The following is a 72089-nucleotide window of genomic DNA, read 5'->3' as shown; positions in this document are numbered from 1 at the left end:
AAAATAAATGCCAGTCAGTGCAATAACATGAAATTCAGGAATGCAAAGGAATATTGTGTAGTGTGAAGGTGAAAATGAAGAGAAATCTTAGTTACCTGCACATACATGCTAGACCTCTCAGAACTAATGTGAATGAAAAAAAGCTGGTCATAGAACAATGTCATGGCCTTCCACTTATGTCTAAATCAAACCACATGGAACTAAGAGTTGCTGTAGCCAAAGATTTCTGTGGCAAAATGTTAAAAAAAAAAAAAAAAAAAAAGCTTGGGAATACCAAACATCCCAGGAGACTTGTTCCCAGGAGCAGGGACTGGTGGGTTGGAAGAGGGTTCAAAGCAGACATGGAGGGTCTGGGTGAGGGCCTAGTGTTGAAGCTAAGTGGTGGGGTGAGGTGGTGTTTTCAGTTTATTGTTATCACTTTCAGCCAACAATTACATGTACTCAATATTTATTATGTGCACAATATTTAATACAGATAACTCTCTTAAAAATGGAAAGATATAGGGGTGCCTGTGTTGGTTAAGCATCCAACTATTGGTTTTGGCTCAGGTCATCATCTCATGGGTTGTGGGATCGAGCCCCACATTGGGCTCCGAACTCAGTGGGGAGTCTGCTTGAGTTTTTCCTCCTCTCCCTCTACTCCTCTCTGCACTTTCTTTCTCTCTCTCTCAAATAGATAACTCTCTTTAAAAATGGAAAGTCTTGATTCTTGCCAAATTACATTATAATGTAGCTGGGACTTGCATCACTGGGGCCATGTCCTACACTCATGCAGGAACTCACATATACACACACAAGGCTACAAAATAAGCTAGTTTTAGAAAGAAATATATTCCAGTAAGAGTGTGTGTTGAGGGACAGAGGTGCATGATGGAGCAGAAGCACTGATTCACAACAGAGCTCTGTAGAGGTGCTCTGGCTTTCTTGCAAGACACCTTGTGCTATATTTGACGTGGGACTCCTCCAAGCAGAGTTTGAATGTTGATTGGATCAAGGGGCAGAGGAGAGAAGGGACTCTGCGTGAGCTAGAGGAGGAGTTCAGTGCTTTCCTGGTACAAGAGGAGTGAGAGAAGAGCGGGTGGGAGAGAGAAGAAACCCACAGACAGCAGGAAGCTGTCACCCTGGACTGTCCACAACGGCTTCCGAGCTCACACGATGCTTCCCAGAATTGACTTTTAAATATAGAAATGAATCAAGGGACTGAGTTTGTACCTGTTTGACCAGAAGAGAAACACATTCCATCTGAGCAGGGACAGGAGTCTATGAGTATAAGATCAGAGAGTCCGCAATAGAAGTTATGGGGAAAACTGTGGACGTCCAAAGCATGACAGTGGGATCTGAAATAAGGAACCAAAGTTCTGAGGGTCAGGACAGCCCCAGCTGGACCCACTGGGCAATGTCCCTGTGCAGGGAAACAGGCTCCCAGTGGAACACTTCTGAGATGATGGGTCCCTCACCAACAGGCAGCTTCCCGAGCCCTGCAGCACTCTGGCTTCCATGCTGACTTCCCAGCGTGCCTCCCTAAACCTTCCACGGGTTTAGTTTGTGATCACTGTGGCATCCCAGCCAGTTCTTACTCGTGCAGAAGGCAAATTATGAGTCTTAACAAAATTCACTCTTTTTCCGTAACTAGGATGGGAATATCTGAGGGACAACCCAAACCTGACACCAATGATACATCGTCCAACCATGAAGGCCATGGTGAGGGTCCCAACCCCACAGCAGGAGACAGAACCGGGAGTGCGGAGCAACAGGTCGGTGTCTGGAGACAGAGCAGGACCAACCACAGGGCACGCGAGCAGTCCCCTGATTCCTGGGAGGGGAATGCATCAGAGGAGGCAGGACAGAACTCAGACACTGGAGAAAAGACAGGAACCTCACTCAGGAGAGATGTCAAAGGCTCTGTCACTAAAACTAGGCGAGAGGACAGAGCCCAGCCAGGGTGTACTGAGCTAGCAAGGAGCCTGCACCCTCCTGCACACAGCATGCTCTGTGCCCAAGGCCAGGATGGAACCAGAGGAAGCCACAGGTGCAGGTTAAGAACCTGCCTTTGAAAGTTAGAGATTCCTGAAGATAAGCTGCCCGGAGAATGACCACAGGTCAGCAATTCAATAAAGACCAAGATAGCTGGCTCTTAGCCAGGCCATTCAAAAATAATTAATGCTGCCCACAAGTATTTTTTTTTAAATGCCAACATTGTGTAATCAATATAATTTCTAACTAAAAAAAAAAATTAATGTTTTATTTGTTTATTTGGGGTGTACAGAGAGGGAGAGAGAGAGGGAGGAAAAGATTCTCTCCCAACCAGAGATCCCTATGTGGGACTTGATCCCAGGGCCCCAGGACCATGACCTGAGCTGAAGGCATACCTTTAACTGACCAAGCCAACCAGGTGCCCTGAAGGAAAAAAATATATAATTCAACTCAAACTGCAGCAGCTCATTGTGAAGATTGCCTTTAAAGACCCAGCTTACCAAAGACAAGTGAAGGCTGCTGTGATTGACACTATTTCTCACACTGAGCCAGTGTTCTTTATCGATAGTCGAGGTCGTGTTTTAAAAATTAATTGTTTATATCAAGGAGTCTTAAAATGAAGTTTTAAATCCCAGTAATTAAGCTTAGAGAACACTTAGAATACTTAGGGTCAGAGTTTTTCTCCAAAATTCCAAAAGATATTTAGACATTCACATAATTAACTAGTAAAAGTTTACACATTGACAAAATTACATGAAAAATGTTGTCCATAAAAGCCTTTAAACTAATTTGTGACAATTTAAGCCAACTTCTACTAGACTCAAGCCAGTATTACTTTAAGTATGTCTTATTAATTGTAAGCAATGCTCAATATTTTATCCTCACAATGTAGTAATACACATATTTACTAGCTCAAGAAAGAAACCGTCTTTCTTACCCAAATTTTCTTTACCTCTCTCTTCACTCAATTTTAATTCTTAAATGGTTGCATATTTCATTGGTTTTATTATATTCTTCTATGGCTCAGAATTTGGACTAAAATCAGGCAGTTAAAACTATAATCAATATCATTTTAATCTCAAAATTGTTCCCAATGTTAAACATATTTTAGGTTTCAAGTTAAGTGTACACTGAATGCACTTAAATACTTTTTTAATAGTTTGGACATGTTAAAATAATGCCAGTGAGGATGAGAATAATGGATGGTAGACTGATTATTAACAGCTAGCTGCTTTCTCTCCATCTCGACCATCAGCCAATTATTCAGCACTAATAAGTGTTGGCCAACATAGGGAATTGAAAAATACTCCTTTCTTCATATTGACTTTTATTTGGTCTCCAAGGATCAGTTCCTTCATAATTATAATTTCAGGTATTCTTGTCTTTAGGTTGGTTAAGTAAAGCCTGCATTGATTGCTCATAAATGTCTCATTAGCAAAGTTCATGCTCTCGGCTTCTCTGAGGAGGTAGTTACTAAATCTCAGATAAATCTGAGAGAATCACATAAAAACAATGTGTCTCATTGCTCAGTCTCTCTCAGGAACATAATTTCTATCCACCCTAAGCATGATAATCTATTATTAATGTGTATGACCCTTGTGCAGTTATCTAAAATGATCCTCAGCAATGTCCACTAGTAAGGAAAACTCCATTTAAAAATGACAATATATAAATTTATAAAATATATTTTGGTCAATAGTCATGTTTCCAAAAAAATGAATGAAAATATTATAAACCAACACAAAAATGGTTACTGTGGGATAATTCTTCAGCTACATTTTGAACTAATCAAGAAGAAAGAAAGTGAAAGAGAGCAAAGAAAGAAAATTTTATTTAGTTAATTGATGAATTGGAATTGTTCTCTAACACTGACAATTACATCTTTTATTAGGAAGGAGGGAGGGAGGAAAGAAGGACGAGGTAAAGAAGGAAAGAAGGGGGGGTGGAAACGGAGAGAGAGGGAGGGAAGAAGAAGGGAAAGAAGGAGAAAAAGAGAAGAAAAGTGATGAGTCTTCAGGTGAAAAATACTGTTTTCCACATCCCAGGAAAAGTTTATTTTTACAGTTGGCCACTGTTAATCACTGCACCGCTGTAAAGCTGTTTTTCCAAGTCACAACTCACTGCAGGCACTCTGGGGGAAAGGATGCTGCAAATGTGCTAAGTAACCCATGATGATCTGGAGAAAGCCCATTTACTCTAATGGGTTCCAAGTGGGGAAAATAATATTAAGAATTACATGTCACTCTTTTATTCCAAAGTCTGTTGAATCTCTCTCTTTCATTATCAAGGGACTCTCCAACTCAAAATCTCCTTGGTAAAGGTTTATTTAAAAAGAAGAGATGGCTTTGAGCCACCTGGGTGGCTCAGTTGTTAAGCATCCAGCTCTTGATTTTGACTCAGGTCATGATTTCAGGATTGTAAGACGGAGCCCTGAATGGGGCTACGTGTTTAGACGCGAGTCTGCTTGAGATTTTCTTTCTCCCTCTCTCTCTGTCCCTCCCCCATCTCATCTCTTGCTCTCTCTCTCAAAATAGATAAATAAATCTTAAAAAAAAAAAAAGAAAAACAGAAGAGTTGGCTCATACCCAAACCAGACAAAGACATCTGAAGAAAACTACAGAAAAATAACTCTTATGAATATAGACACAAAAATCCTCAAAAAAATGCTAGCAAACCAGATACAACATCATATAAAATGGATTACATGCCATCAACAAATGTAATTTACTTGAGGAATGCAAGGTAGGTATAACATGTAAAGATAAATTAATGTAGTATCTACATCCAACAGAATTAAGGATGAAAGAAACATGATCATATCAATTCATGCCAAAAATTACTTTAAATAATTCATAGCCTTTCACGATAAAAACACTCAACAAACTAAAAAAAAAGGGAACCTTCTCAATCTGATAAAAAGGATCTATGAAAAAACAGATTGTTATCAGACTTACTTCTGAAAGACTGATGTGATCCCCCTGTGATCAGGAATTAGACAAGGACGTCCACACTCATTACTTCTATTTAGCACTCTGTTGAGAGATCTAGCAGGGCAATTGGGCAAGAAAATTAGAGAAGGGAGTTGGGGGAATTTGGAAGGGGAGGTGAACCATGAAAGACTATGGACTCTGAAAAACAATCTGAGGGATTTGAAGTGGCGGGGAGGGGGAGGTTGGGGTACCAGGTGGTGGGTATTATAGAGGGCACAGATTGCATGGAGCACTGGGTATGGTGAAAAAATAATGAATACTGTTATGCTGAAAATAAATAAAAAATAAAGAAAGAAAGAAAAAGAAAAAAAAGAATAGGAAAGGGGAAAAAAAGTTATCCAAATTAAAAAGGAAAAAAAAAAGCCACCTGTATTTCCATATATAGGATCTTGTATATGGAAAACTCTAAGGAATTTACGCAAAATTTTTAAAAAACTAACGAGAGTTCAACTTGGTTGGGGGACAGAAGCTGCAAATTGCATTTCTATGTACTTGCAAGGAATAATCTGAAAATAAAATTGGGGAAAAAATTCCATTTGTAATAGCATCAAGCAGGATAAAATACTCAGAAACAAAATTAACAGATGCAAAGCTTATACTTTCCAAACTAAAAAATATTGCTGAAAAAAAAAACAAAGAAGACTTCAATAAATGAAATGATATTTCATGCTCATGAATCAGAAAACTTAGTGTTAAGATGGTAGTACTACCCAAATTGATCTACTGATTCAATGCAATCCTTACCAAAATTCATACTGGCATTTTTGCAGAAAATCACAAACTGATCTTTAAATTCATACACAAATGCAAATGCCCTTGACTAAATAACCAAACAACTTTGAAAAGGAAAATAAAGTGGGAAGACTCATGCTTTCCATTTTAAAAACTTATTATAAAGCTACAGCTATCAAGACAATGTTGTATAAGAACAGACACATGGATCAATAGATAGAATTGAGAGAGTAGAAATAAACTCACACTTATAATCCATTGATTTTCTTTTATTTTTTAAAGATTCATTCATTTTAGAGAAAGAGAGCACAGTGGGGGGATTGGGGAGGAGGGGCACAGGGAGAGAGAGAATCTCAGGAAGACTCCCAGCTGAGCATGGAGCCTGCCACTGGCTTGATCTCATGACCCTGAGGTTACCACCTGAGCCAAAACCAAGAGACAGAGAATCAACGAACTGCACCACCCAGGTGCCTCAGTCAATTGATTTTCAATAAAGGTGCCAAGACAAGTCAAGAAGGAAAGCATAACCCTTCCAACAAATGGTACTGGGACTACTGAACATCCACATGCAAAAGAATGTCCTCAGATCACTACTGTACATCATTTTCAATAATTAGCTCAAAATGGATCACCCACCTAAATGTAAGAGGGGAAACTACAACACCCTTAGAAGAAAACAGGTATCAGTTTTCATGACTTTGGATTAGGCAATGGTTTTTTAGCTATCCCCCATGCACAGGCAACCAAAACAAAAATACATACGAGATCCCCCATCCAAAAGTTCAATTTGTGCTGTTCATCTTTTATAAAAGGTCTACACTAGTACCTGTTTTGGCTAACAAAACAAACAAAACAAAAATCCAAAATTGCTTTTACAAAATGGTGATTGCTTCTTAGCTTTGGGTCATTTCAGCTTACAAAAGTTTTCCTAGGAGCAGGGGAAGATACATTCAGATAGTAGGGGAAGCCTGTATATTGGCTGTCATCAATATTAAAATATTTGCTTTTCAAAGGGCACCATCGAGAAAGTGAAAAGACAACCCGCAAGTGGAAGAAAATATTTGCAAATAATATATCTGATAAAGGATTTGTTTGATTTCCTTTATGAGAAATGTCTACAATGGGCAAATCCATAAAGACATAATGTAGGTTAACAATAGCCTAGGGCTAGGGAGGAGGGGCAGGGAAAAAATTCAGGGATTTGCTAAAAGCTATGGGGTTTCTTTCTGAGGTCATTAAATGTTCTGAAATTGATCACGTTGATGGTTGCATAACTGTAAATATTTTAAAAATCAAATGGTACACTTTCAATGGAAGAGTGCTATTTTATATGAATATATTTCGACAAAGTGACTTTTAAAAATGATAGGATTTTTCTTTCTTCACTGATTTCTGATGTGTACCATCTTCTAGAAGAAAGCCCATACTTAATGTAGTTGTTTTTCTCTGTTTAAAGTATTTTAGCACATGAGAGTCACCAAAGTGGACAATAATTATTACTCTATAAGAAATGAAGATATATTACCATGCTGGCCTTTAAATCAACCATTGCTAGTGATGATAACTGTCAAATACCTCAAGTATGTTTTTTGGCAACAGGACAATGGTTTGGTTCAACAATTATGCTTAAATTCAAGCTTTTAAAATCAGCCACTATTAATAATAATTTAGTAGCAGTGTGTGTGTGTGTGTGTATCAGACACAGTTATAAACATTTTTTTTTCTCTTTTCTCCACATCCTCACCAGCCCTTGTCATTCCCTATCTTTTTGATAATAACCATTTTAACACAGGTGAGGTGATATATTCTTGTGGTCTTGAATTGTGTTTCTCTGATGATTAATGATATTGGGCATCTTTTCATGCACCTGTTGGCCTTCTGTATGTCTTCTTTGGAAAAAACATCTATTCAGAACTTCTGCCCATTTTTATGGTTTTTGTTTTGTTCTTTGCTATTGAGTTGTTTGAATTCTTTATATATTTTGGATATTAATTCCTTATCAGATACATGATTGGCAAATATTTTTCTCCCAATCAGTAGTGTTGACTTGTCAATTTATGGATGGTATCCTTTGCCAATCAGAAGTTTTTTAGTTTGATGTAATCCCACTTGTTTGCTAGTGATTATATTAACTCAAAATTCTCATACTGCCTCTATGTAGTAGATGTAGATACTGTTATTGTTAACCTCCATTTTACAGATGAGAAAACCGAGTCAGGGGGATTTTGTAACTTGTCCATGATAAAGATCTAGTAAGAGGCAGGGCAAAGACTAAGTACAGGCCTTGCAATTTTTTTTTAAATTTTTATTATTTTTTTAAACTTTCTTTTCAGTGTTCCAGAATTTGTTGTTTATGCACCACACCCAGTGCTCCATGCAATCCGTGCCCTCCATAATACCCAGCACCAGGCTCACCCTTCCACCCCCGCCCTTCCACCCCCCGCCCCTTCAAAACCCTCAGATTGTTTTTCAGAGTCCATGGTCTCTCATGGCTCACCTCCCCTTCCAATTTCCCTCAACTCCCTTCTCCTCTCCATCTCCCCAGGTCTTCCATGTTATTCCTTATGCTCCACAAATAAGCAAAACCATAGGATAATTGACTCTCTCTGCTTGACTTATTTCACTCAGCATAATCTCTTCCAGTCCCATCCATGTTGCTACAGAAGTTGGGTATTCATCCTTTCTGATAGAGGCATAATACTCCATAGTGTATATGGACCACATCTTCCTTATCCATTCATCTGTTGAAGGGCATCTTGGTTCCTTCCACAGTTTGGTGACTGGCCATTGCTGCTATGAACACTGGGGTACAGATGGCCCTTCTTTTCACTACATCTGTATCTTTGGGGTAAATTCCCAGGAGTGTAATTGCAGGGTCCTAAGGAAGCTCATTTTTAATTTCTTAAGGAATCTCCACACTGTTTTCCAAAGTGGCTGTAAAGGCTAAGAACTGAGTATCTGGTGTGTTAAGGTGGTAGGCTTTTACCGATGTGCTCAATCTAGAGATATAATAGTAGTAGTAGTAGTAGTAATTTCCTTGCTGTATCTCTTTTTGAAGTTGCTGACCCTGCTCTTTCTCCATTCCTTTCAACATCTGAGGAACAATCTATAAGGATAGGCTCTCTCTAATTCCAAGCACTGAGCCCATTATTTTTTAATGCACTCCCTGGCAACTCTGCTGCTCAGGGACCTGGAACCAGGCTACAGGCAGTAATGACTATCACAGTGAGGTCCATGCTTACATGGACCATTTCATGGACAAGACTTCACTCCACACTAGCTGAGTTGCTTAGATTGAGTTGCTTTCATTTCTGTGCCTATAAATTCTAAAAATTTAATCTATAAAGCTAAAAAGAGCAGCAAGAGATTTTTTTTTCTTTCTTTCTTTCTTTTTTTTTTTTTTTTTTTTGGAAACCTAAATAACTCGTTTTATTTTTCTTTCACTTACTAGTTTTAACTAGGGAGCAGCTGATTTGTCCCACTAATGTGTGTGTTGATATGTTAACCACCATTTGGTTAGGTGCATAGACACAGAGACCACAGAACAAAGGGCACATGTGCTCTACAATGCTGTCCAGACCTTGAGTAGCGTTGGCCATGGAAATGCTTTGGAAGAGGTGAGTGATTTCTAGGGAAGAAAGCAGTGATGAGGAGCTGGCATAGTCACTGGCAAAACACAGGAGTGCAATTGCAGGGTCATAGTTTGGTATTTTTTCACTCAACATAACACCCTCCAGTTCCATCCATGTTGATGTAAATTGTAAGTATTCATCCTTTCTGATGGTTGAGGAATATTCCATTGTGTATATGAACTGCATCTTCTTTATCCATTCATCTGTTGATGAATATCTCAGCTCTTCCACAGTTTGGCTATTGTGGAACATTGTTGCTACAAACGAGCTTTTTAAATGCCCATTGGCAAATTTTCTCCAATGTGTGTCTGGTCAAGTAAAACGAAAGTGTGAGAAAATAATTTATCTCCAAACCTGGAGATTCCTTTTCTAGAGTCCAAACCCAAGATTTCAGATTCTTGTAAAACATAACATTTCTTTAAAAATACATGAAATATGCTGCCATTTTTCAAACCAAAAGATCCAGAAATTAGCTAAGACATAAAACTTGTGATTTAAGGGGCAATAAAGTTAATTTCTAGAGGTAATGAAGAATTGTCAGGCTAAACTAAACTGTCCTGTGTCACTGAATGTGCTTTGGAACAGGGATCTCGCCTTAGGACACTGTGTATCCACAGTTTTGTCCAGCTGGAAGGTGCCTTGTCTCACTGTAAATGGTTCTTCTCTTTGAATTTAAGAACCTTGCTAGTGAGAAATAGAGCAGAAAATTTCTGTGTATGTATGAGCAGCTTCAGGGAAAATCCTAACCTCTGATTTGAATTAGCAACATTTTAATTACATAAGCTACATAATTTCAATCTATAAATAGCTGTGAATTAAATACGAACAAGCCTATGGCAGAGTCCACTGCAGCCTGAGATCTCCCTGTGGCTGAGTCCTGAAATCCCCTCACAATGGCATCCGGAAGGAGGTCTAGGCATGAGAGCATTCTAAGCAGATTCAGCATTCAGATTTCTAGATGAAAAGCAGCCAATGTTCATGGTCATTTCATTTAAGAGTCTGTAATTTAGGTAAGTTTTGCTGTTTGACCAGATTATGATTCTGCTGAAATGTATTATCTAGAATAAAAACTTCATATATGTATTATCTTTCTTGTGGGCGTGTTTTAAATAGTGATTGAACAAGCCAACTCTTAAGCACAAACCCAGTTTCATTAGAAGTGACCTAATGAAACTGGGTTTGTGCTTAAGAGTTGGCTTGTTCAATCACTTCAAGAAACAGCAAAAAATATACAGTGGAAAAAAGAGAGTCTCTTCAATAAATGGTGCTGGCAAAACTGGACAGCTATATGTAGAAGAATGAAACTCGACCATTCTCTTACACCATATACAAAGATAAACTCAAAATAGATAAAAGACCTCAACATGAGACAGAAATTCATTAGAATCCTAGAGGAGAACATAGGCAGTAATCTCTTCAATATCAGCCACAGCAACTTCTTTCCAGATATGTCTCCAAAGGTAAAGGAAACAAAAGCGAAAATAAACTTTTGGGACTTTATCAAAATCAAAAGCTTCTGGACAGCCAAGGAAACAGTCAAGAAAACAAAGAGGCAACCCACAGAATGGGAGAAAATATTTGCAAATGACAGTACAAACAAAAGGTTGATATCCAGGATCTATAAAGAACTCTTCAAACTCAACACGCACAAAACAGATAATCATATAAAAAATGGGCAGAAGATATGAACAGACACTTCTCCAATCAAGACATACAAATGGCTATCAGACACATGAAAAAATGTTCATCATCACTAGCCATCAGGGAGATTCAAATTAAAATCATATTGAGATACCACCTTACACCAGTTAGAATGGCCAAAATTAGCAAGACAGGAAACAACATGTGTTGGAGGGGATGTGGAGAAAGGGGAACCCTCTTCCACTGTTGGTGGGAATGCAAGTTGGTGCAACCTCTTTAGAGAACAGTGTGGAGATTCCTCAAGAAATTAAAAATAGAACTTCCCTATGACGCTGCCATTGCACTCCTAGGTATTTACCCCAAAGATACAGATGTCGTGAAAAGAAGGGCCATCTGTACCGCAATGTTTATAGCAGCAACGGCCACAGTCGCCAAACTATGGAAAGAACCAAGATGCCCTTCAACGGACGAATGGATAAGGAAGATGTGGTCCATATACACTACGGAGTATTATGCCTCCATCAGAAAGGATGAATACCCAACTTTTATAGCAACATGGACGGGACTGGAAGAGATTATGCTGAGTGAAATAAGTCAAGCAAAGAGAGTCAATTGTCATATGGTTTCACTTATTCGTGGAGCATAACAAATATCATGGAGGACAAGGGGTGTTAGAGAGGAGAAGGGAGTTGGGGTAATTGGAAGGGGAGGTGAATCATGAGAGACTATGGACTCTGAAAAACAATCTGAGGGGTTTGAAGTGGTGGGAGGGGTGGGAGGTTGGGGTATCAGGTGGTCGGTATTATAGAGGGCACAGACTGCATGGAGCACTGGGTGTGGTGAAAAAATAATGAATACTGTTATGCTGAAAATAAATAAATTAATTTAAAAAAGAATAACCACAATATGAAAAATTAAAAAAAAAAACCAAACAGAGCAAGACAATTATCATATGGTTTTACTCATATGTGGAATATAGGAATCAGCACAGAGGTCATGGGGGAAGAAAGGGAAAACTGAATGGGAAAGAAATCAGAGAGGGAGACAAACCATGAGAGACTCTTAAATCTAGGAAAGAAACTGAGGGTTGCTGGCGAGGAGGTGGGGGCATGGGATAACTGTGTGGTGGACATTAAGGATGACATGTAACGTGATGAGAACTGGGTGCTATATGCAACTGATGAATTGTTGAATTCTACATCTGAGACCAAATAAAATAAAATAAAATCTTGTTTGTTTTATTTGTCAGTGTTATATAGCAGTGGACATGAACTAAACCCCACCTTAGTGTCCTTCCCAGGGTGCCATGCATTTCACGTGGCATTTCTCTGCTGCCCAGCACTGAACTGATTCAAACAGCCTTCTGCAGACACGTCTGGGCCCATTTCTAGCTGCACTCATGTCTCTCTGCTGTTGGAAATCCAGCCAGGTTTAGGTGCACTATCCAGGCCCTACCTGTATAGATAGTTTTGCAACTTCTTTAAAGGTGTTCTCAGCGCAGGAAGCAAAATAATAAATGTAATGTTAGGATGTTGACAAATAGAGTCCTAGAGATGACTAAGTCCTGTCCAGATGCAGCTGTCTCTCTCCACATACATAACATCACAGGTGGGTGACAATCTGTGTGTCCACCGAATTGTTTTCTTACTCCATCTACAGAATGCCATCCTTCTGCTCTCCTCCCAGCTCTGGGATTACACTTTTGCTGGTCCCACCTCATCTGTCTGCCTGTCCCTCACCTGTGGCCATTTCTCAGGGCCCCGCCTGTGGCCACAGACAGGTTTTCATGAGTCACAGGGAGGACATGAGGTCAGTGAAGAAGAACAAGTCTGGAATCCAGGAACACCACCTGCGCTTTGTGGGCCAATCAGATAGCGGTGAATGAGAGAGACTCAAGTTGCCTTTTGCTCCCATGCACCATTTGTTGTCATTTTGTCATGTATTGACATCTATTAAGATGTAAGTGTGATTACGTGATTGCCCTGGGATTGATGGCTTCAAAAACAGAGACAGGCATTTTTATTTGAACTCATTACACTCAATCCAAAAGGATATGAATTATAGTAGAATTTGCCTCATGCAAATTGGACACATGAAGTTCTGCATCTTGAAATATAATTAATAAAGCCCCTTGGTTTCCCCATTCTGTGCTTTGCCTGCTGAGGACACTTTGCTCTAATATATTTACTCTGCAGTAGAGTTTAGCCCGAGATGTAGTTGCCTTGAATTCCAGACAGGGAGTTTATTAATTAATAAAGTGAAAAAGGTCACAGTTATGCACTGACTCTGAATACATATCTCTGCATTGTGTAGCATACTTTACACATTCAATAAATATTTAAAATAAAATTGTGTTGTACTCTGAGCTCTGGATATCCCTTAAGATTAAAGGTTTTATGTTGGCCATCAGGAGATGGGCTGCCTGATGTTATTTTAAAATAATATGGTGCAGAGGGTTAATTATACCATAAGCGAAACAAAACAAAACAAATAAAAAAGGGCCACGAAGTGGAGAGTGGGGGTAACCTCCACTCAGTTTCAATAAAATGCCTTGGTGGGACTGTGCACTGATCCATGACAGCCAAGCCCTGACTCTGAGAGGGTCTTAGAAATAAGAACAGTCTTTCCTTATCATTTCACATTTCACCACTCTGACGTCAGAACCTTGTGGTGCTTAGATTAAATGGGATTGAGGAATTCCCAGATGCTGCCAAGTTGGGGAAATCTATGGAAAAAACTTGGGGAAATGAATGTACTGACTCTTGAGATCAAATTGGATCCTTTTCTTTGTAATGAAATGACCATGTCTTTGGCTGGTATGTTACTAAATTTGGTGTTTGAAGGTGTCAAACAAAGTCAGATAATATTGATAAAAATATACACACAATTTTTTTTACAGATTTAAAATCATAGGGAGCCACTTTTGTTTTCCGAAGACATGCAGACAGCTGACACAACTTGGAATAGAAACAACCTAAGAGATGTATAATTGGTGACCCAAAGCATATGCAGACAGATTGACAGGAGTCATATCACAGTAAATACAAAAATGAAAACTTTTGAAACTCAAGGGAATAAAAAAGCACAATATACTTACATTGACCTTCATAGTTTTCAAAGTGTGAATTCATCTGATTTTAGTGAAATCCCTCAGTTCCATGGGACTGAAATTTACTGGCACAGATTTAAAAATACATGTAACACACAACACTAGTACCTTATAGTGCAGCTTAGAGTAGCTTCCTGCCTGCTGACCCTCCTGACTCCCCATGAACTTGTAACATATTAACTAGATGTTACCTCTGTATTTTGTTACGCTCTTTGCTCATACTGCAGTTCTCCTAATGAATATTAAAACTAACCTAAATGCAAATTAAAATAATAATAATTGTAATAACAAATAAATAAGTAAAATGCAGCTGTATTTCCTTAAATTAAAACATGTGATCTTAAGTAATAAATGTTTCAGAGCCATAGAACATTTTAGTCTTATGCTTTTACTTACATAGATTAATTGTTTTAAATATCACTTGGAATCTAGAAAGAATTACTTCTTTTTTTTTTAAAGATCAACTCTCAGGGCACTTGAGTGGTTCAGATGGTAGAAGTTCTGCCTTCAGCTCAGGCTGTGATCTCTGGGTCCTAGAATCTAGACCCACCTCAGGCTCCCAGCTCAGTGGGGAGTCTGCTTTTCCCTCACCCCCTGCTCATGCTCTTTCTCTCACTCTGTCTCAAATGAAGAAATTTTAAAAATTAATAAAAAATAAAATTAAATAAATAAAAAATAAAGGTCTACTCTCCTAGCAAATATGCAATGCAGTGTTATTAACTATAGTTTGAGGATTACTTCTTTTTTTTTAAAAGATTATTTATTTATTTGTCAGAGAAAGGCAGAGAGAGAGCACAAGAATGGGAACCTCCAGGCTCCCTGGAGCCTGGGAACCAGGCTCCTGGCTGAGCAAGGAGCCCAATGTGGAACTCGATCCCAGGATCCTGGGATCATGATTGAGGATTACTTCTTAAAATAAATGAATAATACAGGGAAAACTATATTTAGAATGAAAATGCAATCAAGTCTGTGATGAGCACAGTACATAGCCATCAAGCATGCTAAGAACTATTGGAATTTTGTGCCTGGTTTCCTCCAGATCTCTTCTCATGTCTTTTCTCTTTGTTGATTGTCCTTTGTATCCTCTGCTGTAATACATCTTAGTTATGAGTACAAGTGCATGCTGAGTCATGTGAGTTCCTTTGGCAAATCACTGAATCTGAAGATGTTCTTGGAGACCCCAGACACAGACACCAAAATGGAATCTCTTTTCTTAAAGTAAAAATACTGACTCACAGATATCTGATCAATAATTTTGTGAATTCCCACCTTATTTATTTTTTTTATAGATTGTTCACATATATCACTTATCACATCAAGGGAAGTGTTAACATATCACTGAGACAGAGTCAAAGACATGTAGGAAATAGGCTAACTGTGAGGTCCTTGGTTACTAAGAAAAATTCTGTGCACGAGGTGGGCAGTATAATTGGCAGTTTGCATAATATTTTTAAAATGATGATTGTACTTTGTATTTTATTATTTTTAAGATTTTATTTATTTATTTGATGGAGAGAGAAATAGAGGGAACACAAGCAGGGAGAGTCAGAAAGGGAGAAGCAGACTCCCCACTGAGCAGGGTGCCTGATGTGGGACTCGATTCCAGGACCCTGGGACCGTGACCTGAGTTGAAGGCAGACGTTCAATGACTGGGCCACCCAGGTGCCCCTGTACTTTGAATTTTTTTTTTCAATTTTTTTTTTTTCAGTGTAACAGTATTCATTGTTTTTGCACCACACCCAGTACTCCGTGCAATCCGTGCCCTCTCCAATACCCACCACCTGGATCCCCCAACCTCCCACACCCCAACCCCTTCAAAACCCTCAGATTGTTTTTCAGAGTCCATAGTCTCTTATGCTTCACTTCCCCTTCCAATTTCCCCCAACTCCCTTCTCCTCTCTAACTCCCCTTGTCCTCCATGTTATTTGTTATGTTCCACAAATAAGTGAAACCGTATGATAATTGACTCTCTCTGCTTGACTTATTTCACTCAGCATAATCTCTTCCAGTCCCATCCATGTTGCTACAGAAGTTGGGTATTCATCCTTTCTGATAGAGGCATAATACTCCATAGTGTATATGGACCACATCTTCCTTATCAATTCGTCCATTGAAGGGCATCTTGGTTCTTTCCACAGTTTGGCGACCGTGGCCGTGCTGCTATAAACATTGGGGTACAGATGGCCCTTCTTTTCACGACATCTGTATCTTTGGGGTAAATACCCAGTAGTGCAATGGCAGGGTCATAGGGAAGCTCTATTTTTAATTTCTTGAGGAATCTCCACAGTGTTCTCCAAAGTGGCTGCACCAACTTGCATTCCCACCAACAGTGGAAGAGGGTTCCCCTTTCTCCACATCCCCTCCAACACATGTTGTTTCCTGTCTTGCTAATTTTGGCCATTCTAACTGGTGTAAGGTGGTATCTCAGTGTGGTTTTAATTTGAATCTCCCTGATGGCTAGTGATGATGAACATTTTTTCATGTGCCTGGATTTTAAAACAACTCAAGGATATGGTTGATAAGTGTGACAAAAAGGACAATTAAATGTTGGCTGACCTTTTGAGTGATTTGTGATGTTGAGTGATTGTAATGTGTTAAGAGCTACACAGGCACTGTTTCTTTTCAACAATTTCCAAGTTATGCACTATTATTAACTCCAGGTTACAGGTGAGGATGCCAGGAAAGCATTAAGTGATCTGCAAGTATCAGTCAGCTCGTCGGAGGCAGAACCAAGCTCCCACCCAGGGTGGTAGGATGGTGCAGCTCCAGCATCCAGCCACTGTGATTCATTCCCACCTTCTGGGCTGGCCATGGAAGCCAGCAGAGATGCCGGTGATGCAGACAGCCTTGTGTGATGGATGCCTGTTATTGGTAGCTAGAAGTGCCCAGCTTCCATTGCCCAGTGTCCAAGGACTGTGTCTCCTACCTCGTGGGTTCACAATGCTTGTCTGTTACCATGGACAGTAAATGGAGGGAGGCTATCTGAACTTTAGAAGATTGGGGCGATGTGGGAATGGGCAGAGGTCCTTTTGTTACCTTTAATTTCATGATCTCCAGTGCAGGAGTGTGTAAATTGCCAAGTTCCTATCACCTTCTTCACAGTTCGCTCTCTCCTCTCTTCCAACCTCAGAAATGGCTGATGAGGGTAACTTAGTGGGAGAAAGAACTGCTGCTAATCCTTATCTCCTGAATCCTGTTGAATCATTTTCTGTTATTTTCCATACAAAGTATCTGTAATATCTAAGAAAGAAGTTTAACTTTTTTTCCCCTCCAAACTCCTTAGGTTTCTTTTTCCCAAAGTGTCTTCTGTTTGGTCTTGGAAAATATGACCTCAACATTATTCTTAGGATCTAGAAGACACCTTCAAGGTGCTTCTGAAGACGTAAAAATTGCCCATGAATGGTGTAACATTTGATACAAAAATTTGCCTGATCATTGTATGACTTTCATTAGACAACATTTCTTTTCACATTTGACTTTTTTTCAGATGTTGTAAGTAATCCCCCCCCAACTTTACTAAATAATTAATATAATTGTACATATTCAAGGTATACATATTACACTTTGGGGCTCCGAAGCATATTTTCCCGGAAGGACAATAGGACAAGAACAGGTCAAGGAATGAAGGAAATTGGAAGGGGAGGTGAATTCAGGAGAGATAATGGACTCTGAAAAACAATTTGAGGGTTTTGAAGGGGCGGGGGGCTGGGAGGTTGGGGGAACCAGGTGGTGGGTATTAGAGAGGGCATGGATTGCATGGAGCACTGGGTGTGGTGCAAAAACAAGGAATACTGTTATGCTGAAAATAAAAAAATTAAAAAATTTTAAAAAAAAGAAAGAAAACGAAGTAAAAAAGTCTGCAACTATTATTGAGGAAAAAAAAAAAAAGAAGAAGAAGAAGATGAAGAAGAAGTGACCAGAAGCTTCCAAAACCCTGTCCTTACAAACGCAATGGAAGTAAACATCACCTTCAAAGGGCCGGTGTTGGGGAAAGTGAAAGTGGTTGGTTTGTTATCTGCCACCCCCAATAGAATGAAAGATGCCAGAGAGAAGGACACCACCAGTCAGTTCACTATCTTACTCATCAGAGCTCAGCTGAACCAGAAAATAGTTAAAAATTCATAAATTTTACTGAGTTGGTAAATAAAATAAACAAATAAATGAATGATTACAAAATAAGATATGCAAATTATACTGAACCCAAAGAGTGAAAAAAATCATTCACTGAATAGAGAATTAGTAGAAGTGGGGAGGGAGTGTGTGTAGCTCCAGGTCAAGGGAAATTAGTGTGGGAGGACCAAATGCAGGGAAATGCCAGACAAACTTGCTGAACTGAGAGGAGGTCCCTGAAGCTGGCCTTCAGTGCCCCACACCGTATGCACAACTAACACAAAGATGGGACGTTCCTGCTTTTCCTTCTGCACTGCTGCGCTACAGTACTTCGGACACGGGACATTCTATTTCTCATACCTAATGAGGATTTGCCCTTACATCTTTCATAAGATGCTCTGTCTCTGGTCCCAAGAGAACGGTTCCAAAAGCTTCTACATCCATCCTACGACAAAGTTTTTTGCTATATTATCTTTTAGCCAATAGGAAATGACCATGATAGACACAGGCTTATACTTCACTTAAAAATACCATCTGACACAATGCTCAATTATCTTCAATGACCCAAACTCAAACAGTTTTGTCAAGAAATGACTTACCTTATGAAAAGTGAAGAAGCAATAGTGAGAAACTAAGTATTGTCTTTCTAATTACAGTGAACAAAGGATGAAAGAGACAGAGGGAAATTAAAGTTTCCCATAGGAAGCGGAGAGGATAACAACGATAAGGGAGCTGTGTAGACTTGCCTATGTGAGGATGAAAGACCAAAAACTTGACATTGAAACTGCATGTTTCAAAAGCAAAGCACGGAATCAGAAGAGGTAGGAAACTCCTCAGAGAAGAGCGAGCTCCTACCTGTGGCCAGATAGATGATGAGGACCAGCATGTCCCTGCCCTGTACCACGTCCACAGCCACGTGGGAAAAGCGGCTGTTGTCCTCCATGAAAGCAGGCACCGGCTATATCACCTCATGCATCAAAATGAACTTCTGAGCGTCCTGCAGGTTTCTTTCCGTCAGGTTCATGCACAGGCCTTGGTCCACCATGCCACACTGCAAGGGAAATCAGGCCATTATGGCCATTCATGGCTGATCCTGGCCACCAGGCCAGAGGGGACTCAGAGACTGTATCACTGTCTTGTGCAAACATGGGTGTTTCTCCATTTCCCCCGAACACCCCATCCTTGGGTCCCTCCCCTTCTAGATTTGAACTCATCACATTTGGGGAGTCTCTCGACTCCAATATAAAAAGAAATGACCAGAAGTGAAAAAAATGTAGAGTGGAAGTTATTGCTGACTTTAATTTGAAGAGCATATGCATAAAAACTCGTCAGCATATTTTAAGTCACTTGGGAGCTGTCTGTCTAAATGCATATTATTATATCTGCCTGATAAATCAGGTGCCCAAATTGAAAATGCAGCAATCAAGAACATCATTTAGATTTATTACTTTCCCTATTGGAGCAATGGGCCTATAAGGCCAAGAAGAGAGAATTATGCTAGTTTCATCTGGAGAGGATGTAAAGTGGCAACATCATTCATAGGCACTATAAAAAAATCCATACTTCCCTTATTGTTTTATATTGTTATTCCAAATTATAAGAAATAATAAACTTCTAGAAATCTAGGAAATGTGCCAAATTTTGCAAAGTGGGAAGAAAGGGGGTAGGGGACAGAAGGAAAGGAAAGGAAGGAGAAAAAAGGGTGAAGGAAGAGAGAGACTTTTAAGGAGAGGAAAAACACGGGTAGGGAAGTGGAATCTAAAAGGGACAGAAAGATCTCAAAATTGCTGGGAATGTAATTCTGAACTGTATTGCAGAGAGGCTGAGAATATATCACGTGTGATGAATTCTAGCAAGAGGGAACTAAAAAAGTATAGGAAAAAGGTGAAACTTTCCCGAAGCAGAGGAGTCAGGAAACTATAAGCCTGTAAAAACTCATTTATAAACTCTAAATCCTGTAAAATAATGTCTGCTACTCATCAGAATTTCACATAGGTTGACTTGATAGGATTTACTTGTCTATAACAATATGAAACTATCATTTATAACATGCTGTTCTAATCCTTGCTTTTAATAATGGATGAGAGGTCCAAATCCTCCAATGTGTTTTAAAGCAGAAATGCATGTGAAGTAATTGATACAATGGTCTACATGCTACAAAATAAGAGGAAAAACAAGAATTCTAGAATGTTGGAGCTAAATGAATTTTATTTATATTTTTTACTAAATTGATTTATTTATTTTCAGAAAAGCAGTATTATTTTTTCACCACACCTAGTGCTCCATGCAATCCGTGCCCTCTATAATACCCACCACCTGGTACCCCAACCTCCCACCCACCCGCCACTTCAAAGCCCTCAGATTGTTTTTCAGAGTCCATAGTCTCTCATGATTCACCTCCCCTTCCAATTTCCCACAACTCCCTTCTCCTCTCTAACTCCCCTTGTCCTCCATGCTATTTGTTATGCTGCACAAATAAGTGAAACCATATGATAATTGACTCTCTCTGCGTGACTTATTTCACTCAGCATAATCTCTTCCAGTCCCATCCATGTTGCTACAAAAGTTGGGTATTCGTCCTTTCTGATGGAGGTATAATACTCCATAGTGTATATGGACCACATCTTCCTTATCCATTCATCTGTTGAAGGGCATCTTGGTTCTTTCCATAGTTTGGCGACCGTGGCCATTGCTACTATAAACATTGGGGTACAGATGGCCCTTCTTTTCACTACAGCTGTATCTTTGGGGTAATACCCAATAGTGCAATTGCAGGGTCATAGGGAAGTTCTATTTTTACTTTCTTGAGGAATCTCCACACTGTTCTCCAAAGAGGCTGCACCAACTTGCATTCCCACCAACAGTGTAAGAGGGTTCCCCTTTCTCCACATCCCCTCCAACACATGTTGTTTCCTGTTTTGTTAATTTTGGCCATTCTAACTGGTGTAAGGTGATATCTCAATATGGTTTTAATTTGAATCTCCCTGATGGCTAGTGATGATGAACATTTTTTCATGTGTCTGATAGCCATTTGTATGTCTTGATTGCAGAAGTGTCTGTTCATATCTTCTGCCCATTTTTTGATATGTTTGCCTGTTTTGTGTGTGTTGAGTTTGAGGAGTTCATTATAGATCCTGGTTATTACCTTTTGTCTGTACTGCCATTTGCAAATATCTTCTCCCATTCCATGGGTTGCCTCTTTGTTTTCTTGACTGTTTCCTTGGCTGTGCAGAAGCTTTTGATTTTGATGAAGTCCCAAAAGTTTAGTTTCGCTTTTGTTTCCTTTACCTTTGGAGACATATCTTGAAAGAAGTTGCTGTGGCTGATATCGAAGAGATTACTGCCTATGTTCTCCTCTAGGAGTCTGATGGATTCCTGTCTCACGTTGAGGTCTTTTATCCATTTTGAGTTTATCTTTGTGTACAGTGTAAGAGAATGGTCGAGTTTCATTCTTCTACATATAGCTGTCCAGTTTTGCCAGCACCATTTATTGAAGAGACTCTCTTTTATCCACTGTATATTTTTTCCTGTTTTGTCGAAGATTAATTGACCATAGAGTTGAGGGTTCAAGCTAAATGAATTTTAAATTCCAGGTCCAATACCCGGTTCAATGACCAAACCTTCTTACAGCAGGCACCAGTCCTATGAAGAGGCTTCATGAGCTCAGTAAAGGGCACTGCCTGGCCCCTGGGTCTGGCTGGTGGTCAAGCTGAAGATCATAACCAATCTGTCTCTACCAGTAATGGATGTGATAATGTGGCCTGGATCTTTTAATCTAAAATTTATTTTGGGATCATTGTAGCATACGCTGTTCTGAGAAATGATACAGGGAGATTCCAAGTACCCTTCACCCAGTGGTAACATCTTGCCCAGTGAGGGTACAATATCACAACTAGAACGTTGACCTCAATCCATGCAGATCCAGAATGGTTGCATCACCAAATGGGCCCCTCCTGTTGACTTTGATATTGTCGCTTTTTTTTTTGTTTGTTTTAGCCATTCTGGTAGGTGTGCAGTGTCATCTCATGGTAACACTTCCCTAATAGCAAAAGGTGTTGGATGGACATCTCTTCATGTGCTTCTTTGCCATTGGAATAGCCTGTATGGCAAGATATCCCTTTTGGACATTTGTGAATTTAACTGTTTTTTTTTGTTGTTGTTGTTGTTTTCGTGTTCTTTCTCTTCACTGTTTCATATTTAAATTTCCTTGTATAGTCTAAATACTAGTTCTTAGTTAGATGCATGGTTTATAACTATTTTCTATCAGGATGTGGGTCAGTCTTCTTTTCCATTTTCTTAACATTCTCTCTTTATTATTTTGAGAGTAGATGTTTTTAATTTTGATGATGTACAAATTTGTTGATTTTTCCTTTTAGGAATTGTTTTTAATGTCAAGTCTAAGAACTTTTTGCCTAGCGTTAGATCATGAAATTTTTCTCTTACATTATTTTTTTTTAACTGGAAGTCTTATAGTTGGAGATGTGAAGGTGTTTTTTTGTTTGTTTGTTTGTTTTGTTGTTTTTGTCTATGCACAGAAAGTCACTTGGGCAGCATTTGTTGAAAAATGTATCTTTTGTCTATTGAATTGCTTTGACATCTTTGTCAAAACTCAGTTGGGCAAATCGGGGCTTTTCATCTGGACAAGCTGGGATAGACCCATTTCTCCCTGCTCCTCACCGAAAACAACTATAGACCCTGGGAGAATGCAAGAGGCCTCCAGAGGAGAACTCTGCAAGGGGGCACAAGGATGAACTGACTTGGGGTGCCAGGATGTCTAACAACCCTGCATCCAACAGAAGAAGGCAACTCAGGCCTGACATTTGCTGACCTTGCCCCAGCAACAGAAGGTTGGCTCCTCCCCCAGTTGAATAGGAGTTGCCCTGACATCAGGTGAGCTGAGCATCACTGCAAAGGGATGATAAGGATCCTCACCAACAGTAAGCAACCAGGGGAAGCTCTCTTTTCCTGCAAGTGAGATGTCTCTCCTCTGCTGAGAAATACTGAGGTGGGCATGCAGAAATAGCGAGAAGGACCTGGCCACAGTAAGCTGACTGGTGGGGAAAGACTGACTCTACAGAGCTGAGACCCCACTCCCCCACCCAGAGACACTAGGACAGCCACAGTGCACCCAAAGGGCATCTTACAACAGTAACTACCTAACTTGAGAAACCCCTCCAATTCCCAGAGGTGGGGGTGGGCGTGGGGAATCTTTCTATAGCAGGTATCCACCCAGGGAGATCTTTTGGTCCTGCAGATCTGAGACCCCTCTCCCCAGCAGAGAGATCTGGTCTGGGGACATACTTTTTGCTCTATCAGACTGTACCAGCAGGGCTTGGGGTGGGAGTGAGGGGCTCAGGTGGCATCACATGCACCAAACAGATCAAAGTAACACCATTATTGCAATAAAAAACCAACTATGATTGGAACCACAGCTCTCAAGATAGTGCAGGACCTGCATGCTAAACCTGAATGGAGTGACTAGATATTGAACTTCAAAATCTAGATAGGGGCACCTGGGGGACTCAGTCGGTGAAACGTCTGACTCTTGATCTCAGCTCAAGTCTTGAGATCAGGGTCCTGAGTTCAAGCCCTGGGTTGGGCTCCATGCTGAGTGTGAAACCTACTTAAAAAAAATTTTTTTAAATCTATATAGTACGAGAATCTCCTAACATAATAGGCAAAATGTCTAAGATACAATCAAAATTCACCTATCCTACCAGAATCAAGAAAATCACAACTAGAAGTGAAAAAAAAAAATCAATCAGCTGACAATAACACTAAGATAAGTCACATGTTAGATTTATCCAACAAGCATCTTAAAGCAGCCATCATACCAATTTTTCCACAGTCCGTTACATGCCCTCTGGAAACAAATAAAAAAATAGCAAATCTCATCAATAAAATATAAGTCATAAAAAAGGACCAATTGGAAATTATAGAACTGAAAAATGCAATAATGGAAAAAAAATTTTTAAAAATCACTGGAGGGGTCAATAGTAAAATGGAGATAAGAGAGGAAGAACTTGAAGCCAGATCGATAGAATTCATCTAATCTGAACAACAGAGAGAAAACAGACTGAAAAAATAAGCCAACAGAAGCAGAGCCTCAGGGACTTGTGGGAAAATAACCAAAGTCTTGGAATATTTATTCTCAGAACCTGGAAGGAGAGGAGAAAGAGGGTAAGACTAAAAGAGTATTTAAAAAAGTAATGGCTGAAAACTTTCCAAATATGGCAAAAGACATACAATTACAGATTCAAGAAGTTGAGATATTCCAAGCAGGAAAAACTCAAAGAAATCTCCACCAAGACATATCAGAGTTATCTGAAAACCAAAGATGAAGGAAAGCTCTTGAAAGCAGCTGGAAGCTTCTCCCCAAGGAGGGAGAAAGAGCTGACAAAATTGTGCAAAGCTTTGAGCAAACTCAAAGGAAATTTGGGAATTATATACACTTCCAGTTAAATTTTATTTTTAACATTGAAATAGAGCCAAAGAGCGCCAGAAGCACGCCGATGTAGTTGGATTTGTTACTGGTTACAGCAAGGATTAGAGCTTACCAAGGAGAGTGCTGAGTTTCTCAGGGAGAACGATTAAAATTATAGGGGCCTGGTTGCCTCAGTTGGTTATGCAACTGCCTTCAGCTCAGGTCCTCATCCCAGGGTCCTGAGATCGAGCCCCATGTAGGGCTCCCAGTTCAGCAGGGAGTCTGCTTCTCCCTCTGCCTGCCTTCCTGCCGCTCCCCCTGCCTGTGCTCTGTCTCTGTCTATCTCTCTCTCTTTAACTCTGGCTAGTAAATTTTTAAAATCTTAAAAAAAAAAAAACTGACATTATTATAGTATTTGAATTTTAATTAGGTAATTCGGGGTGAGATCTGAGACTGCTCTAGGCTGGCTGCTCTTGGGAAGCTGGAGTGGTTCTATCATTAGATAAAGAAGTTAGAGTCACTCATTCCGCAAGGAGGGTATTCTGTGACATTCTGTGGGTGGCCTGATGACTGTCTCAGCCACTTCAGGCTGCTCTAACAGAACAAACCACAGACTGGATGGCTTATAAACAATAGAAATTTATTCCTTCAGTTCTGGAGCTGGGAAGGCCAAGATCACGGTTGGAAGGCCAGGATGACCAGGATCTGGTAAGGCTGCTCACGTCTGTGTGTCCTCACATGGTGGAAAGAGACTGCGCGAAGTCCTAGGGGTCTTTTGCAGGGCATGAAACCCACCCACGAGGACCCCAGTCACAGACCCACGCCCTTGAACCATCACACTGGGGGCTAGGATTTCGACACATGAACTTGGGGGAGACACAAACGTTCGGTCCATACAGTGACTTTGTTTTTGTTTGTGCTTAGACAAAATTATAAACAGCTTTGTTTTGTCTCATTTTCCCATAGCCTCAGAGTCAACTAGTTTTATATGAGATTGTTTATATACAATATTGTACAATAGAAGAATAACATGGCCTAGGTGTGAACACCTGGTCAGCTCGCTCTCTCTCTCTCTCTCTCTCTCTCTCCTCTCTCCTTTCCTCAAATGTTATTTGCAAAACATTCTGTTAGATGATATATGCAGTGACCCCATCCATGCCTTTAGAAACACAGTTGTCCCCTAGATTTATTTTTTTTTTTTAATTCTAACAACTGGATTTGATTCTTACAACTTTTTTTTTCTATTTCTAAGACATTCTGACTAATAAGCAAGTGACTGAATTTTACAGTGCAGTTAGGATAATTATAGCAAAACAACCTTTAGTATTCAGGATGACTGGAAAGGTACAGATAACCACTGTATCTACTAGAACACATTTTCAGGGATAATTAAGTGTCTGCTGGGGCAATTGAACTGGTCGTGCGCTCTGGTAGGTTAAAGTGGATTGTGCCAATTGACATATAATTAATAGAGCGATTAAAACACATCAGATAGCAAAAAAAGCTGGTCATGTTCGAGTTATTAGTTACGAGCGCTCTCCTGAAGCCTGAACACAGAATGGAATTCACCATTGTGAGAAATCACACCATCTAACCTGCAGCTCCCATATCTAAAATAAGAAAGAAGGAAAGAAAGAAAGAGAGAGAGAGGGAGGGAAGAAGGAAGGAAGGGAGGAAAGAAAAAAAGCGTGATAGGCGCAGACAGAGGACACAATTGTGCTAACCATATTCTAGCAGAGTCTGGATTTCTCTACAGTGGCAGTTTCTCAGATAATCATTCCTGCATCACAGTGGTGCGGCGACCATGTACTTACAGGGACTGGTCGAGGAATGGTAGGACGAATGGCTGCGGGAGAAAAACGTGCATGTGGAACTGAATCTCACGGCTCCAAGGGCTCTCAGGAAAGCACAGAAAAAGCAAGGGGGCAGGAAGAGGCAAGAATCGAGACCTGGTTAAACAGGAATGTTGTTGGGGATCATGGGACCTGGGTCTGGTTGTGTCATTTTGAGCCGTGCCCACGTGCCCTCAGGGTGATGCGCACTCTGTCCCTGTCACGAGTCTTTTGTTCCCCATAAGGACCCACCTCCTGCTCCGAGTTCGTACAGAGGTTTGTCCTGCACCATAAAGGCCTCCGTCGACGGCTCCAGAACTCCCTCAACTTGCCTACTTCCACAGAGTCCTTTGATGATGTTGTAAAAAAAAATCGTGTTTTTGGTGGAAATGCTCCTGTGTCCTACTAACCTACTTTTAGTCCATAAGGGCCACTTTAATCATGGGGCCAAATGATGTTTGGGAACAGCTGTGCTGTCCCATAGTATGGCCTTCTTAGGACATGGACTGGCCTTGGGGTGTCCTCCTGCTGCAGTGGAAAAGCTCCATTTCTCAGAAAGCAGAGCTTCCTGAAATGAAGCCAGCAGCCCCTTATCCTTTTTCAAAGACACCAAAGAAAGGGAATCATGTTGAAGCCCACCACGGCATCGCGGAGGCTTCCAATGAAAGCTGTCTGCGCTGGCCTGCCCTTAGAGAGGCAGTCTGGTTGGAGACAGACTCCAGGCCTTAAATCTCACCACAAAGGATGAGAGATGCAAACTGTCTTCCCTCTTTTCCTTAAATATTTAAAGTCTGTTTCTGGTTCAAACGCAATTTGCCAAAAATCTAATTTGTGTGCCTTCTGACTTAATCAGAGATCATAAAGCAGGCATCCCCTAATTGATGATGAATGGAAGGGAATGAGACTGAAAGGACTTTGTAAGGGTTCTCATGCCGCACGTGAATAGATGTGCTAACGGAGCAAGGCTGGGCATAGGCACGAGACAGTTTCCACGACGACTTCCCGTGCTGTGTGTTCCTGGATGATCTTGCGGGGATGCAGCTTTTGTCCCAGGAGCCTGGGTAGTATAGATACTTAGGAAGTCCACGGTTTCCTATAAACCTTCCTGTACAGAAAAGGAATGACACCTAATTAAAAAAAAAAAAAAGATTTTATTTATTTATTTGACAGAGAGAGATCACAAGTAGGCAAGGGGGTTGGAAGCAGGCTCCCCGCTGAGCAGAGAGCCTGATGCAGGGCTCGATCCCGGGACCCTGGGATCATGACCTGAGTTGAAGGCAGAGGCTTAACCCACTGAGCCACCCATGCGCCCCAGAAATTGCACCTAATTTAAGGATTTCGTTTTTACAACTTTGCTTCCAAAATGGTCCTGTAAGAATAGGTCCCTGAGATTACTCTGAAAAGATCCACAATTGACAGAAACACTTGGCACTGAGAAAAATTAATAACCACAAAAAGAGCAGGAGAGAGTCCAGCATGGCTTCTGGTTACATATGGAAGTTTCTTCACAACACACTTCTGTGAATATTTTACAAAAACATTCTAGTTAGTATGACCTGTGTTTCCTGATTTTATTTTCAAAATTACAAGCCAGTGCTGTTGTCCCTGTTTGTAATTTAACCTGCAGGATCAGGAACAGCAGCTCTCAGAAGTGTAGGAAACATTTAAAAGTGAAAGATTAAGAAAAAATAATTTTTAAAACATTAACCTGAATTCAAAGATTCTGTAAGTATTTTTATGCACATCGATAAGGTTAATGGGTCTAAAGTTTTCGGAAAACTGAAGTTTACCTGAAAAAAATAAATCAGACAGCGACATTTTTTGATTTCTCTCAAATGCCATCTCCAGCATTCAACTGGAGAATAATCCATTTCCTTGTTTGGGCTTTGACAACCAGGAAAACTGGTTTTGGGAAACAAAGGGGTTGATGTTGACCGAGATAGAGAGAAAGGCAGGAGCCCCAGAGATAATTTCCCAAAATGCAGTGTTTACCGATTGTTCTATAGTGTTTGCTAGAAAAAAAATACATTGTAACAATTTAGAGAAAATCTATCAAAACCCAGGCCTGAACATTTTGTAAATAGAGTGAAAATATAATTGATGACCCAAACCAGAACAACTCTGAGCGGGAAACAGGACGCCATCATTATGCCAGAAGAATGAGATGTGTAAACAAGGACTTACTCTTCTCAGAATTTCTCTTCAGACCATCAACATTCAACCATCTTGCTGAGCTGATATGATAGCACATTTCCATGAAAGATGCTGAGGTTTTGTATAATGAGGCTTATCTTATTTTGTGATTATTTGTGTGGATTTCATGCTAGAGTTTCCTGTGACTCAACGTGCCTGAGGCTGCCTCTTGGCCCTCACCAGATTTTGATGACCAAAATAAGGCAGCTGGTAAACAGGAAGGGTTCATTAAACCATTCCAACTTGATTGTGCAAGTTTAAATTCAAATGTCTTGAGTGACTTCCCCTCACAAGTACAGAGCTTTCATCTAAAGTCTGGGAGGGATTTCATGGTTCCTCAACATTCAGGCACTTAGTGCTTGATGAATGAGCAAAAGAGACAGACTATGACAGTATTTTTAAACCACCAAAGAAATGGATCCCTGTGTGTCCTTTATCACACGTATGTCCACATAAAGAACTTTATTAAACTGCCTCAAGGTCTTCTGTTTTGGGCTTAACCATCCTGGTTCATTCATCTTTTGGGCAAGCCTTTAGCAATCAAAGATTAAGACTGAACTTTTCCAGATTCCACATATCAGTGGCAATATCTGGCGTGGGTCAGCTTGTGACCCTCACCGGGCATACGGGGAGAGAGACAAGGGGGGTCTGTGATGTCAGTGTCTGCTAAACGTAAGAGGAGGCCAGAGCAAGTAGAGAGGGAAGAATTGGAGAAGCTCCGCAGCTCCGTCTGCGTGGAAAGCCTAGAGCGCCGTGAGGCACAGACAGGTCGATGTGTCCTGTCCTGGACCTGAGCCTGCTCATCTGTCAATGGAGGACAAGGCTACCAGCCTGTAGAATCAGGCACAGATGGCCGGTGAGGTGACAGAATAATGCCCAGCCTTCTCATACTCCATCCTTCCTCTTCTCTGTGCCGAATTCTGACTTTCCTTCACAAAATCCTTCATTCCCGAACCCCATTTATCTTTGCTTGTTCCTCATCTTCCCTTTCCACCTATAAATTTCCAGGGTAGGTAAATGTCACTGGTCCAGGAGGAGCCTGGGACAGACAGTTAATACCTTCAGGTCCTGAGTTGTGTGGACTCTGCCAAAGGGACTCTCCCTGGCCCCAGGGACAGAGCCCCCCAGAGCCACCCTAGCTTGCCCACAATGGCTCGCTGGATGGCTGAGTGGTGTGTCGGCTCCCGAAGAGGGGCCCCAGACTCCAGCAAGCACTCTCCACAATAATCAGAACCAATTTCTTGAGTTAAGCACAGATGAGATTTTCTCCTTCCAACTAAATTACCTTTAATTACTAGAAACTTAATGATTGTTATTTTTAAACCAGAGAGAGTCTATTTCATGCTTAGCTCACATCTTCAAAACATTTCAAACAGGGACAATTAAGTATACTTAAGAGTCTTCTTTATTACAAATAATAGCTTGTAAAATGACTTTGTTAAACTAAGAAGGGCTGTAGATAAGTAATAAGTAAGTGAATTTCATATAAGATCATTGAATATGAGGTCCTGGTCCTAAGAAAGAAGGAAACGGTGGAGTTCACTGTGACTACTGTGGACAGAATAATCATGATCTTTCCACAAATGGAAGAAAAATGAAGAATAATTTAGCATAGGCCAAACTGAGATCCATGTTGAGATGGTGAACGGTGAAGAGTGTGAGACAGATTTTCTAAGTTCCCACTGACTTTTCAACCCACTGACAGGCCAGAAGCTCACTGGGATCTCAGGAGCTCAATTCTGAATTCTTATTTGGAAGAGCCATTCTTGCTTCTGTGTACTTGGAGGTATCTCTGCTTTGGGCATGATTCATTAAGCATTTGCTTCTTTTTAGTAATCCTGCCTTACAGAATCATGTAAAAAGGGTTATTAGCTGATTCAGATTGTAAGACGTTGGATTAGTTTAGGTATGTCCTTTAGCATACACATTTGATTTTTTTCTTTTTTTTTTAATCTTATTTTATTTAGATTCAATTAACCAACATATAGTACATCATTAGTTTCAGAGGCGGAGTTCAGTAATTCATCAGTTGTATTTAACACCTGGTGCTCATCACATCACGTGCCCTCCTTAAGACCCATCATACATTCGATTTTAAAAGCAACTTTGGCAAAAATAACAGATCTGATTTGGAGACTCAGATTTATCACCAAACACATCACTCGTGTTCACGTTTCCCTTACTGATATATCTAGATGATTCCACTGCCCAAATAGATGATTTGAAAGCAGCTGAAAATACGGGTACGAGAGATGGAAAAAGTAAGATCTGTCCATTCTTGTCCTCTTGCCCCCTGATTTGCTTAAAATAAATAAACCTATTGTTTTCTTCTTGGTAATAAGTAATGGAAAATTTTCCCCTTCTTGTTTAACATTTTTAATATTTCTGCTAAATCTCAAGATGGTTTGTTTTTCTCTTATCCATCCACAAGTTATTGATTAAGTCTGGACTATGTTTTAGGCTATGAGTAAGATGTTGGGCTCTCAAATGAGTAGGATGTCACCATGAACCTAGAGTTTGTAAAACTGTTGTTCATTCATTCATTAAAGAAAAAATAGTATTTCTAGGGGTGCCTGGATGGCTTAGTGAATTATATCTGCCTTCGGCTCAGGTCATGATCCCAAGGTGTTGGGATTGATCCCATGTTGGGCTCCGTGCTCTGTGGGGAGCCTGTTCCTCCCTCTCCGTCTGCCTCCTCCCCCCTCCTCATGCCTTGTCTCTCTCTCCCTCAAGTAAACAAATAAAATCTCAAAAAAAAAAAAAATAAAATAAGGAAAGAAAGAAACTAACTTCAAGGCAAAAAAAGCAGTCAATGATGTCAAAACCTTCCAAGAAGCCAATTACAATAAGGGCTGAAAAGTCATTCCTTGAGTTTAGCCATTTGACCCCACTGGTATAGGGAGGATTGCTTCAGTCCAGGGAGGGGGTCAGAACTCAGAAAAGTGGATGGGCAGCAGCGGAGACATTACTAATTTGTTAAAAATAATAAATTAAGATTAATTGCACTCAAGAAACTTAGTTGTGAACAGTAGATGAGTGATGGAGGAAAGTACTCATTCCCCTCTCCCAAGGTTTTTACAGAAAAGAGAAAATATTTATTCTCTCACCAGGAGGGAACACAGGGAAAAATCTGAAGGTCCCACCATTTCTTACACCACTCCATTAACCATCTGTCTCCAAGCAGCAGTGCAACGAGCAATACATATTTGATCTTCCTCAGTCACACTCTCGTGTCTTGGCTGAAATTGGTCTGAATCTTGGTCAGAACTGGGTGAAAATTCATGAAGAGAATGAGTTTTTATTTACTGGCTTCACCAAAGCAAGGACACAGGTGAGTTGCTGTCAGCTTGTTTCTCTTTGTTGCATCACTTAAGGAAAAATGGATCTGAGCACATTTTTAAATGAATTGGTAGGAAGCAGCTATTAGAGAGGAAGTCATTCCAGCTGCAGGAGCCAGAGCTGACCAGAGCAACACGGTGCCTGAGGAGGAGAAGACACAGAGAAAAGATCCACCGGGGGCCAAGGGCATTTCCTCATCTGCCCTGGGAGGAAAAACACCCAGCCCAGAGAGGAAGGCAGGTGTTTCTGTTGGCTAGCAGGAACCTGGAGGGTCTAAAGGTCTCTAAGGCAAGGAATACCAAGAATTGTGGGACAGATTATAGAATTATAGGAGATGCACATAATTATGGGAAGAAGAGGCTTGTGGGAGCAGTGGAGGCGTGTGGGCCAGCTAGATAGAGCAGCTGGAAATGAAAGAGGCTGAGGATAGAAGAGAGGGATTTAATTCCTACCCTAACTTTCATAACTTCTCTATGCTTCCCCATGCAGGTAACAAGTCTTTATACAGCAGAGCCTGGAAGCCACGATCCTCCATGGCCTATCCAAAATGCCTATCCTGTTTTTCCTGTGGGGCTGATCAAGCCCTGATTTGTCAGATATCTCTCCCTCCACCACATGGCTTTGGGAGAAATTCAGGTTTAAGTGAATGATGAAGATTCCCTTCCTTTTCTCAAGGATCGGCTTGTGGTGCTTCTGGCCAAGGAGATGTACTGCATGGTCTGCTGGGCAGGGGTGCTGGGCGAGTGTTCTTCATGAAAAAGGAGACCCACAGAGGTAAGGGCTCCTCTGAATTTTACAGATATGATACCTGATTTTGCATAACCATGCTGTGTCCATTCAGGTATTTAGTCCAAGGACCGAGCTGAAGATGGCGGAATGGACACTGAGAAGCACGTGGGGTTGTTTCCTCTTGAGGTAGGAAATGAAGGGCCATTGTAAACTTCCAGGTATGTGAAGTAATAATTATGCTCTTATTGTTTACGCCATTTTACACCAAAAGCATTATTTTTACACCAAAAGGATTTTAACTGATATGACAGTAGCTGCAAATTTCATTCAAAGTGTTGCTTGTTTTACTTCCCTGAGATCCAATAAAGAACAAAAGAGGGACATAAACAGATGCTAGAAATCCTTGACCCAGCATTAAATATCATACATCAAAGCATTATAAGTAGTACACATGGGTATACAAGAGTATATGTAGTATGCATGTAGTATATAAGAGATTAAAGCATGAAACCTGTCTAGAAAAACCAGTACTTAAATCGATGATTGATTAACATTTAAGGTTTAATCCCCTATAATTTCCCATGTCTTCTGTGATGTTGGAAATAGAGTTTGTATTCCTTACGCAAAAGAGCCACTTGGTACTTTTACATATGTAACGTCTCCATATTAAATATGTAACATTTTAATTTCTTAAGTTTTTTTTCTTTAGAAATTTGGAAATCTGATTAAAAAGTTAATTAAATAATTAATTTTAAAAAAGGAAATTTGAAAATCTGCCTCTAAACACTAAGGAACGGACATCAGAGAAAACTAAGATGGGTAACTGGAAATGCCTTACCATCGAGCCACTGGGAGCAGCAATGCACAGCGCAGAAGAGAGAGAAGGTATCCAGACTTCAGGAAAGAGTGGGAGCCTGTCCCCAGGAATGCCTGCCAAGCATGGAGCTCCCTGCTCAACAGGAGGAGAGCCATGGCCCACAGGGGCATCTCAGTCAGGTTACTCAACTGCAGAATAGAGGGAGAGACCCAAAGTTAGTTCTCCTTGGAAACCCCTTTAATGATGCTGATGGTTTACAGACATGAGCATCTTAGTTTAAATATTTGCAACAAGCTCTCCACAGATCATGAAATAAGTGAAAGACATCTTATACTCTGACTTTGGCAGCAGTAACCGTGTATAGTCCTGGATAAACAACGAGCCCCAATGAGCAAGCGCGCACGTGCGTGTGCGTGCGTGTGTGTGTGTGTGTGTGTGTGTCTTTTTGCCATCACTGGAATCCACACCATTAAGCCACACAGCATTTACAAAATATGAAGTCAATACCATTATGTGAATAATATTATTATATGTTTTTATTACAAATGCATAAATGATCAGTATAGGTTTTTCTTCTTAAATAAGCTGAATTAAAAATTAACAGAAATTGGGACAGCTGGTGGCTCCATCAGTTAAGCATCTGCCTTTGGCTCAAGTCATGATCCGAGGGTCCTGGAAGCGAGTCCCGCATCGGGCTCCCTGCTCAGCAGGGAGCCTTCTTCTCCCTCTGCCGCTGCTCTCCCGCGTGTGCCCACCTCACCCCTTGACAAATAAATAATAATAAAAATAAAATCTTTAAATATTAAAAAAAAGTTAAGACCAAAATAAAGGATTGGTATAGATTGTCTTCTTTTAGATCTCAAATACAGCAAATAGCCCCAAATGACGTGTTATGCGAAAGTATATGGGATATTTAGCACCAGGGGCATAAATAGTTCAGGCAGACATTCTGGTATCATCTAGATATTTGTTGTGAATTCAGCATCTCAAATGCAACCTGTCTTTGAGCTTGAAAAGCTCTTTTTGGGGGCGGGGCCGGGGGGGGGGATCTTTACTACTTCCATCACCAGTAGGTAATATGGCATTGTGGTTAGAACTGAAAACTTCAGAAAAAAACTCTTTCTTTTTCTTTTTAAAGATTTTATTTATTCATTCAACAGACAGAGGTCACAAGTAGGCAGAGAGGCAGGCAGAGAGAGAGAGAGAGGAGGAAGCAGGCTCCCCGCTGAGCAGAGAGCCCGATGCGGGGCTCAATCCCAGGATCCCAGGATCCTGGGATCATGACCTGAGCCGAAGGCAGAGGCTTCAACCCACTGAGCCACCCAGGCGCCCCTGGAAAAAAACTCTTTTGAGTCCAGGCCTTGGATCTACCACTATGGCCTGTGTTACTGAAACAACTTACTTCCTGTGCTTCTGTGTTTCTTTTGTAAAATGGGCTAATGGAATTATCTGTGAGGCAATACACTTAACACATTTACAACTGTGCTTGGAAAATAATGAATGTCCCATGAGAGTTAGCTATTAGCATAAGTACTTATTTCTAATAATGAAATATTAACTTGAAAATAATGAACAGAAAATAGTAGTTAATAACTAATAGTTGAGATTAGTTGAATAACCAGGAATTTTACAATATTTCTTTATTATGTTCATTTTTAAAATTAATTATTACTATTAAGTTACTTTTCTAAAGCTGCTATAACAAAGTACCACAAACTGAGTGGCTTAAACAGATGAAATTTATTGTCTCATAGTTCTGGAAGCTGGGATTCCCAGATCAAGTGGTGGCAAGGGTTGGTTTCTTCTGAGATCTGTGAGGAAGAGTCTGTTCCCCTATTTTCTCCTGGCTTCTGGTGGTTTATCAACAATCTGTGGTATTCCTTGGCTTATGGAAGCATCATTCTGATTTCTGCCTTCAGCCTTTTTTTTTTTTTTTTCCAGAGAGAGAGCATGAGCAGGGCAGAGGGAGAGAGAGAATCTCAAGAAGGCTCCATGCTCAATCTCAGGACCTGGAGCTCACAACCCGAGTTGAAATCAAGAGTTGGTTCCTTTACTAGCTGAGCCACGCAGGCACCCCTGATCTCTGCCTTAGTCTTAGCATGGAGTTCTCCTGAATGCGTGTCTGTCTCCAAGTTCCCACCTTTATGAGGGACTAATCTCCAAGTTAGGTCATATTCTGAGGTGCTCTGGGTTAGGACTTCAACATACAGATTTTGACAGGACACAATTTAAACTGTAACAGCTAGGATTTTGTACAATTCCGTTTTTGCTATGATAACTATAGTAACTTATTTTTCCAATACTTGTACCCTCATATTAAGTTATTTGTTATTCATAGGCAGCTTATCCAATTTGAAAACATTTTTTTTCTTTTGAAGTTGGCTGTTTGCTACATTAATACTTATTCGTACCTTACTTACCAAGTAAGTAAAATAGGAGAAAATCAGCCCACTTTAGGGCCAATTGATTCTTTAGTAAACAGATTGAAAATTGGTAGTAAAAACTGAATTTGAAAATCAGGTCTAAACATAATTATTCATGCCAATGTTGTTCAGAAGATTATTAATATCCAGCATTAATTATAAATTATGAAATATTTATTCAAGTTGACAAGCATTTCTTAAATTAAGCAGCAACACTTTTGTGCACAGATACATTGTAAATGTGATTTTTTTCAACTGCTTTTTGGTTTATCCTTGAATATGTCAATGTTCTGCAAAGAAATAGAACCAATAGAATGTGTACATAATGGGATATATTTTTAAAGAATTCATTTCCACAATTGTAGGGGCTGGCAAACACGAAATCTGCCCAGCAGACTAGCATTCTGCAGACTCACAGAAGTGTTGATGTTGCCATCTTAAGTTCAAAGTCAGAATTCCCTTTTCCTTGGGGACGTCAATCTTTCTCTCTTAAGACCTTCAACTGATTGAATAAGGCCCACCACTTGTGATTGTTAATATTTTATTTAAACTCTATTAATTTAAATCTTATTGTCATCTAAAAAATACTTTCACAATGATATCTAGGCTAGTGTTTGACCAAAAACTTGTTACAATGACCTAGCCATGTTAACACAAAAAGTCAACTGTCATAGTCCTGTGTTAAGTTCTGTTATGACCCAAGATAAAGATATACTGTGTGGTTCATAAGGACAGGAGTAAAAGGTTGGTTTCACAGGTTAATAAATGATCGCCATCCACCAAAAACATCCATATCTAGTTTTGATATTCTTCTCCCAAGACAGAAACAGGATATAACAGTGTGTATTCAGAAGAAACAAAGGAAATTAGTTAATAAATGTATTCATTTATTAATTAATAAATTAAAATTTATTAATATGATAGTATTTGACCATTAAATAATGTCATATTGTAGCTTGGGGGAAAAAGTAACTGTTCACTGATCTGTCACTGTATCTCCAGTAAAGTGCTTCCATTAAATTTGACCAATGGACAACATGGAGACAATACTTAAGTTCCAATTAATTCTCAATGTCTGTCTCCAATTTTGATAAATGCAGGTTAATAGTTATCAGCCTAATTTATTTACAAGCCTAAATTATCTTTATAAAACAGGTGCACAACTTCTAGACTAAATATTGCTTTAGTACTAGGAAGGAAGAGATCACCTCCAGCCTCATGTCCTGGAACGAGCCTGCACGTGTTGAATCACATGCTCCAGCCACGGCAAACCATTCTTGTTACCCAACGAGTCCCGCTGAATGTGGCCTGACCCGTTCTCCTCTCACACCCAGCATTTCTCCTCCTTGCAAAATTCAGATCACAAATCACTCATTAGCTGTTTTCTGAGTTTCTGAGTCCCCCCGTGTCCTAAATTCTTCTTACTACCATAATGTTTTGCATAAACCTCAGGACAAGTGTGCACATAGCATTAAACTGTAACCCAATGTTCAGTTATCTACCGTTTGTTGGGTTGTGCTGTTTCGACTTGGCTAAGCTTGTGCATATCCCAGAGTCCTGTTATGTGAGTAGCTCTGGTGATATATCTTGGAATAAAGGGTATTAAAAGCAGTTTGTTTTCAGCTGGCAAGATCAACAAAACTATATCAACTCTCCATCCCTATGTAATAATCTAGTTCACAGGGATCTTGATAGGCTCTATATCCCACAACACATTTATGTGGACTCTCTACATTGATGATATCATGCTGACCTGATCCAGTGAGTAAAGAGTAGCAAATGTTTTAGATACTTTGTCTAAACACACATATGCCAGAAATTAGAAATGGACACCTCAAAACATAAGGCCCTACCCCTTTGGTAAAACATCTGGAGATTTGATGCTCTGTGGGTAAGTTGAATTTATCTCTTCCAAAGTGAAGGCCTTTTGGATTTGTAGTGTGTGACTCTGACTTTTTAAAAAAGAAACATAAAGGTTATCAGTTTTGAATGAGGACCAGATCAGAATATTATTCTGCAATAGGTCTGGGCTGCCGTATAAACTGATCTGCCACTGGGGCTTTATGTCCCAGTAGATCCAAAAGTGCCTGGAGTGTTTAAGACAGATTAAAAACGTTATGCAGAGCCTCTGGCGAGTCTCTGCAGAATCACATTGCGGAAGTTTAGGGTTTTGCAGCAAAGCTTTCTCATCCTCTGCAGATGTGTCCTCATCTGAGCTCTGGCTAGACTCCAGCAGGGACACAGTCTGACCACGTACCTACCTGTAACGGTCCCACCTGCTCTGCCCTTCAAGGCCTGGAGATGCCAGAGGCACCAGGGAAGAAAGCTGGTGAGGCAGCATGCTACCATCAAGCTCAAGTTTTAGATATGAGATTTGGCTCAACAGGACCTGAAGGTAAAGAGAGAAAAGGGACTCGCTTGACTTCTACAGCACTATCTCCTCTTTCAACAAACCACATGTGCCCACACGGGGACTTCATTGTGACTTGCTGATGAAGGAAGAAAAAACTCAAGGCTAGTTTATAGATAGCTCTGCACAGTATGCTGGCATCCCCTGAACATGGACAGCTACAGCGTGACATCCCCACTCTGGGGAAACCTTTCACAACCTCACTTTCAGAGCCAGTAAGTAGTGTGACCAAGGGAAACCCTTTCAGTGGGCAGACGGTCCAACAATGCCCCGAGCATTTATTTTCTCTGAATGGGGAGAGGTTATCAGAAGTATACATCCACACTGACTCATAAGCTATAGCTAACAGGTTGGCTGGCTGATCATGAACTTCAAAGGAACGGAATTGGGAAACGGGTGACAAAGAGGCCTCCGAAAGAGATGTGTGGCTAGATTTCTCTGAATGGTCACAGTACAGAGATATTTTCGTCCAACTGTAAATACTAGAAAGAAATGGAGGAGAATAGGATAGAGTAGAAAAAAGTTCATATCTTTTTAGGCTTTGGGAAATAGTCACAGATGCTTTTTTTTTTTTTTTAAAGATTTTATTTTTTTAACAGAGAGATTACAAGTAGGCAGAGGGGGAGGAAGCAGGCTCCCTGCCGAGCAGAGAGCCCAATGTGGGGCTCGATCCCAGGACCCTGAGACCATGACCTGAGCTGAAGGCAGAGGCCCAACCCACTGAGCCATCCAGGTGCCCCAGTCACAGATGCTTTTAAAAACTTAAAGTTACATAGAACTTCTATCCAGAAACACACACACACACACACACACACACACACAGTCGATACTGTATGATTTCTAGAAGCTCATGAACCTTCTAATTTAACTGTTTTCTACAAACCTCTTTGACTCAAGGTCAAGAAAATCTTTTAAATAATACATATCCATTAACAACTAGAAACCAACTATACAAGACTTCAAAAGGAAGTTAAAATCCTTTGGGGCCTAGCCCAAGTAAAAAGTACAATTAACTGGGTACCTAAACAGATCAGAATCTCTTTTGTCTGTTTCCTATCCAGTGTCTTTTGTTCTCTCTGCCCTGCTATCTAAATAAAGAACTACAAAAATTTTGTAAATGATCTTAGAGATCATCTAACATAACTTCCCTTGCCCCAGGTTTTAGTGATGAAAAATCAAACCCAAAAGACAAAGTGAAGTACAATTATGACATAACAGAAAATCAGACATAAAAACAAAAATTATAACTAATTTTTACACGGTACTTACTTTCTTTGTGCCACTTTTTTTCTGAGTATCTTATCTATATTAAATCATTTAATTCTGGCACAACCATACCACCACCTCCAAGGAAACTAAGGCTTGAGAGGGAAATTAACTTGTCCTCAGTCACATGGTTGGCATGTAATCGAAGTTCTTGATAGAGTCCGACAGAAATAGGAGGTAAGTGCATAATCAATAACAGGGTCCCCTACCGCCTTTCTTGTTCTTTCTCAACAGAACTATTCGATGGCAGAGGGCCTAGACCTCCATTTTCCCAACTCCAGAGGCCTCCATAGCCACAAACTCTCCCTCTTGCCGTCCGCCTTCTCCTCCCATCCCTCAACCTGACCAGCATTAGACAATAAAGCATTTATATTTGACTAAATGCAAGTAACTCTTGGTTTTTTTTTTGACTTAAAAATCAGAAGCTTCCCTTGAGTCCATCCCACGTGAACTAAGTTCCTTTTTACATCTTTGTAATTTTTATCCGAACTTCAAATTATTAGAAAAATTCTTTTAATACTAGTTAAAATAATTTTCTGCTCATTTCAATGGTAATATTAATTTATATATTTTAATGAATTTATATTTATTTATTTTGATTTTTTTTTTTTTTTTGAGAGCAAGAGAGACAGAGAGAGAGAGAGCATAAGTGGGAAGAGGGAGAAGCATGCCCCCTGCCACGCAGGGGGGCCGACACAGGGATCAATCTTCGGACCGTGGGATCATGACCTGAATCAAAGGCAGATGCTTAACCCACTGAGCCATTAAGGTGCCCCCAATAAATTTATATTTATATAAAATCTCAAATTATTATAGTCTATTTTTATTTCTCACCATACACTCCCTTTAACTGAGATCCCGCCACCGGACTTATGTAGGTGTTCTTGAATTGATATGAAAAAATAAAGGAATCCTCTCAAAGACAACAAAGCAACATTGTCTCTATCATCAGAGATCCTAACATCTGTTACTATGGTTACTACCAAACCCTCATCCCTAAAAGAACACTGCAACTCTTCAGCCAGGTCACGAAAGAGCCTGGGCTTCCCAAAATGTGAGCTTCCCTTTTCCATCAAACGGTTTAGCTTTCTTAACCACTGTCCTATCGTCGGTTTAGCTTTCTTAACCACTGTCCTACCGTCCAAGTTCTCTGCCTCTTTGTGAGCTCTGCTTCAGATCATTAGGGAAAAGAGGCAAAACAACTGCTCTTGGAAAGGCTTCCTAGGCTCTAAAACATCAAAATTCCATATGTTTCTCTGCTCTTTGAAGTTAAAACCAGCTGACCTTGAAACTAATGAAGAAAACAATATGTTTACCATAAAGCCAAATAGATGATATTGGATCAGCAAACATGAGTTCAGGAATTTCAATAGTATTCTGGGCAGAAAACAATCAAAATGAGGGAATAGGGTATTTTCTAGTTTTCTAAAAAAGTATGGGTCTCGATAGCAAGTAATTTAAGCACGTAGCAAGTTAAATTATTTCTAACTGTACTGATCACTCAGAAACCTGGCTGGGTGAAAGTTTTTGTGTGGCAAGTAGGAGAAATAACTTTATGCTATCGCATCCAAAATGGGCTTTGAGGGACTCCATTTTCTACTGATAGACACAAAGTATAGTAATAGATTGCCCTAAGACTTCTTTAAGCAAATGTGATTGTGCCCAAGTATCTGAACATCTCAGAAACTCTATCCAGCTTTTCATTAGAAAATATAAGGGATGCATTTTATAGCACTTTTACACACATTTATAATCAGAGGTAGTGTCTGATCAAGAAGCACCAGACACTCACTGTGGCCAGGTAAACGTAGTACTCAGAAACTATAAACCAAGAGATGTTGCTCATCTTATTTCTAAAAAATGGACTGTATATCTACTTTTTCATCCCAGAAAGGCCTATAAAATGACATAAGACCCTTTGTGATAAACTCTTCCAGTTATTTTCGTCCCCAATTTCTCATTCTTGCATTCCCAGTGCTGCACTATTAGACGTTGGGAGTTGTATCATACTTTCTCCATGAATTCTTTTAAGTCAGTTTCAGCATTCTTGCATCAGGCTTCCTGACAATTCACTTTAGGGATCCACATGCAACAGAGTCAGGGCTTACAAAGCGGTCACCAGAGCAGTATTCAAGTTTTTAGGATTCAAAATGAGATTATAAACATGAAAGATGTTATTCTCTAGAATGCCTTTTTCTGCCATTTCCAAAATTTATAGCAAAACTTCAGCTGCGGAATATCAGGCAGTTCCTCTGACAAAATCATTTTTTTAAAGTCTACTGTAAAACACGGATTCATCTACGTGTTCATTCTCTGGTTCGCTCTATCCCAGTAGTGTACTTGCAAAAACAGTAGCACACCACCTAGATGAGCTCAATTCCATTTTCTGCCTTCGAACTGTAAACAGCAGGAATGAAAAATGTGAGCCTGAAAGCTGCCGGGTGTAGAGAAAAGAACCAGGGCAGAGCCGTTTTCTGCGAACATGATTCATAAGTTGATTTTTCAGAGTAGAAAGAGGTCGGCATGTGGCAGCACCGGATCAACTGAACAGATTCCTGGACAGCGGTACAAAATCATGCTGTTCTCATTTTCCCTTGAACAGTACCTGGGGAAGAAAAGAATACAATACGGTTAAATACTGGAAAACACTCTAATTTGAGAACATGCGTCACTCAACAAAAATTATCCGTGTTGATGAAATAAGGGTCTGTATCTAAAAAATCAGCAGAGTGGGCACTAAATTCTAGGCACCAGGAAGGACACCAGGGACTTCGAGACCGACATCCCGAAACCTAGAAGACGACTGGCACCTAAAAATGATGCCAACTTTTGAACACGCCCCAGGCGCCATGCACAGGTCAGCGCGGCGCACGGACGGCCGACCTGCACCCCCGGGGGTGTCCCGTTCCACGGGACAACCGGAGCACGAGGGGACGACGTCTGGCCACCCCATGGGTAGCACGGTCAAATTCCGGGCAGGTCAAGGCAGGGCTGGCGCTCTGAGGCGCTCTAGGAATCAGCTGCCCCGAAGAAGGTCGGCCTCTGCGACCAGGAAGAGAGACGGGACAGGGGGACCGCGCCGGAGGAGAGGCGGGAGCCCTTCCCGCCCGAAGCTCCCGACCCGGGGCGAGGAGGAAAAGGCGAGAGTTCCACGGGAAGGGGGCACCTCCCACTGCACAGCCCGGCACCCAAGGGCCCCTGAGCTCGCGCCCCGGGGCCCGCGGAGGCGTCGCCGCACCGGAGGCCGCAGCCACCGCCCGAGCCCCGAAGTGCGACAGCCGCCCTCCCCGAAGTCTGCGGGCCCCGCGGCCTCCCAGGCACCGCCCACCCGCGGAGCGCGCTGTGATTGGCTCCAGCTCCCCGCCGGATAACGGGCCCGGGCTCCTATTGGTCCCAGGCGGCCAGCGGGCGTCCCGCGAGAGTGTGCGCAGGCGCGACAGCGGGGTCCTTCGGTCCCCACGCTTGCCGGGGGCGGGTCTCGGGCAGAGCGGCCCCAGGTGGGGACCGGTCGTCGCCGTTGTTCGGGCGTGTTGTCCGGTCCGCTCGGCGGCGGCGCAGGCTGGGCGAGAACACCGGCCTCCGCGCCGCCCCGCGTCCCTCCCCCAGGCGCGCCGGTGGGCTGCGGGTTGGGCCGGAGGCTGCGTCCTGGGCCTCCCGTCGCCTCCAGGGAGCGGGTCGGGCCCCGCGGCGGCGTCGGCACGGGCGGCGCCGGCCCCGCCGGTCCCTGTGGGCGCCTCCGTGGGCGTCTGTGTCCCGAACACTTCCCTAGACTGGGGGTCGAGGGGACCCAAGGGGGCGTCGGAAAGGGGTGCGGCGGCGGGGGTCACGCGGGGTGCTGCTTCCCCGCTTCTCCGCCTGCGGGAGCCGGGCGGGTGCCGGGATCCGCCTCGGAGAAACGGGGTCACGGACCTTTGTAAGGTGGTGGTGGGCCTGAGGGGTTCCTCCTCGTGGGGAGCGCGGGAGGTGATGCTAGTCCTCAGCTGCGGAGGTTTCCAGCACCGGAGTTTCGCAGTGGCGGGTCGTCACCGTGTCCTGCCCTTTCCGTGCTACCCTTTGAGCGGGGAAGTGTCACCTCATTTAGCAAATCCTGGGGCTGTTCTCCAGGTGCGGCTCTGAGGCCTAGAAACAACTGAATTACGTGTATTTAGGGATATTTTTTTTTTAATGTGTTAACATTATTTCACAAATTACTTTCTTTTAACCTTAATTTGCTTTCAGTCAGGTGTGATTGTCCGGAGGAGCATAAACTTAGCTTTAACTCAACCCAAAAGCCTAAATTACGTTTTGAGTTTCAGTGTAAGTCCTTCTTAAACCTCTTTCCTGACAGTTTCCCTGGAAATAGACACTGTGATGAGTATGAGATTTTATGAGTTTTATTTTGCTCTTGATAACCTGTGGAAAAGCAGAATGATCAGAGCGTGTTTGAAATGGTCTTCAGCGGTAATGGACTCACTCTCGAAGAGTACAGGCGAGTTCCCCTGTGTGTTATGATTACGTTGCTCCGCTTTAGAATGGAAGATCCCTCAAGAAACTTAACTGAATTTTTTTTTCTCAAAAAGAGCAACAACAAAAAAGTCCACTTTGTGAGTACCGTGTTTCAGCTATTGTCCAAATGCGTTTATCAGATAGATCCTAGTACACCCACTGTAAAGATGAGGCATCGGAAACCAGGCCAGTTTGGTAGCGTGCTCAGTTAAACGTCTCGTAAACGGCACTTTCTGGGATTCAAACCCAGAGTCTGACTCTAGATTCTGGCTTTGAGTAGCACTATTTCCAGATTAGGGATTAATTTCTCTATTAACCCTGTTTAATGGTTAATGTTCTCTCTATATTTTAAGTACATTCAGAGTTAACACCGTAACTCCAGTGGGAAGGCTCATTCAGTGTATCCCCAGCAGAGCAGGGACAGACACCCTTTCTAGAACTTTTGTGCTGGAGTATGTCTTACCTTTCTGCTTTTGTAAGCTAAGGGACATTTTCCAGTTTAACACATGGATGCACTGTATCATCTTGGAGGGGCCAGAAGCATCTCAGAGAAAGGATCTAGTGTTTTTATTACTGAAACAATTTTTATTTGCATTTTTGTGTGGGTCTTGCTGCGGTCTTAAAGATTTGATGGACTTGATGTCTTGCAAGTCTGTTTTTGTGTAGTCATCTTTTTCAAAAGCTTTAAAATTTTTTTCATTGCTATGTAGCTTCTAGCATGCAGTCTCCTGACATGCTATGACAATTTTTTAAAAATTTTCTTTAAGGAATGGCCCCTGATGGCCTTCTGTTTATGTATTTTTGTTTCTCCAGTCTTTGGAACACCTCACCTAGCTCACGGTAAAATCTGGATATGTATGCACACAAACGCCTTCATCTGAGGACTTCTCTTAATCAGGGCAACTCACCAAAATCTTCATGGGACCCTTTTAGATTATACATGTCTAAACCTTACCTTCCTATAGAGTCTGACTCAATAAGTACCTTTACTGAGGGACCCAAGCCGCTTGCATGATTTTGGTAAGGATTTGGGTTTGAGGACCAGTGGTGTAATTTGTGCAGGGAATTTGCCTCATGCTCTTTCTCTTTTTTTGTGTGTGACTTTGAATCCATGCTTAATTTTGCAAGACATGTAAAGTAATTATTAACAAGCTATTTGGCTCAGGAGAGATCACTGGAGTGGGACCAAAGATTGCTTATGAATGGATAAGTTTATTACCAAAGGAGCTAGCGGGAAAATACCCCGAAGGGCAGAGAGGGCAGTAGTAAACCTGTACGTGGGCTACCGTGGTGTTCTGGTGGCCCTCTACACTGTTGGCCAGTCAAACCTCTGCAGAACTTACTGCCAACAAGCCCATAGGACCTCCAACAGTTTCCTATTCTTCGTTGAGCTGTTTGTCTTCAGACTTGCGCGTTGTACTGTTTCAGACATTTCCAGCTACAAAGGCTCACAGAAGCTTGTATACCAAAAATGATCTGCGAGCCACTAAATCACCTGTAGTACTTCAAAACTCAGCCCATCAAAACTCCTACAGCATGGAGACCAGGAGAAAAATGACTCAGTGGGGGACAGTGGCCAGCTGGGTTGAATGCAGCCAAGATTTTGGATTTGGCAACTTGAAGACACTGGTGACCTTGGGAAGGCCAGTTTTAGTGGAGGAGGCGTAAATGTCAGGGGGCTGGGGAGAAGGTGAATTATACAAAAAACTTTTCAGAGCACTTTGCTAAGAGGTGCCAGGTTAAAATCAAATCAATTTCTTCATTGCATATAAAATGCCCAACACTGTTAGGATGTTGTGGGATACAAGGATACACATGATATGTGCCCTATTCCCGGGGAAGAAGGTCACAAAAGCGCAACAGGGTTTTTAAGGGGCTTCTGGAGCACATAGTAGGGGCCCCATCACCCTGTCTTGTCAGTTAAATAGGGTGAAGACATGTAAAACCACTAAGAAAACAGCCACACATTAGGGCACTTGGTTGGCTCAATGAAGCATCTGACTCTTGATTTCCACTCAGGTTATGATCTCAGGGTCATGGGATCAAGCCCCATGTTGGGTTCCACGCTCAGCACGGAGTCTGCTTGAGATTCTCTTCCTTTCCCACTGTCTGCCTCCCAACACTCACACTCTCTCTGTCTCTTAAAAAAAAAAAAAAAGGCAGAGTGGAGGGAAGAGGCGCATAGTAAGTCCCCAGTGTGTGTATTAAGAGTAATGAAATGACAGCATTTACAGAGCACATATACTGTATTAAACATAACACAACTCATTCATTCTTAGCACTGGCAACTAGGATTACTACTCCCATTTACAGATGAAGAAACTGAGGCATAGAGACTATGGCACCCAGGGTCTCAGGGCTTTTAAGTGGCCAAGCCAGTACTGACATCTGTGCAGTCTGCTTTCAGTTTGTGCAGCAACGCTGAGCAGCACAGCCTCCCGTTCCCCTGCACCAGAGCCTGTGCTGTGTGCAAATGTAATGAGGGATGGCTTTTCCATACCCCATCACAAGCAGAGAGCTAAAGCCGGGAGATATTCCAAGCCAAGGGGTAAGAGTGAAAAAGCATGAAAGGTGTAAAAAAGCTTGATGCCTTGAAGATGAATAAGTCCTCAGTGTGCCTTGAGGGTCAAGAGAAGGGAAAGGGAGCCAGAGAGGACCTGACAGATTAATACTACCCAGGCCTGGAGTCCTTGGGCTCCTATTACAGAAATGAGGCTTCATCCCAGGCCCAGTAAGTAAGAAGTTTGTGAAAGACTTTAAGTATGGGCAGGACTTGGTCAGATTTGCATTTGAGAATCTTCTCTGCAGGCCCAGGGGTATGGGGGAGGAGAAATGGAGAGAGCAGATAGGAAATGCTGCATTTCCCAAAGAAGGTCTGGAGAGAGCTCAAGTGGTGAGCTTAGAGTCAGCCAGAGAGAGAGTCTAGTGAATTAAGGAGGATTTGGTAACAGATTTGTTGTAAAAATCCTCGCATCCCCAAATATTCCTTTCTTTTCTTCTCTAGAGATGATAAATAGCCTGGGATTTAAATGATGGGAGTCGAAGCTGGGAAGCTGGGGGCGTGGAAAATGCTGACTTCTTAAAGCAAAGGGAATCGGGCCTAATCTTCAAGACCTGAGGTCTGAAAACTAAAAATTAAAGGAAGAAAAGAGGGATTTTTGGCTCAAAACTCTGAAACCCCATTTTTCTGAATCTAAGACTTTTTGTCTTACATGTATTTGTCTGGAGACAGGGTTGGTCAACACTGAATGACAAAAAAGAAACCCTGATCTGACATGACATGATCTCTGTCTGCATGTCCTTGCTTGTGCCACTGAACCAGCCCCGCCCCCCCACCCTATCCCCCCCCAACCCCATCCCCAACTTCCCCATTGTTTATAAGGCCCTGGAGCTAAGAGACCGCTCTCAGTACTCTTAGCACCTGCCTGGGGCTGTGTGTACATCCTGGAGGACTTGACCAATTCACAGGGAATCCATACCCATATGTAGACATGTAAAGGCTTCCTGATATAACATAGTTACCAGCATTGCCTGGGTAGTGAAAGGTCCCCCAATGATAGGTCCGTGATCAAAGGAGCGAGACTGATACAAAGTGAAGGTCAAGCAAAGCTTTATTTCATGCCAAGCATCAAGAATCAAACTGACAGGCTGGGGCTGTCTCTTACAAAGAGGCGACCCCTCCCTGCCTTATAGACTAACTTTTATAGAGCAAAGGCCATGTGGTTGAGCCTGTCCACACACAGGTGACCAATGAGATTGTTACACACAGAGAAAGCTGCACAGTCATGCTAGGTCATACACGGATGGCCAATTGAATTACAATTACCCCATAGTAGCTATTAGAACTAGCCTATCACCTTGGTCAGAATTGGCACCCAAAAAGTGCCCAAAAGGCAGGGCCCACACTCCTTGGTAGCTAGGGAATAGTAGGCACGCCCCACTGATTGGATGTCTCCACCTGGCCCCACTCATCCCTGCATTCGGGCTTTGTTATCTCCACCTGACCTTACCCTGTATCTGGGCTCTGTTATCAGGAACTGGTCAACCATATTTCACTGGTTTCCCAGACTTGCTTTTAAGTAAGCTCCCCTGGTGGGGGGGAGGATGGTCAGTTTAAGTTTTACTGCATAAACAACAAAATCACTGTTTAACCAGATGGAATTGCTCTGGCTAAATAGGTCCTTACAGGTAGTACTTAACTCTTGTGATCTTACACTATCAAAATTATTTTAGTAATTTAAAAATAATTTAGAATTTTTAGGAGGAGTCTCCTTCATAATGTTGGGGCCGATTCCACGTTAAAACCTGTTTAAACTCCTAGGCCCTGCCTGGGCCTGCTTAGCTAGAATGACTCCATGTTGCCTAGATAGCCATTTTGTTGTTTAATAATTGCCTCAGCAGTTACTGTTACCAGTTCCAGGCAACCTTTGCTAAAACACATACCTAAAACAAGGCCATTTTGTTGTTTAATAAATGCCTCAGCAGTTACTAGTATCGGTTCCAGGTAACCGTTACTAAAACACACAGGTAGAAGACATCCAATCAGCCAAAGCCACATATGTAGATGTCTTTGATTGTGCCCTATAAAAACTAGCCTGTAAGACCAGCGGGCGTTGCTCTCTTCAGAGGCGGCCCTGGCCGGTCATTCTGACTTCTAATGCTTGGCATAGAATAAAGCTTTACATAACTTTCACTTTGTCTTAGCCTCATTCCCCTGACCAACCAGTCTAACTTCTAATGCTTGACATAGAATAAGGCTTTGCCTAACTTTGTCTCAGTCTCATTCCTCTGAACGGACCCAACATATGGGGGCTTGTCCGGGATCAAACGACAAGAACTGAGCCAGCATCAGAATTTCTGGGAAAAGCCTCCGGAGGTAAGATCTGCATAGCCTGTAAGTTCCAGTCTGTCTGGTTGTGGAGCTCCAGGGTATGGCCCATCGGGGAGAAGCTGGATGCAGTCGTGCTCCCCAGGGCTGGAGAGGATGCAGGGATGCCCCATCCCTCTTCTGGTAGATCATTTGGGGGTCCAAGGTAAAGCAGTCATCTGGGTCTGTAGGGGGCCGGGAAAACCCCCACCAGTGGGTAAGGGACGCTGGGTCTATGTGTCTTTGTCTTGTCTTTTTGTTGTCTGTTGTGTTACTCTTTTCTAGGGGACTAAGAAAATCCCCACTGGCGAATGTTTGTAAGGGACCAAGAAAATCCCCACCAGCGGCAGGTTCTGGATAAGGGCCACTAGACCTGTGGTTGTCTGTGTCTTGTCTTTTTGTTGTCTGTTGTGTTGTTTGTTGTGTTTGAAAAAATGGGGCAGACAGAGAGTAAGGGGACTCTGACTTTCATCTCTCTGTTCCTCCTAATAGACGTGGGACTTCTCCCTTGCCCATTTCTTGTATTAAAGGCTATAACTGGAGCCAACAGTGGTTAGTCTAACTTGGCACAGAGACTTAAAGGAATATTCCCAGGCAGCTGCCAAAACTCCCTTTGTTTCAGGGAAGTTCCTTGCCTTCTCTGGCCCGACCTGGACTGCCTAGCCCCTCCCCCTTGCTGGCGGGGCCTTCTGGCAGCACTTTGTTCTTCTGTCTCTCCCTTCTGTTTCTGCACCAGGTAGGGTGCAGCCTGCATAACTGGCCTCTAGACCATCCTCGGTGCTCCCTGCACCATGGCTCCTTCTCTCTTCACTGTCAAGGAACAAAAAGAGCAGCCCCTGGATCTAACACCCCCCACTCCAGATCTTCCCACCTGTGTCTCAGGTAAACATTAAAAGTGGAGTGGGTCCAGGTGAAATGTAAATCAGAATTTAAACTAAGTTAAATTTGTTGGTTTAATTAAGATAGACATATCTTTAAAGTTACAGCAGTAAATGTGAAACTTCAATCAAAGTTTACTGAAGGTCAAATAAGCTCATGTTATTTGTTAAGATCTGTTAGCAAAGAAATAACTGAACTGATGATTAATTGTCTGCCTCAAAGTTTTAATAGGTAATTGTTAAAATAGCTTTCAAAGTCTTTAGAACCTGAAACTTTAAAGGTTTACTTGGATGACAAATGGAATTAAATTTGTTGGACATCTAGGTTTTAACCAAATGGGATAAAATGCTAACACATTAATTACTGGAACCAAGTTTGTGCTTTTGACTTCTTACTGCAAAGAAACTAAAAATATTTAAATCTCTTGGTAAACATGTTTTGTGCTTAATTGATTCATAAATTTGTCATCTACAGGATTCTGTTGTAACTGTTCACAATTGGTTAATACTTAGCCATCACTAGAGACTAAAGTGCTTCTAAGAATAAAAAATTCTACTAACTGTAACTATGACTGATGAAAGTAAGAAAAATACTCTATATGTAAAAAGTAGGAGATACATTAAAAAATAAAAGGGAATAAAAAAACATTTCGTTAAAGATAAGAGGTAATTTTGTCCTAAATGAGATAATTATTTGGAAAAAAAATGGCTTGGGACAAAACCTTAATGCAAAAAAAGTTGTAAAAGGTTTGCGAAGAAAAATCTTCAAAAAAGAAATTTTAGGTATGGTCAGGACAGACTAAAATTAAAATGAATTTTAAAATGTAGCACATCAGAATAATAAATCGCATAAAATGACTCCATGTATTCTAGACTACTAAAACAAAACAAAACACAGTTAAGGTTTTTATTAAAAGTTTTAATGTTGTCTAAAAACAGAGGAAGGGCAGTTGACTGATGATTGATAGTAAGTTTAGAAAAACTACACACACAAAAAAGAAGGCCTAAGAAGTAAGTAGTTTTGTGTTAAAATAAAAATATCTGGTTGCATCAGAACATGAAAAGAAATAAAAACTAAACTTGAGGATATTTAGTAAGTCATAGAAGGCTTGAGGAAAGTGACCTTTATTTGCCTTGGTTTATAGGCTTGAAAGAGAACAATAAAATATGTTGGAAATTTAATCATATTAGATCAGTTTTGATGGATGTATTCACGAGAAGGGAAAAAAAAACTAATAAATATTTTCCTGTAAAATGTTTCTTTTCAAATGAGGCATAGTATTTAAAAAAAAAAAAAAGACTAAAGCCCTGTGTCATGGCAAATCTATATTGGTGATCCACTCAAGTAAATGTTAACCATTAGGTAAACTAAAAAACACTGGTATTTAAAAAAAAAAAAAAAAAAAAAAAAAAATGCTTTCTCTCTGTTCAAAAAAACAAAGTTTTCTTAGATTAATTGATCTGCTGCTAAGAAGAATATATAAATGGTTTTCTCTTTGCCTGCCCAGAGAAACCAGTTTTTATGTTTTGTTTCATCTGTAATCCTATTTAGTTATGTGCTTTAGAACTTAGATTTTAACAATTGTCAACAAGATTTAAATTGTAAATGAGATCTCTTTGACTCATAAGACTTTTCCTTGGTATACTAATTACTCAAAAAGTACTGCTAAACCAATGATAAACCTTTGGTTACATATGGGTAAATGCTATAACTATTATAGAAATTCTATGCATTTCCTAAAGTTTTAACCCTTTGATAAGGTCATCACTTGATATTGTAATTATTAAAATGTTATATGTCACAGAAGTAATCTGATTTTCTTGCCAGTTAAACTGTAAAACCGTATCTATTCTGAATTTTTGTCATTTATAACTATTTTAATTCTCTTATAAAATAAATTCTGCCTTAAAGAAAATTCATATGGGAGACTTCCAGGACAAATACAGGTCTTTGATATGTTGAAATCCTGAAACTGAAATGGATAAAAGTTTCCAGAAATAACTAAAACTACATTCAAACTAAACCAGAATTAGTAAAATGGGACCTCAATCCCTGGCAAATGAAGAACTACTGCCCAAAGGAACCCCCTGACTGGAACCCAAACCCAAAGGTATGGAGAGTCTACATTTCTACTGCCAGGCTCTGGCAGTAGACTCCATGAGATTGGCATGGAGGACTCCATGAGATTGCAAGGAGACCCATAAATTTATCTAAAATTAGTGCGGTGACTCAAGATAAGGATGAGTCTCCAGGGGCTTTTCTAGAAAGGCTTATGGAAGCCTATCAAATGTAGAGCCCGATCAACTCTGAGGCGCCCGAAAATCAGAGGGCAATAAATCTTGCCTTTGCTAGTCAGTCAGCCCCAGATATAAGGAGAAAACTTCAGAAAATTGAGGGATTTGAAGGGAAGAATTTGACTGAGTGAGTGGGAATAGCAGAAAATGTGTTTAACAACAGAGATACACAAGAAGATGAAAAACAGACTAGTTACATGAGGTGTGGAGGAAACAAAGGAAAAGAGGTCAATGGAAAGGAAAAAAGCAGGTAGAAGATGGTCAATGGCAAGAAAGCCTAAGTACAGAGCTGGTGGGAAGCCTTAGCTTCAGGTCAGTGTGCTTACTGCAAGGAAAGAGGAACTGGGCCAAGGAGTGCCCCAAAAAGAAGATGGCCATGCCGGCCACCAGAGACTGAAAGGGCATGGTTCAGAGCCCCTCCCTGAACCTCGGGTAAGAGCTGAGGTGGAGGGGAAATGAATTGATTTTTTGATGGACACAGGAGCCCCATTTTCATCATTACTAGAGCCTGTGGGAAAACTCTCTGAAGAGGAAGTCCGGGTACAAGGGGCCAATGGCACAAAAAGACGTAAACAAACAACAGAAAGGACTTTAAATTTGGCCTGTGTCTGTTCGCGTCCGGCAATGCTCCCTCCCCTGGGAAGCAAAGGCAGGGATCTCCAGAGAACACACCTTTGCTTCCCGTCAAAAGGCCCAAACTGGGGAGTACCGACCTGGTCAGGACTTGCGGGAAGTTAACAAATGAGTTGAAGATATCCACCCGATGGTGCCTGACCCCTCTACCCTACTCTCCCTCCTGGGCCCCAAGAGAACCATGAATACTGTCTTAGATCTCAAGGATACAAGCGAGTCTCAGCCCCTCTTTGCTTTTGAGTGGTCCAACCCACAGACAGTGTTCCAAGGCCAGCTCACCTGGACAAGAACAAACGCCCGAGTGACAGGTTATCAGACCCTCCTCCTCAACAAACCAAAAGTGACTTTCCGGTCCCCGGTGATGCTAAATCCAGCCATGTTGCTGCCAGAGGAGCTGACTGGCCACAGCACTTGCTAATAGCCGCTGAGGACTATGAGTCATGCTTGCGGGGGACAAGCCACTTATTTAGGCTTTGATCTCCAAGAAGGAGTGCGTTCACTGTCTGAGTCCAAGAAACAGGTAACCAACCCATACCCCCGCCCCACCCACACAACTGCAAGGAGGTCCTAACCCAGGTCACAGGAATAGGGCCGGATTTCACAGACACTCCCCTCCTGGATGTGGAGATAACTCTGTTCACAGATAGGGGTAGCTACATGGTGGATGAAAAGAGATATGTGGTGGCTGCGATGGTTTCTCCCGAGCAGGAACTCTGAAAGGCGACCCTGCCACACATCTCTAGGAACAGCAGGTATGTCTTTACTACTCTCCATACACATGGGGCTATTTATAAAGAAAGGGGCCTATTAACAGCAGAAAAAAAAAATTAAAAATAAAGAAAAAATACTGGCTCTCCTCCAGACTATGTGGGACCCAAAAGAGGTGCCGTTATGCGTTGCCCGGGCCACCAAAAGGGGACTGATCTGGTTTCAAAAGGAAACCAAGTAGCAGATCAAACAGCAAAGCAAGCAGCCAGGAAAACAGCTCAAGAACTGGTTACACTCCCGGCTCCAGACCTACCAAAAAAACCCAGATTATTCAGAAAAAGATTTAAAATATTTACAAAAATGGACTAAATTAGACTATAAAGGGGATTGGGCTAAGACCAGAATAAAAAAGTTAATTCTTCCTCAAAGACTAAAAAAAAATAATAATAACAAAAAAATTAGTAAACCAAATACATCAGGGCACTCATTTAGGGACACACAAACTTAAGGAACTCATGGACAAGCAATTTCAGGTTTCTAAATTAGGGCGTATGGCTCAGGATATAGTTGATAGATGTGCTCAATGTCAGGCAGTAGAAGTGGGAAAACTAGGATAGAAAAAAAAAAAGAAAAAGTTAAAAAACCAGGAGTTTATTGGGAAGTGGATTTTACAAAATAAAATAAAAAATGTTAGTTTTTGTAGATACTTTTCAGACTGAGTAAAAACTTTTTCTGCCAAATATAAAATGACAGGAATAGTAGCCAAAAGCTACTAAAAAAATAATTACTAGGTTTGGACTAATTAAAAACTACACTGTGCCTACTGGCCCCAGAGTTCCAGACAAGTAGAAGAAATGAACCCGACTCTTACAGAAACCTTGACAAAGTGAATTCTGGAGACTGGCGGTGGGTGGGTGGATCCCCTTCCCTTCGCCCTCCTTAGGGCACGACGTACACCCTACTTAAACAAGGTTACCGCATTTCAAATAATGTTCAGGAGACCCCCGTCCACTCTGGCCATGGCTACAAAAGGTTACCCTAACAAAAATGACCGATCAGTCTGTATTCCAGTCACTGCAGGCGCTACAGTCTGTCTGAAGAAGAGCCCATGCAGGGATCCAGACTGCCTACACTGAGATGGAGACGGAGGTAAAACCACATCCTTACCAACCCAAAGACCTGGTTTGGATACACCGCCACCGAGTGAAAAACTTGAAGTTTTTCTAGGATAGAAAAAAAAATATTTAAATATTTTAAATCATTTTCTGAATAATCTGGGTTTTTTTGGTAGGGCTGGAGCCGGGAGTGTAACAAGTTCTTGAACCATTTTCCTGGCTGCTTGCTTTGCTGTTGGATCTGCTACTTGGTTTTCTTTTGAAACCAGATCAGTTCCCTTTTAGTGGCCCGGGCAACACGTAATGGCCACCTTTGGGAAGGACCACTTACTGTCATCCTATAGAGGACCTGAGAAATTCCAACATCTTACTGCAGCAATAAAATGGACAGAGCCTGCACTTCCCATCCTAATTCCAGCACTTACTGATTCTTTAAAAAGTCAAAGAATTGACTAATCTCCAAAGAAAAGGGAAGAATGTTGGGGCCGATTCCACATTAAAACCTGTTAAACCCCTAGGGCCTGCCTGGGCCTGCTTAGCCAGAGTGACTCCATGTTGTCTAGATAGCCATTTTGTTGTTTAATAAATGCCTCAGCAGTTACTAGTATCGGTTCCAGGTAACCGTTACTAAAACACACAGGTAGAAGACATCCAATCAGCCAAAGCCACATATGTACATGTCTGTGATTGTGCCCTATAAAAACTAGCCTGTAAGACCAAGGGGTGTCGCTCTCTTCGGAGGCGGCCCTGGCCGGTCAGTCTGACTTCTAAATCTTGGCATAGAATAAAGCTTTACATAACTTTTACTTTGTCTCAGCCTCATTCCCATGATCAGTCAGTCTAATTTTTAATGCTTGGCATAGAACAAGGATTTGAGTAACTTTGTCTCGGTCTCATTCCTTTGATAACGGACCCAACACATAATATATTGAATTTTTGGATTACTGCATTTAAATGCACATGTGCGGCATAGCAGATTATATTTTAATACAACTTTTTCAAACAATTATTATCAAAGCTATGTTTCTGGTAATATTTTTATTTATTTATTTATAAGATTTTATGTGTTTATTTGGCACAGAGAGACAGAGCACAAGCCAGGGGAGCAGCAGGCAGAGGGAGAAGCAGGCTCTCAGCACAGCCGGGAGCTCAATGCTGGCCTCCATCCCAGGACCCTGGGATCATGACCTAAGTGGAAGTCAGATGCTTAACCGACTGAGCCACACAGCCACCCTCTGATAATATTTTAAAGGGCTAATTAAGTTCATGTTCTATGAGGCTGGACATGTAAAGTATATTTTGAAATTTTGTTGTGTTTTTTTTAATAGTCACTTTTAACATTGATTTTGGTTGATGAAAAGGTCATTGTCAAATTTCACTTTTCCTACTATTTTAGGGCAGGTATGAAACAATGCACATATGCTTGGTAATAAATAGATTTTCTCATATTGATTACTTAAAACACCCTTTACTGGGAAAAGTCTTGTGTGTGTATCCCAGCAAAGAAACAAATGCATTGAAAAATGAAGCAACTTCTCTGAGTGCTGGTTATGGAAGAAGGGGAAACACAAGTTTGGGGTTTAGTCCCATTCTATTGGCCTTGCAGCCTGTGGGGCCAGGTTAATGGGAGTTCCTCCTACTTAAGGGGTAAGGGTTATGAATGGTCTCCAAGCCAACTGGTACTCAAAGTACACTCACTTCATTTCTCCTTGAAATCGAAACAATTATACGTAGTATCTAATATACCAATAAGTGTAAGAAATAATAATGTTTGTAAAATGTTTATAGGCTTTATTTCAAAGAGCTATTTGTAAACATTAATTTTTCAAATGAACTCTTTTTCATTGCTTCACTCTACTTGTTAACTTTTTTTCCAGTAATCCTTGAAGTCGTGTTCAGAGCCCTAAGCATTATCTTTTGATGCTTAAATGTTAAATAGGAAATAAGAGAGCGGTAGAGTCCATGTGAGGAAAAAAAAAAAAAAAAAAGGCGGTGATGAGGAGGCTGGGGATGTGGGTTAGGGTCAATGAGCAATGTGCTCTCATCAGCCTTTTGAATTATTTTATTCTAATTCTAAGGGGTGAATACTAAATTGCCATTCTGATGCCAACATGTTACTGAAGGGTGTCAAGTAAGAATAGTGAGGTTACATGATCTTTAGGGCTGTTAACCAAGAAAAGATGTTAGTTACTCCTTGAACCAGGGGGTTGGAAGACAGTAGGAGGAAAGGACAGACTTTGGAGATAATTAGTTATTCCTATCAGACTATCTAATTAAAAATGTGGAGTTCACACACCACATTGGATTCCATGCTGGGCATGGAGCCTACTTAACGAATAAAAAAAAGAACCCCACACAAAACAAAACAAACAAAAAACCCAATCTTTTGGTGGGAGGGATGGTAAATAAATTGATGTAGCTGCTTGCTAGACACAAATAGCAGGCAAGAAGATATTTTGTTAGAATCATAAATACCATCTCCAAATACCTGTATGGCTTCTTTCCTTATTAAATTTCTGTTCAATGTCACCGTGTCAGAGAAGATTCCCGTGAACACCAGTGATGGAGATGTTGATGGCTCATGGAACACCCATGCCCCTCAGGTCCTCAGGCCTTTTGTGGCAGGAGGGACCTTGACACTAGTCTGGCCAGTTGGACATGAACCCTTAAGGGTCACATGTGAACCTCCACTTGGTGTCCCCCACCATAGTAGCTGTGGAGAGACCATGGAGATATCCCACCCCAGAGGGTATGGCCTCAATTATTTGTGTCCCTGGATGCCTCCGTGGAGTGGAGGTCCCACTGTCCCACCACAGCTGACCTGTGGTGGACAGATAGTGTGAATAAGAAAGAAACTTCTGTCCCGCTAAGACACTGAGCTTTGGGAGTTCATTGTCACACCACATGCCCAACCCCAGTCGGCACACAGTTGTGTGTGAGTGAGTGCCCTGCCATGCCCCATACCTGTCTGTCCCCTTCCCTGCTGCCGTTTCCCCCATTGTGCTCATCACCCCCTGACACTTGTTCCCCAGTCTTCCTGCATCACCTCCCCCACCCCCATAACCACACATGACACCTGTAGCTCAGAGCTCCTGGCTGGGCCAAAATCAGCATTGCAAGAATACAGCGGCCACTCTTCTTTGCAATTTAATAGAAACAAGGAAATACTGCATCGAGTTTTATCTGTGTGTGGACAAATCTCATTTGGCGTGAGTTTATACTTTTGAAAACTGGCTCTGTATGTTTTAAGATGATGGACATAGGTATTACATCCTTGAGTTTGTGGCACGTCTGTAGCAACATGTGTGAGAATTGGCACAGGACTGTCCTCTGGCCAGACACTGACCTCTGAGGACTCTGAGGGAGCTTCCTGCAGAGATGTGAAAATGGGATTTCTTTTTCTGCTTAAGAGCAGTTCCAGGTGTTCCTTCCCCCACCCCCTCTCATTGGCCCACCCCTAAGTGGAAGTTTCCTCTAGTCCCTTCTACCAGGACTTTCAGGATAAGAGATTTATGTATAGCATGACGGAGGGGAAGGAACTGAAGGCAAAGTCAGCCTCATTTGAAGTTGACAATGCCCAAGGAAAGAATATTAAATTATAACTGAGCACTTATATTTTTTATACCTTCCCGTGGCCATCTCAACAGCATCCTACTGGAAGATTTTGCAGGTGGCCATGGTCTAAGGTTCACTGGTCTTGAGAAGGATGAAGCTCCCAGACTGAACGGTGCACGTGTTGGGAGCCCAGCAGCCATGAACAAAGAAAGCCGACAGCAAGGGCTTTTTTCTGTCTTTCTATGTGACAACATTTTTGTTTAAGTTTGAAGACTGTATGAACTACAAGTTGTAAATTTTTGATTGGAAAGTACAAATTTTCATTCACCCCTTGAAATGTTTGTCTAAAAAAAAATATTTTTCTGAATTTGAATAAAGACTTGAAATGGAAACTTTTTCCTTTTTGTTATTTTAAATGCTGATGAATGAATCAAAATAATGATTATTACATGATTATTACCAATTATTACATAATTTTATACTCTTGTTGTATATTGAAAGAGGTGTTAAATGACATGCTCTGGGCACCAAATCTGAGATATTTTTGGTTAAGGGGTTTGCGGAAGGAGGGAGCTGCAAGTGAGCCTCAGATGGACAGACAGATTGAAGAACATGACGCACCGGAGAACAACGTAGTGTTCTCAGTGATGGGTCCATCACTATTGATAGGTAAAGTAGGAGGCACATAGGGAGGGTATCTGTGGGACTTAACAATCTGTGGGTCACAGGGGATGAGGAGCAGTTTCTGTGGAGCGGCAGGCACAGAGCCGGACTGGAGAGGTTTCAAAAGGGATGCACTGGGAGAATGGGGGTCCCTCAGTGCTCTATGTCACTCCTATAGGCTTGAGTGCAGGAAGTCAAGTTCAAGACCCTGAGTGTTAAGAAACAGAGCTTGATAAAAGAATAATGAAATACAGCAAGTAGAAGGAAGGAAATAATGAGGAAAAATAGGCAATGAGAGTAGAAAAAAAAGTTGTGGTTAATAGATAATTCAAAGAATCTGTGTTCTTTGAAATGATTGATGAAGACCATGAAGAAAAAGAGGAGTGATAAGCATAATCAAAACGGGGGATGTCACTATAGATACAAGAATTTTTTTTTCTTTTTTTTTTTTTTTAGTATCTAGAAGAATATACGTTGCTTAATATGGCTTATTGGCTCCATCTCTACATCTTCATGATACACAGGAAAGGTTCTGTGCTCCGGAGTCAGAAGACTTAGGAACCACAGCTCCTGGGAGGGGCAGCAATGTATGATGCTTAAAACCATAGGCTCCGGGGCATGTGAACATACACACCAAAGTAGCTTATTACCTCAGAACCCTAAAAACAAATGATGAAAATGAGCTTAAAATACTTCGACTCATATGGTAAAGTGCCCACTCAAATAGGAACATTCACACAAATGCTTATAAAAGTCCAATTGCAAGTATATGTGGGTGCTACATCAATTCCAGGTTTGTAGCCACGTTTATTTAATGTTAGCATTATCCAAATGCTGTCCTGGACATCCTATAGACTTTCATGGCGAGAGGATTTGATGGGTTTTCTTGGGATTGGAAATATTTTAAAAGAATTTGTCGGAGCAAGACAATGTTGAAGTAGATGAATTTTTGTCTGACCAATCTATCTTTAGCATTGCAACAGTGAGATCTCATTAGTATGATCAGTGGCAAAGCCAGAGAGGAAAAGACCCAGGTCAGATTCCGGATGTGGGTGCAGCTGCTGAAATGTGCCTGGTCTATGCAGTTTATCATGCCCTCGATCAGGGAGCTAAAACACTATGCCAAATGTTTATGCTGAAAACTAACCGAAACAGCCCCTGATGTCAGGAACTGATCTGAATTTCATAATTAGACCTCAGTGTTGTTACAAGCCAGTCTGATGCCCAAGTCTTAACTGTGGTGTCTTGCCTTGGACGTGGACGACCACAGAGAGTATCAACTAGGTCACTGTGTGAAACAAGCCACCAAACACTGCTTTCACTTCCTGAAAGGGTGCCAAGGACTCTGCCACTTATAGCTTTTCCTCCCACGAATGTATCCTCCCTATAGGTAAGATTTGTTGAGATACCCAGTTACAGCTTTGTGACACCAAAGCTTTGTGACACCATCCAATTTAGGGCAAACCCCACTTCCCTAGATGTTCCCCTAAATGTCCCAACCAAAGCTCCAGTCCTCTAGTAAGTTCCTTCTTACACCCTCTTACTGGGAGATTCCCATAACTCTCTGTGATGTGTTTTCTGCTTCATTACCTGGAGTAACAAATTCAAACTGTTAACATACAAGTGTATTTCTGGTGGGCTTTGGCTAAAGGACATTGACAGTATATATTATCTACTGAATCTTTTTTATTTTTATTATATTCCATTAGCCAACATATAGTAGTACATCATTAGTTTTTGATGTAGTGTTCAATGATTCATTAGTGCGTACAACACACAGTGCTCATCACAACACATTATCTACTGAATCTTTACAGCAGTTCTGTGTTTAGTTATGATTTTCATTCTCCAGATAAGGAATCTTCAGCTCAGAAAGCTTAAGTATCTTGATCAAGTTTGTGTGGATAGTAAACAACATAGCCAGGCTTCAAAATTAGATCTTCTTTGCTCCTAATCCTACAGTCCTTAAAACATAATATTTTAAAATTATTATAATGTATAATATTTTTAAAATGCAAAATATGAAATGCTATCTATTTGTGCCTTATGGCACATAATAAAATGAGCACCCATGAGGTCATGACCCAGCTTCAGAACAGGGAGGACCATTAGATCTATCACTGTGGCTATTTTGAGGCTTTTTCTTACCCCATCTCCCTCCTTCACCCCACAGGAAACCAGTAACCTGAGTATTATGTGTATCATAATCTTCCCTCTTTTCTTTTTTTCTTTATTTTGAAGGCTTTCAAGGTTTATGGAAAAGTTGCAGGCACGACACAAAAAACTTTCTTCTGAATCATTTGAGAATGTCACCGACAATGTGTATTTCCTCTGAACAAGAACACTCTCCTGCCTAACTGCCATGCAACCATCAAAGTCATGAAATTAATGTGGGCACCGTACTACCTTCTCATCTTCAATCTCCATTCAATCTTTATAAATTGTTCCAGTAATGCCCTTAATAGTGAAAGGAACCAGTTCAGAATCTTACATTGCCCTTGGTTGTCCTGGCTCTTTAGTCTCCTTTGGTCTAGACTATTTCCATGATCTTTCCTTGACTTTCATGAGGATGATTTTGAATATGGCAGACCAGTTATTTTGTGGACCTTTGTTCAAGTTCAGTTGGAGGTTCCCTGGAGATTAATTTCAAGTTCTTTAGTGCAAAGGATCTCAAGAGATCACTTGAGGGCAAGTGATCAGGCTTCTCCACTGTAAAGTTATTTGTTTTCCTTGGTAATGAGGAAATGTTTTGTAGTGAAGTTCTCTGAAACTGTGCATGCATCACCATTATTGTTTTGGCCCTTCTTTGCTTTGGGGCCCAGGATGTTCCAAACTCATCTTGTATTGATTCCCCATCCCAGTCTAAATACTAGCCATTTCTCTAGGGACCCCCAGTTTCTTTTAGTAGAGAATGACATTCTAAACCGGGATCTATTACTGGACTGTCACTGTTCCAAGATGATTATAATGAACAGAGCTAGGCATACAGACTATCCCTCCTCATGATGTTCAGGTTTTGACATCCCAAACCCATCTATGCCCACTTCCCCCTTGGGTTCTGGCATCCTCCACCATGTCATCATGCCCTTGAGCATATTCCTGTCTACTCAACCCTTGACACTTCTCATCAGGTTGACTCTTCCCTGAGAGGACATCTCTCTACCCACCTAGAGCTTTGATACACTGAACCAAGCTTCTTATCAAGGACACCCTTCTCACCCTACTTGGGCTCCATCCTCCTGCAGCAGGCATGGATGCTTTCCAAGCAAGGGCTCCTCACCTAGACTTCCCTGCAAGTTCATCTTCCTCTCCTCAATATTCTCTATCCCTTTGGCTGTAATAGTTATTCAGTTAATTTGTACTACTGTGTGTATTCCAAGGTGGCAATATGTCCCATCAATATTATGATGGGAAAATCTTAATTTTTGTTTTTTAAAAGTATCTCAGCTATTTTGGGTCTTTGAATTCAATATAATTTTATCTTGAACTCTCTTGTCAAGTGTCTCAAGAAACACTTTTGGGATTTTGATTGTTATTATATTGAATCAATGAATCAATTTTTGGGGAATGGAATCTTTATCATCTTGTATATTTCTGTCCTTCAATAGGTTATAACTCTCCATTTACATAGGGTTTTAGTGTCTCCCAGTAAAATTTTCTATTTTTTTTTCATATGGGTTGTTCACATGTTTCATTGTTATTTTAGATTTAAAATCCCCCCTTTTTTAAGTTTTGTCTTTTAAGGGGTACCTGGGTGTGTCAGTCAGTTAAGTATCCAGCTCTTGATTTCAGCTCAGGTCCTGGTCTCAGGGTGTGAGATCAAGCCCTCAAGCAGGCTCCACACTTAGCAGGGAATATGCTTCTTTCTCTCTCTCTCCCTCTCCCTCTGCCCCTCCTCATGCTCATGGGCTCACTCTCAAATAAATAAATAAATCTTTTAAAATTGTGTCTTTTGAAAAGTCACATCTTCTAAACCATAATTATGGGTATGTACAAATATGATTGACTTTTCTGAATTAATCTTGTATATGTAGCAAATTTGCTCATCATTTCTAAAACTTCAACTATAGATTATTTAGGCTTAACCCATAGAAAAATATTGTACGTAAATATGAGATATATTTCTTGCTTACCAATATTCATATACATTATATTTCTCTAATTTTTTTGTAATGTCACAGCATTGTGTATAGATCTAGTAACAACGGATATTAACTGGTAATGGTGGTTATGCTTATCTTATTTCTGATTTGAAATGTTTCTAATGTTATACTGTCAAGAATGATGTTTTCAATAAATTCTTGATAGATTTTATCAAGTAAGTAGATTCTAATCGATTCCTGGACTTCTAGAATTAGATATGTTAGCAAGTCATGAACAGGTATAAATTGCTGTTTTTCAATCTGTTGAAATAATCTTGTTTTTTTTCCCTTTAAATCAGTTCATGTGGAAATGACATTTATAGATATTTCTAGTTATAAATTTGCATTCCAAGTTTAAAAAAACAGTTTAGTTCTTATGTTTTTTGGTAAGATTCTAGGAATTTTGATAAGTTTTACATTGAATATTTATATCTTTATTAAAAAAATGAGATTGACCTGTATTTTTTTTCTCGTACTGTTCTTTTCTAGTATCTGAGCTGATTCGGGGAGTGCAATCTGTTATTTAAATTTTTGGAAGAGTTTGCATGCTATTTGGATGATCTATTCTTTGAAATTTTGCTAGGACTCACCATGAAACTATTTCTGCCTGGAATTATTTTACTTATGGAAATGCTTGAAACCACAGATCTAGTTGTATTTTGCTTTTTTTGCTGTTGTTTTTAATGGTTACATAGCCATTCGGGCTTTCTGTTTCTTTTTGAGTTAGTTTTGGCTTGTAATTATGTGGAAGATTTACCACCGCAGGTCTGAGATTGTTATCCTAACAAAGGCTTGCCTGCAAGACTGATCTTTGGCTAGCATCTGAAACACGGATTTGGGGAGGGTTTCCATGATTCCACAAACTGTTCAGAGTGGCTTATTGTGGCTAAGCTGTTTGTAGAAACTGTGGTTTCTGTCACACCCCTGCCCTCCTTTGGGGAGTCTGGAATTTTGGAACATGCTAGGCAGAGTGCTAATGTGACAAGCACCATTGCAAACCTTGGGTGCAGGGTCTCTCCTGAGCTGGTCTGGTGGGCAACACTCCACCCTTGTTGTCAGAGCTCATTCCTAGAACCTTGGCCTGTGTGGCTCTTCTGGGAGAGGACTCTTAGGAGCCTTCGTCTGCCTGACTCTTGACTTCACCGCACAGGCCTCTTCTTTCTGCTGATTTTGCTGAAATAAATCCTATCCAGGAGTATAGCTGTATGCTGAGGCCTGTGAGTCCTTCTAGCAAACCGTCAACCTGGAGGGGGGTCTTGGAGTCCTCAGAACAGTAATATCTTCCTAGAAACCTTTCCATTTAATCTACAGTTTCTCATTTACTGCTGTGTGAGTGTTCATAGTTCTCTAATATGTGATCTTTTTAATTCCTCCTTATATAAAAATATTGTTCTTTTGTATTAAATTTTTTAATGTTTTATTAAAAACATTTATTAAAAACATTAAATGTTTTTATTTGAAGTTACTGATTTGAACTTGTTTTGTTTTGTTTTGTTCCTTAATTAGCCTACAGCAGCTTGATCATTTCTTCATTTCTTTAAAGAAACTTCTTTGGATTTCTTTTGTCTTTGTTATGGTGTCTTTGTCTCCTGTTTCATTGTTCTTTGCTCATATTTTCCATTTTCTTCCCTTTTCTTTGGCCTAATTCTTCTGTTTTTGTTGTTGTTGTTGTTTGTTTGTTTGTTTATCTAGCTTAAAGACTTAAGCTCAACTCATTAATTGTCAGACTTTTCTAACATGAGGATTTTTTTTGTATTTCTTTTTTTTAATTAATTTATTTATTTTCAGAATATTTTTTCACCACACCCAGTGCTCCATGCAATCATGCCCTCTATAATACCCACCACCTGGTACCCTGATCTCCCACCCCCCGCCCCTTCAAAACCCTCAGATTGTTTTTCAGAGTCCATAGTCTCTCATGGTTCACCTCCCCTTCCAATTTCCCCCAACTCCCTTCTCCTCTCTAACTCCCTATGTCCTCCATGATATTTGTTATGCTCCACAGATAAGTGAAACTATATGATAATTGACTCTCTCTGCTTTACTTATTTCACTCAGCATAATCTCTTCCAGTCCCATCCATGTTGCTACAAAAGTTGGGTATTTGTCCTTTCTGATGGAGGCATAATACTCCATAGTGTATATGGACCACATTTTCCTTATTCATTCGTCCGTTGAAGGGCATCTTGGTTCTTTCCACAGTTTGGCAACCGTGGCCATTGCTGCTATAAACATTGGGGTACAGATGGCCCTTCTTTTCACGACATCTGTATCTTTGGGGTAAATACCCAGGAGTGCAATGACAGGGTCATAGGGAAGTTCTATTTTTAATTTCTTGAGGAATCTTCACACTGTTCTCCAAAGAGGCTGCACCAACTTGCATTCCCACCAACAGTGTAAGAGGGTTCCCCTTTCTCCACATCCCCTCCAACACATGTTGTTTCCTGTCTTGCTAATTTTGGCCATTCTAACTGGTGTAAGGTGATCACTCAATGTAGTTTTAATTTGAATCTCCCTGAGGGCTAGTGATGATGAATATTTTTTCATGTGTCTGATAGCCATTTGTATGTCTTTATTGGAGAAGTGTCTGTCCATATCTTCTGCCCATTTTTTGATATGATTGTCTGTTTTGTGTGTGTTGAGTTTGAGGAGTTCATTATAGATCCTGGATATCAACCCTTTGTCTGTACTGTCATTTGCAAATATCTTCTCCCATTCCGTGGGTTGCCTCTTTGTTTTCTTGACTCTTTCCTTTGCTGTGCAGAAGCTTTTGATTTTGATGAAGTCCCAAAAGTTCATCTTTGCTTTTGTTTCCTTTGCCTTTGGAGACATAGCTTGAAAGAAGTTGCTGTTACTGATATCGAAGAGTTAGGGTTAGAGTTCATATTGAGGTCTTTTATCCATTTTGAGTTTATCTTTGTGTATGGTGTAAGAGATAGTCGAGTTTCATTCTTCTACATATAGCTGTCCAGTTTTCCCAGCACCATTTATTGAAGAGACTGTCTTTTTTCCACTGTATATTTTTTCCTGTTTTGTCAAAGATTATTTGCCCATAGAGTTGAGGGTCCATATCTGGGCTCTCTACTCTGCTCCACTGGTCTATGTGTCTGTTTTTATGCCAGTACCATGCTGTCTTGGTGATCACAGCTTTGTAGTAAAGCTTGAAATCAGGTAACATGATGCCCCCCGTTTTATTTTTGTTTTTCAACATTTCCTTAGTAATTTGGGATCTCTTCTGATTCCATTCAAATTTTTGGATTATTTGCTCCAGCTCTTTGAAGAATACCAGTGGAATTTTGATCAGAATAGCATTAAGAGTATAGATTGCTCTAGACGTATAAACATTTTAACAATGTTTATTCTTCCGATCCAAGAGCATGGAATGGTCTTCCATCTTTTTGTGTCTTCTTCAATTTCTTTCATGAGTGTTCTGTAGTTCCTCGAGTACAGATCCTTTACCTCTCTGGTTAGGTTTATTCCCAAGTGTCTTATGGTAACATGAGGATTTTAAACTATACATTTGCCTCTTGGTGTTTCTTTTAATGTTTTCCACAAGTTTGATTTGTGGTATTATTATTGTTGAGTTATTAAAGTTTGCATTACTCTTTTTTCTAGGACCCAGCAAATATTTGGAAGTATATATTCTAGTGTCTATATATATGAGGTATTTTTTGTATATTTTATTTTATAACCTCTGATTTGATTTACAAAAATTTTAGAGAATATAATGTATATAATACTAGTTCTCTAAAATTTTCTGTAATCTAGTTTATTGTCAATCTTTTTTCAAGTTTCAAGTGTTTTTATGAATATTCTTCATTAGTCAGGGGACACTTCTGTTTATACCCATTAAATCAAATATTACATTTATGAAATATGTAATTTGTTTAATTTTTGGACTACTTAATCTATAAGTGATTAAAATACATGTTTCCCATTGTAATAGTAAATTTTTTTTAATTTTTTATTTTTTATAAACATAAGTTTTTATCCCCAGGGGTACAGGTCTGTGAATCACCAGGTTTACACACTTCACAGCACTCACCAAAGCACATACCCTCCCCAATGTCCATAATCCCACCCCCTTCTCCCAAACCCCCTCCCCCCAGCAACCCTCAGTTTGTTTTGTGAGATTAAGAGTCACTTATGGTTTGTCTCCCTCCCAATCCCATCTTGTTTCATTTATTCTTCTCCTACCCACTTAAGCCCCCATGTTGCATCACCACTTCCTCATATCAGGGAGATCATATGATAGTTGTCTTTCTCTGCTTGACTTATTTCGCTAAGCATGATACGCTCTAGTTCCATCCATGTTGTCGCAAATGGCAAGATTTCATTTCTTTTGATGGCTGCATAGTTTTCCATTGTGTATATATACCACATCTTCTTGATCCATTCATCTCTTGATGGACATCTAGGTTCTTTCCATAGTTTGGCTATTGTGGACATTGCTGCTATAAACATTCGGGTGCATGTGCCCCTTTGGATCACTACGTTTGTATCCTTAGGGTAAATACCCAGTAGTGCAATTGCTGGGTCATAGGGCAGTTCTATTTTCAACATTTTGAGGAACCTCCATGCTGTTTTCCAGAGTGGCTACACCAGCTTGCATTCCCACCAACAGTGTAGGAGGGTTCCCCTTTCTCCGCATCCTCGCCAGCATCTGTCATTTCCTGACTTATTGATTTTAGCCATTCTGACTGGTGTGAGGTGATATCTCATTGTGGTTTTGATTTGTATTTTCCTGATGCCGAGTCATATGGAGCACTTTTTCATGTGTCTGCCGGCCATCTGGATGTCTTCTTTGCAGAAATGTCTGTTCATGTCCTCTGCCCATTTCTTGATTGGATTATTTGTTCTTTGGGTGTTGAGTTTGCTAAGTTCTTTATAGATTCTGGACACTAGTCCTTTATCTGATATGTCGTTTGCAAATATCTTCTCCCATTCTGTCAGTTGTCTTTTGATTTTGTTAACTGTTTCCTTTGCTGTGCAAAAGCTTTTGATCTTGATGAAATCCCAATAGTTCATTTTTGCCCTTGCTTCCCTTGCCTTTGGCGTTGTTCCTAGGAAGATGTTGCTGCGGCAGAGGTCAAAGAGGTTGCTGCCGGTGTTCTCCTCAAGGATTTTGATGGATTCCTTTCGCACATTGAGGTCCCTCATCCATTTTGAGTCTATTTTTGTGTGTGGTGTAAGGAAATGGTCCAATTTCATTTTTCTGCATGTGGCTGTCCAGTTTTCCCAACACCATTTATTGAAGAGGCTGTCTTTTTTCCATTGGACATTCTTTCCTGCTTTGTCGAAGATTAGTTGACCATAGAGTTGAGGGTCTATTTCTGGGCTCTCTATTCTGTTCCATTGATCTATGTGTCTGTTTTTGTGCCAGTACCATGCTGTCTTGATGACGACAGCTTTGTAATAGAGCTTGAAGTCCGGAATTGTGATGCCACCAACGTTGGCTTTCTTTTTCAATATCCCTTTGGCTATTCGAGGTCTTTTCTGGTTCCATATAAATTTTAGAATTATTTGTTCCATTTATTTGAAAAAGATGGATGGTACTTTGATAGGAATTGCATTAAATGTGTAGATTGCTTTAGGTAGCATAGACATTTTCACAATATTTATTCTTCCAATCCAGGAGCATGGAACATTTTTCCATTTCTTTGTGTCTTCCTCAATTTCTTTCATGAGTACTTTATAGTTTTCTGAGTATAGATTCTGTGTCTCTTTGGTTAGGTTTATTCCTAGGTATCTTATGGTTTTGGGTGCAATTGTAAATGGGATTGACTCCTTAATTTCTCTTTCTTCTGTCTTGCTGTTGGTGTAGAGAAATGCAACTGATTTCTGTGCATTGATTTTATATCCTGACACTTTACTGAATTCCTGTATAAGTTCTAGCAGTTTTGGAGTGGAGTCTTTTGGGTTTTCCACATATAGTATCATATCATCTGCGAAGAGTGATAATTTGACTTCTTCTTTGCCGATTTGGATGCCTTTAATTTCCTTTTGTTGTCTGATTGCTGAGGCTAGGACCTCTAGTACTATGTTGAATAGCAGTGGTGATAATGGACATCCCTGCCGTGTTCCTGACCTTAGCGGAAAAGCTTTCAGTTTTTCTCCATTGAGAATGATATCTGCGGTGGGTTTTTCATAGATGGCTTTGATGATATTGAGGTATGTGCCCTCTATCCCTACACTTTGAAGAGTTTTGATCAGAAAGGGATGCTGTACTTTGTCAAATGCTTTTTCAGCATCTATTGAGAGTATCATATGGTTCTTGTTCTTTCTTTTATTGATGTGTTGTATCACATTGACTGATTTGCGGATGTTGAACCAACCTTGCAGCCCTGGAATAAATCCCACTTGGTCGTGGTGAATAATCTTTTTAATGTACTGTTGAATCCTATTGGCTAGTATTTTGTTGAGTATTTTCGCATCTGTGTTCATCAAGGATATCGTTCTATAGCTCTCTTTTTTGGTGGGATCCTTGTCTGGTTTTGGGATCAAGGTGATGCTGGCCTCATAAAATGAGTTTGGAAGTTTTCCTTCCATTTCTATTTTTTGGAACAGTTTCAGGAGAATAGGAATTAGTTCTTCTTTAAATGTTTGGTAGAATTCCCCCGGGAAGCCGTCTGGCCCTGGGCTTTTGTTTGTTTGGAGATTTTTAATGACTGTTTCAATCTCCTTACTGGTTATGGGTCTGTTCAGGCTTTCTATTTCTTCCTGGTTCAGTTGTGGTAGTTTATATGTTTCTAGGAATGCATCCATTTCTTCCAGATTGTCAAATTTATTGGCGTAGAGTTGCTCATAGTATGTTCTTATAATAGTTTGTATTTCTTTGGTGTTAGTTGTGATCTCTCCTCTTTCATTCATGATTTTATTTATTTGGGTCCTTTCTCTTTTCTTTTTGATAAGTCGGGCCAGGGGTTTATCACTTTTATTAATTCTTTCAAAGAACCAGCTCCTAGTTTCGTTGATTTGTTCTATTGTTTTTTTGGTTTCTATTTCATTGATTTCTGCTCTGATCTTTATGATTTCTCTTCTCCTGCTGGGCTTAGGGTTTCTTTCTTGTTCTTTCTCCAGCTCCTTTAGGTGTAGGGTTAGGTTGTGTACCTGAGACATTTCTTGTTTCTTGAGAAAGGCTTGTACCGCTATATATTTTCCTCTCAGGACTGCCTTTGTTGTGTCCCACAGATTTTGAACCGTTGTATTTTCATTATCATTTGTTTCCATGAATTTTTTCAATTCTTCTTTAATTTCCCGGTTGACCCATTCATTCTTTAGAAGGATGCTGTTTAGTCTCCATGTATTTGGGTTCTTTCCAAACTTCCTTTTGTGGTTGAGTTCTAGCTTTAGAGCATTGTGGTCTGAAAATATGCAGGGAATGATCCCAATCTTTTGATACCGGTTGAGTCCTGATTTAGGACCAAGGATGTGATCTATTCTGGAGAATGTTCCATGTGCACTAGAGAAGAATGTGTATTCTGTTGCTTTGGGATGAAATGTTCTGAATATATCTGTGATGTCCATCTGGTCCAGTGTGTCGTTTAAGGCCTTTATTTCCTTGCTGATCTTTTGCTTGGATGATCTGTCCATTTCAGTGAGGGGAGTGTTAAAGTCCCCTACTATTATTGTATTATTGTTGATGTGTTTCTCTTTGATTTTGTTATTAATTGGTTTATATAGTTGGCTGCTCCCACGTTGGGGGCATAGATATTTAAAATTGTTAGATCTTCTTGTTGGACAGACCCTTTGAGTATGATATAGTGTCCTTCCTCATCTCTTATTATAGTCTTTGGCTTAAAATCTAATTGATCTGATATAAGGATTGCCACTCCTGCTTTCTTCTGATGTCCATTAGCATGGTAAATTCTTTTCCACCCCCTCACTTTAAATCTGGAGGTGTCTTTGGGCTTAAAATGAGTTTCTTGGAGGCAACATATAGATGGGTTTTGTTTTTTTATCCATTCTGATACCCTGTGTCTTTTGACAGGGGCATTTAGCCCATTAACATTCAGGGTAACTATTGAGAGATATGAATTTAGTGCCATTGTATTGCCTGTAAGGTGACTGTTACTGTATATGGTCTCTGTTCCTTTCTGATCTACCACTTGTAGGCTCTCTCTTTGCTTAGAGGACCCCTTTCAATATTTCCTGTAGAGCTGGTTTGGTATTTGCAAACTCTTTCAGTTTTTGTTTGTCCTGGAAGCTTTTAATCTCTCCTTCTATTTTCAATGATAGCCTAGCTGGATATAGTATTTTTGGCTGCATGTTTTTCTCCTTTAGTGCTCTGAAAATATCATGCCAGCTCTTTCTGGCCTGCCAGGTCTCTGTGGATAAGTCAGCTGCCAATCTAATATTTTTACCATTGTATGTTACAGACTTCTTTTCCCGGGCTGCTTTCAGGATTTTCTCTTTGTCACTAAGACTTGTAAATTTTACTATTAGGTGACGGGGTGTGGGCCTATTCTTATTGATTTTGAGGGGCGTTCTCTGAACCTCCTGAATTTTGATGTTCGTTCCCTTTGCCATATTGGGGAAATTCTCCCCAACAATTCTCTCCAGTATACCTTCTGCTCCCCTCTCTCTTTTTTCTTCTTTCTGGAATCCCAATTATTCTAATGTTGTTTCGTCTTATGGTGTCACTTATCTCTCGAATTCTCCCCTCGTGGTCCAGTAGCTGTTTGTCCCTCTTTTGCTCAGCTTCTTTATTCTCTGTCATTTGGTCTTCTATATCACTAATTCTTTCTTCTGCCTCATTTATCCTAGCAGTGAGAGCCTCCATTTTTGATTGCACCTCATTAATAGCTTTTTTGATTTCAACTTGGTTAGATTTTAGTTCTTTTATTTCTCCAGAAAGGGCTTTTATATCTCTCGAGAGGGTTTCTCTAATATCTTCCATGCCTTTTTCGAGCCCGGCTAGAACCTTGAGAATTGTCATTCTGAACTCTAGATCTGACATATTACCAATGTCTGTATTGATTAGGTCCCTAGCCTTCGGTACTGCCTCTTGTTCTTTTTTTTGTGTTGAATTTTTCCGTCTTGTCATTTTGTCCAGATAAGAGTATATGAAGGGGCAAGTAAAATACTAAAAGGGTGGCAACAACCCCAGGAAAAAATGCTTTAACCA

This window comes from Mustela erminea, chromosome 3, assembly GCF_009829155.1.
Source record: "Mustela erminea isolate mMusErm1 chromosome 3, mMusErm1.Pri, whole genome shotgun sequence".
NCBI lineage: Eukaryota > Metazoa > Chordata > Mammalia > Carnivora > Mustelidae > Mustela > Mustela erminea.
The sequence above is the reverse complement of the archived record's forward strand: the minus strand, read 5'-3'. Positions refer to the sequence as shown.